General features: G+C 54.6%; 2 protein-coding genes and 2 long non-coding RNA genes across 10 annotated transcripts; 1 reads left to right on the forward strand and 3 right to left on the reverse strand.

The window, feature by feature from the left end:
* Positions 1-2,728: 2,728 nt before the first annotated feature.
* Positions 2,729-11,998, reverse strand: LOC119086342. 2 transcript variants are annotated; one of them, XR_005089601.1, is made up of 4 exons: positions 11,750-11,998; positions 9,461-9,610; positions 7,824-8,009; positions 2,729-4,925 (listed from the first exon to the last, which is right to left on the reverse strand). It is a non-coding gene; the product is annotated as an uncharacterized LOC119086342 (long non-coding RNA). The 2 variants fall into 2 exon arrangements; XR_005089600.1 differs by having other exon boundaries at positions 9,461-11,996.
* Positions 11,999-12,221: 223 nt separating this feature from the next.
* Hdac7 (histone deacetylase 7) lies at positions 12,222-51,192 on the forward strand. Of its 6 annotated transcripts, none has more exons than XM_028891846.2 (25): positions 12,222-12,402; positions 32,019-32,209; positions 32,306-32,396; positions 32,702-32,813; positions 33,320-33,435; positions 34,053-34,178; positions 34,574-34,665; positions 34,861-34,971; positions 35,103-35,283; positions 35,474-35,670; positions 35,911-36,105; positions 37,377-37,578; positions 39,430-39,563; positions 39,692-39,812; positions 40,082-40,131; positions 41,387-41,494; positions 42,257-42,312; positions 42,428-42,515; positions 43,657-43,776; positions 43,956-44,053; positions 45,035-45,153; positions 45,777-45,910; positions 46,152-46,236; positions 48,021-48,156; positions 48,344-51,192. In XM_028891846.2, the coding sequence occupies exons 1-25, from the start codon at positions 12,384-12,386 to the stop codon at positions 48,387-48,389; spliced, it is 2,928 nt and encodes a 975-aa protein (XP_028747679.1). In that variant the 5' UTR covers positions 12,222-12,383; the 3' UTR covers positions 48,390-51,192. The 6 variants fall into 6 exon arrangements, 5 of the variants coding, with proteins under 5 accessions (XP_028747679.1, XP_037053298.1, XP_028747676.1 ...); XM_037197403.1 differs by lacking the exon at positions 12,222-12,402 and adding an exon at positions 17,496-17,992; XM_028891842.2 differs by lacking the exon at positions 12,222-12,402 and adding an exon at positions 17,500-17,992 and having other exon boundaries at positions 35,932-36,105.
* Positions 37,586-39,484, reverse strand: LOC119086343. Its single transcript, XR_005089602.1, has 3 exons — positions 39,400-39,484; positions 39,144-39,262; positions 37,586-37,832 (listed from the first exon to the last, which is right to left on the reverse strand). It is a non-coding gene; the product is annotated as an uncharacterized LOC119086343 (long non-coding RNA).
* On the reverse strand, positions 50,339-59,327 carry Slc48a1 (solute carrier family 48 member 1). The gene is made up of 3 exons (XM_028891847.2): positions 59,063-59,327; positions 52,210-52,377; positions 50,339-51,573 (listed from the first exon to the last, which is right to left on the reverse strand). The coding sequence occupies exons 1-3, from the start codon at positions 59,196-59,198 to the stop codon at positions 51,437-51,439; spliced, it is 441 nt and encodes a 146-aa protein (XP_028747680.1). The 5' UTR covers positions 59,199-59,327; the 3' UTR covers positions 50,339-51,436.
* Positions 59,328-59,810: the final 483 nt, after the last annotated feature.

Consider the following 59,810-nt stretch of genomic DNA (forward strand, 5'->3'; position numbering starts at 1 on the left):
TTCCCTTCACTGTGGGCTTTCTGCCATCGTGAGAGTGAAGTTCAGCCGGGCGGGGGGTGGCACACGCTTTTAATCCCAGCACTCGGGAGGCAGAGGCAGGTGGATCTCTGTGAGTTCGAGGCCAGCCTGGTCTACAGAATGAGTTCCAGGACAGCCAAGGCTATACACAGAGAAACCCTGTCTTGAAAAACTAACCAAACTAACTAACTAAGTAAATAAAATGAAGCTCATGTCCACGGTGCTAGGACATGAGGACTAGGCTGAAGAAATAGGCTTTTTGGATGGATGAATTCATAACCTCTTCTAGCCAAATCCAGGCTTTGGTGAGCCTTCATCCTGCTTCCGCAGCCTCTCAGTGTCAACAGTTATTAACCGATGGGAGAAACATGCACACTGCCCCCACAGCCCCATTAACTAGTGTGCTTGTTTCCCCTTTCGTTGTTTTCTTTTTCTTTTTCAGACAGGGTCTCTCCATGCAGTCAAGGCTGGCCTTGAACTTGTAACTGCTCTGACTCCGCCTCCTGAGTGTGCACCATGTCCCGCTCTGAACGTTTCCTCTCCACGCCTTCCTTCTGCTCCTGTGTTTATACGGTTCCCATCCCAGGGCATGCACGACTCTTGTCTTCTCCCATGATGCTGTATCACAGTCACAAATACCTTTTTAGCAGCTTTATAACTTTCTACTAAGTGGAAATACCATACTCTATTTCATCATTTTCCAATTGTAGGTATTCAAATTATTTCTCATTTTCCGTATTACAAGTAGCTTGATGGTGAACGTCATTGTGCACATATTGTGCCTCCGTGCCTAACCTTTGACGGCAGATATTTGGTCTGGAGAACACTGGGTGGGGTAACTCAGCAACGGGTGAAAACATCTCATAGTTCTCACCATACACTGCCAAGCCGACTTCAAAAGAGGTCTGCCACCGCGAACAGCGCGTGCGTTTCACCGTCCTCACTGGTGTTTGAAATGGCACCTGCCTTCTCTTTGTTCGACTGACATTATTTTGAGCACCTTCAGGCTGAGCACCCCCTTAACATCCTGTGTTTCCTCTTTCCCTGGAGAGTCTTCTTCTGTGCTTTGAACGTTGCGGGTCTACTGATGTGTCTACGGGGCTGCCTATCGATTTGTGTGCTCTCTCTCTGTGGGAGAGGTTCTAAAGGCTGCCAGTTGAATGACTGCAAATCCCTCCTGTGCGTCCTCTACGCTCTCCAGATGCTGACCCGGCACTCTTTGCTTTATTTCAGTTTCTGCCCGCTCCTCTCAGCCTCCCCACCACCACCGCCGCCGCCACCCCCTTCCATTCTTCGGCCCGCCTGCCCCTCACCCCGGGTTTGCAAGCCTCCCCTCCCCTTTTGAGCTCCAGAACAACTGGCCCCTCCATGTCTTCTGGTTGTCTTCCAAGTGCCTCAAACCCGTCCCTAGCTTGAGTCCACATTTCCCTGCAAATCTTCTTTAAAGATTTATTTTTTTTTGTATTAGTTTGCCCTCATATATGTAAGTGCAACACGTGTGTGCCTGGTGCCTGTGGGGTTATGATGAGGATGTTGGGCTGGACAGAGGCAGGGGTGAGTTCAAAGCCAGCCTCCTCTACAGAATGAGATTCAGGACAGCCAAGGCTACATAGAGAAACCCTGTCTTGAGGGAGGAAAAGGAAGAAGATAATGTTGGATCCCCTGGAACTGGAGTTACAGGTGTTTGTTAGCTGTCGTGTGGGTGCTGGGAACCGAACCAGGGTCCTCAGGAAGAGCAAGTGCAACAAGAGCTCTTAACCAATGAGCCCTCTCTCCAGCCCCAGGCTAGTGTTCTTAAAGAGGAAGTAAGATCCTGCCAACCTTCAGACCAGAGGAAGAGGATGAGAGTGCCAGCTGCCATGTGACTCAGTTTCCCGGCTTACATATGTATTAGGACCGATTTCAGGTCTAGAGAGACATGCTTGAAAGCTAGATGAGCAGCCATTCTCCTAAAGTAAATCCACCCATGACACTGACCTTGCTGGCTTCCTTCAGCCATAGTGGCCAGTCAGAAATGAGATATGCTGTAAGTGTAACACACACCTTGGATTTCAAAGACTTGGTATGAAAAAAGAAGACAATAATTTTCATTTTGATTATATATGAAATGATGTTTTCAATATATTGAGTAAATATACTATTTAATCATCTATTCCTGACTTTGGTGGTATGGCAACTAGAGTATGTGGAGCTACACATGCTACCCTTACCCTGTTTCTACTGGATGGTTCTGGTCTAGACTGTCCAAGCAGGGGAAACACAGGTGTACCAGGCTTTTTCTTTTGGGCCACCAAACAGCACCCAAATCATGACACGGAGACTTCTTATTAGTTATGAATGCTTGGCCTAGCTTAGGCTCATAGTTCTGGCTGGCTCTTTTAACTTAAATTAAGTTTATCTACCTTTTCTTTCTGTATGCCCTACTTTTCCTGCTTCGTCCACGTCTGTCTGGCTTGCTGGTCCTGGGCATCTCCCTCTCTGTCTCTCTTCTTCTTCTTCTTCTTCTTCTTCTTCTTCTTCTTCTTCTTCTTCTTCTTCTTCTTCTTCTTCTTCTTCTTCTTCTTCTTCCTCTTCTTCTTCTTCTTCTTCTTCTTCTTCTTCTTCTTCTTCTTCTTCTTCTTCTTCTTCTTTTCCTTCTCCTCCTCCTCCTCCTCCTTCTTCTTCTTTATCTTCTTCTTTTCTCCTATTTATTCTTTCTGCCCGGCAGCCCCGCCTATCCCTCTCCTACCTAGCTATTGGCCATTCAGCTTTTTATTAGACCAATCAGGTGCCTTAGGCAGGCAAGTTGGAACAGCAACACGTTGTTTCATAATTAAATAAATGCACCATAAACAAATGTAACGCATCTCTATGTAGTTAATCGTTAAGTAATATTCCACAACACTCAGGCTATAGGCTGAGGAGTCAGTGATGACCCAGTGGATGTGAGTGTCAAGTTCCCTGGAGATGGGAGCCAGGCAAAGCACCTACTTGATGTCTGTAGCTTCTCCATGGCCAGCCTTCCCAAGGCAAAGCGGAGCAACACATTTGCTGGAAACTTCCTTCAAGTTTGGCTTGCTTCTGAGTTGGAGTTTAGCTTCCAGGAGTCTGTCCTGTGTTCAGGACACAGGACCAGCCCAGCTTTCGATCTCCTCACAGCTCACAGGTCAGTTCTCCGCCATTCATCTTGAACCAGGTCCCGGCCCCCTTCAGCCTCCTCTGCAGAAGGCTGGAGGTGTCTTTCCGACTGCCTGGAGTTCTCTAGTCTCAGCCTACCTGCAGGCTGGTGGAGGATGAGAGACGGAGGTGAGCTCACCTTGACCCTGAGCCTCCAAGTACACTACTTGCATCTTAGGTACATTTTGTGTCCCGCGCCCAACCTTCTCATCCCCTGATGGGGAATAGAAAGGGAGGAGGAGGAGGTGGCAGGCAGGAGCGTGGGCACACCCCATCAGGCTGCCTTTCTCTGTCAGCTCTCCCCTTTCCTGTGCCCAGCTGAGCCACAGGAGGGCAGGGACTAGGCCCATCTGCCTGCCCTGCCTGCCCCTCCCTCCAGCCTAGCGGACTCCACCTTTCCCAGGTCCTGGCTGGGATCCTAAGGCTCCAGGCAAGTGGGGGAAGGGGAGGCCACTCTTACTTTCCCAGCAACTGCCACTGCCTCTTCCTGTTTTGCTAAATCTCTGGCTCTGGACCCAAGGGGGAGGGGGACATTGCCTGTAGCTCCTGCCCCCCAAAGGTCAACCTGGTTCCCTTGGCCCTCTTAGCTGGTTATTTATAGCCCCCCCAGGCCCCACTGAGGAACTGGCTCTCTCCCTCAAATGTCAGCAGCTGTGGCCATTGCCCCAGGGATGCAGCCAGATGCGCAGATCACTCCAGATGTGCAGTGCCACATTTTGGAGAAGAGGCCAGGCCCTTTCTGCAGTTCATATGGTGTCCCCTGAGTCTGGCCCAGTCTCCTCTCAAGGCCAAGAAAAATCCCTGAGTATCTCAGGAGCGTCAGAAGTGTGGTACCATTTTTTTTTTAATTCCCTTTGCCTTCCTTGCTAGGCTTCCCTGTCCCCCAGAAGGGTGTTAGGAGCCCAGACCCTACAGACCCAACTGGATTCACTTGCAAAAATTAGGTCAGGACTCGTCTGAGGCTGAATCTGCAGAGAAACACGGGCTGAGGGAGATGAGGAGACGAGAGACTTTCTGCTCTTCCCAGTGCTGGCATCCCCGCTCCAGCCCCGACAGAGCACAGCCTGCGTCAGGCTCTGTGCTGAGCACTGCATGTCCTGATCTCACAGCCTCCCAGCAGCCCTAATATGGCAGCACCACTGGCCCTGGTCTGCAGAGAGGGAGCTAAGTCTCCTCCAGGTCAAACGATATGCCTTACATACCGGGGAAGAGACCAACTGTAGCCCAGGACTCCAAATCTTTACCCTTAGCCACAGTGCCACACCTCCATGCCTTTTTGTTCCTCTACGACTTCAAACACTCTAGAAAGCTCTAGAGCCCTGACTACAGGGCTCTTGAAGGGAAGAGGAGTTGTCTATACCCAGCCTTCCCAGCCCTCTTACCCTGAACCCCTGGACCCAGCAAGAGAGCTCTGGCAGGGCAGAGACTGCTAGATTCACTGTTAACCCTCCCTCTAATAACCAGGCCTGAGGGGCAGGTGAAAACAGAATCCCCTCCCTGATCCAGCCCACGATGGCCTGATAACCTGGTGGAACCCTTTCCAAAGGGGGACTCTGGGGCCTCTCAAGTCACTGCTCTCTCTACAGCCTATGTTGTCCTTGTTGGGCTGCAGGTTCTCTTCCTAGACAGTACTGTACTCTCTTCAGGTGATGATGGCTTCCTCCATGGTAGATGTAGATGGCAGCTTATCCTGCCTCTGTGTGGAAGAGCCTGCCGTGGTATCCTGGAGAAGTACGCCACGCTGGGTGTTCCTGTGAGCAGATGAAGGGGAGAGTGAGGGAGTGTCTGCTTGGGTGAGGCATCTTAAGAGCTTAGCATGGACGCCCTTATTTTCACCCTAGCTTGGTGGTCATCAACCCCACTTAGCCCTGACTCTAACTTCACGCTGTCCCTGCGGCCTCCTCTCCACGGACGTACACAAACACAACTCAAATTCATTTTAGAAGACACTTCTAGGGGGAAAAGAGAGTGGACACCGGGGCCAAGACCGTCTCTCCTTTCTCCTGACATTCTGGGCCTTGAAATCCATGGCCCCCAAAGAGGAGAACTGTACAGGACGGGCCCCTCCTCCAGCCAATACAGCCACTAGCAGCAGAGGGTCACACTGGGAGATATGACAAGGCCAATGTCAAGCGGGCCAGTGGGTGGACCACAGTGTCCCTGTAGGGGCCACTGGAGCGAGTAATTGCAAACTGCATGCAGAAAGGCATTTTGCAACTCAGATGAATTTCTTCTCATGATTAGAGAACGGCCCAGTGGCTGCCTCGCTGACCTTAATCGCTGCTGGCACTGGTGGCTGGGGCCGGGCTGCTGGCCTGTGGAAGAAGTACTGACCTAGAAGGCAGAGCAGGGAACCTCTGCCTGCCCTATCGCTTGTTAACCATGTCACTGCTGGCAAGCTCTCTCCCCCTGTGCCTCAGTTTCTTCGTCTGCAAGTAATGGCGTGGATTAGATCCGGGAACTCCAAACTAAACACACCTCACAGTGACCTGAGGGTTTCAGAGCATTACAAGGGGGGGCCTAGGAGTATTTCACAACTTTAAGGTCATGTCCAGCCAGGGGACTTGGTAGGTTAGATGACCTTATAAATCTCCTGTTGCTCAAAGAAGCAGATCCTAGTAAACACAATAGTCACACTATGAGGTTTTGCTGCTCTGGGACTGGCTTTATCAGAGGGCGGGTAGGAGATAATTTATTTTGTCATTATTCTTACCCACGATTATTATTTTATTGCTGCATTATTGCCTCGAGGATGGGGTGGGGCCTCATCTGCTCCTTGGTGAAGGAGGCCCTGGCCTCAGGGGTCCTGGCTCACCTCAGGGGTGGGGGTGGGGCTGAGAGAGCAGAGCAGGGAGGGGTGGGAAGGGCCTTCCCTGGTGGGTGGGTCCTCTTGGCAGGGGTGACTGGAGTTTGGCTAGATGCGCTTTGGCACCAATTTCTGGGCTGAGAGAGTCTCTTCCCCCACCCACCTTCCTCCCCCACTTTCCCAGCTTAGCTGCTGAGCCCGGGGACTGCCCCTTCCCGACTTCCTCCCTCCGGCTCTTGCCAACCTCATTCTTGAGCCTTGCTAATCTGTTTGCCACCCCTCAGCCTCCTAGCCTCGCCCTTGCACATGCCATTCTCCCTACCTGGAATGTCACCCCCCCAGCACCCCTCCAACAGCACCCCCCTCTCCCCGCCTGCCTGCTCTCCTGCACTGATTCACACTTCTGGGCTCCATCACAGCCCAGCTCAGCTCAGGACTGGCTTCCTCTCTCCAGGCTGCTTGTAGCTCCGGTCTCCTTGAGCCTCTCCTCTCTGTCACGCAGTCTATTACTCTTGGGATCACAGAATGGGCAACCGGCTTTAGACACGGGGGGGGGGGGGGGGGGAGCGATGATCCGAAGGGACCCACACATGCGATTGAGGGGGAAACTGAGGCCAAAGAGGCTGTGGCTGAGCCAAGAGCATGACGACCAAGAGATTTCAAATAGTTGGGCGTTGTAAGGGGGCTTTTCAAGTATGCTGTGTTTGTTTGGTTTCCTCAACACATTGTGATCTTGACAGGGATGTTTTTGTTTTTATATTTAATGTCCTTTGTCTCCACATTCCAGTGTGTGTGTGTGTGTGTGTGTGTGTGTGTGTGTGTGTGTGTGGTTTATCCAGGAACTACAGTAAACAATTCTAACCACCCATACTCCATGGTGACAAAGACTTATCTAAAGCCTACTGTTCAAGCCACCCAAGGGAGGACACACATTACAAGATGGTGGTGTGAATGTTTGCATATATTATTCATGTGATTTCTGACGCGTTGGGTGAAGTAGGTAGCCAAGATTTTGCTGTTTTACAGAGCGGGGGGGGGGGGAAACGGGGACGGGGGGGACTGAGATGTAGGCAGCACCCAAGTTCATGGCTGAACTCACCCAGAACTTACGTTTCCCTAATCTCAGCCTAAAGCCCTAATTCCACAATGCTTCTCTCCCAGTTCTTGCCTTTTACTCTTTTTTTATTTTTATTTATTTATTTGGTTTTTCAAGACAAGGTTTTACTGTGCAGCTCTGGCTGTCCTGGAACTCGACTTTTAAACCAGACTGGCTTTGAACTCACAGCTGTCCACCTGCCTCTGTCTCCTGAGTGCTGGGAATAAAGGTGTGTGCCACCACCGCCCAGTTCCTTGAGCTCTTTGCTGGGGTCACCAAGGGGTGGCTTCTGCCAATGTTTGCATTCATTTTAATCTTCATGCCGGCTTGAAGAGACTCTGTCCCTGGCTTTCTGGCCCTCCCCAGCCTGTCCCAGTACTTTCTCCCTGTATCCCCCACCACCTTGCCAGCACACAGACACACATGTATGTTCAGAACTGCAGGTGTCTAGGGCAACAGACCACAAGAGAAACCACATCACCTTTGTTGACTCTGAAGGGAGGTGAAGGGGATGAGGGAAGAGACTGGAGTAGTTCTCAGCCTGAACCATTCCCCAGTCATGGGTCCTCCGAGCCTGGGCTATCTGGACTGGTAACCATGGCTGTGGGGCCTTCCTAATCCACCCACTCAACCCCAGCCTAAAAACACATAACACTTCTTGTCTCGGACCTTGAACTCCTAGAGTGGGGTTCGCCTGCCTGCTTGCACCCCAAACCCACACCTGCCAACTTTACCCAGAATACTCACACAGCCTGTTGATCCTGTCTGTGCCACGTAACAGAGAAAGGTGGAGGACAGAGATGAGTCCATATGTCTGGGTTCAGTGAGGCAGGAAACGGGTCATCTGGAGTGATACGCAGAGGTCAACAGAAACCTCAAATAACCAGGCTACACCGCGTGGAAGACCCTGGCACGCTTCTCTCATGTTCGGGCCTGCTGGAGAAATGGCATGGCTCTGAATCAGGCACACTAGGATCGAGCCGTTTGCTGGCTCTGTGACGCCGGGAAAATCATTTCCTCCTTCTGAACTCGGGTCTGCTCACTAAACAATGGTGTACTAGTGAGCCGTGCGTGAAAAGAGTGCAGGAAACACAGAAAGTGCTCAGTGAAGACGAAACTACTTTCCTTCCCCTCCTCTGCTCCTGCCCTTTCTTTCTTCTCTTGGAGATTTCTTTTCATGTATGTGTGTATATGTGTAGAGTTACCCTCAGAGGCCAAAAGAAGGTATCTGAGCCCCTTGACCTGGTAGTTGGGAACCAAAGTCTGTCCTCTGCAAGGACACTAAGCACTTTGAACTAGTGAACTCTCTCCTTATTCCTTTTTCTTTTACTTTGGGTACTTGTGTGTACGTGTGCTTGGTGTTTGGATGTGTGTGGGTGCGTGTGTATACAGGGGCCCGGATACATATACGCAGGAGCATGTGTATACAGGTGCCAGTACACCTATGTGCAAGAAGCATGTGGAGGCCTGAGGTTGGCACAAATGTCTTTCTTAATTGCTCTGCCTGTTCCTTCAATTTCTTATTTTTAGTCCCAGGAAACTCTTTATTTGGAGTTGAGAACTTAACCTCCCCTGTTAATCTGAAAGCCCACAAAGAGCTGGCATTTGATCCTCGGCTCAATCCCAGTTCCACTCAGTGCTGGCCCCTGAGGTCCCCTGGGGGCCCTGGGGAATGAGCCCGCTCTGGTTGGCTGTGTGAGGCATGTGTGAGAGGAAGTGCAGGCTGGGGGAAGACTTGTAGCTGCAGTCAGCACGTGTGGAAGGCTGGGACAGGTGTGGTCCCTAGTGTCCTGACACTTAGACTCTTAGCCTTTCTGCAACCTGGAATCCTGGCCTTGAGTCGGCTCCCAACTGGATTTGTTGAATGAGCAAACGGCCTGTAGCTTGTTGAGCAAATTCTGTCAGGTTTCCTCACATTTATGGGCCATATTTTGTTCATGAGCATAACAAAGATTATTAAGAATAAGGGATCTGGAGGCTGGAGAGGTGGCTCAGTGGTTAAAGGCACTTGCTGTTCTTGCAGAGGACTTGGGTTCAGTTCCCAGCACCCACAGGGCAGCTCACAACCGCTGGTAGATTAACTCCAGTTATCTGAAAAAGCCACCTGGCTCCAGGAGGGCAGGCAACCTCTACTGGTCTCTGTGGACACCCAGGACACATGTAGCATGCGTGCATACATGCAGACCACAAACACTCATATGCGTAAGATAAAATCAACAAATCTTAAAAAAAAATAAACGATCTGATATCTGTCCAGAGGCTAGAATAGGGCTCATATTTGGTAAACACTTGGTAAAAGGTAGCTTACCAAGGCAAGAAGAAAAGGGAAGGGACAAAGAGGAGGACATGTAGGCCCTAAGTCTCGGGCAAACAGAAAGGGGTACCTGAAGGCTTTGTGTTGTCCAGAGAGCGAGGGGAGCTTTGAAGAACCTGAGGTGGATCCTATGGGGCCTGTCTCTTATACCAGGTGTCCAACGGAGCAGGCTGTAAGAAGTCGAGACGCTTCCCAGCACCCACGGCTGTCTCTCCAGCCACTAAAAAAAAAAAAGTCGAGACGCGAATTCTTTAGAAACCTCCCCTGGTAACCACCCACCACAGCAAGAAGGAGGTAGCCGGCCTTTTTCTGTTGTATCTCTAGGGGTTCCTGGAAGCTAACATATGCCACTAGGGAGCATGGGTTAGAAACTGGCTTGGGAATCCACTGTAGCGCGGGAGCTGTTGGGAGTCCTAGGTAAATCTGGCAGCAGCAGGAGAGACCCAGTTCAGCATCCCAGACACTTGTTGTACATGATGTTTTCCTCTCTGCCTACACTTTGAGGGCAGTGAGTCCTGGGGTGTGCCGAAAAAGCCACAGGTTAGGTAGGCACTGTGAACCTAGACAGGCAGCCACCCATCTTGACTCCAAGCACTCAGAAGTCAGTGGTTAGAATAAAAAGAAAAGGCAGATTCACAAATAAATACATGAATGCTGCATTTGCAGAAATCAGCCAACAAGGAGATAAAAAACAAACCAAAGAAGAACCTGAGCACCGTGACAGCCCCAGGAAAGGGAGACAGGTGCGTAGGGACGATGTATGGTTACAGGAGGAGGGAAGTAGAGAGAGAGGATGGCGGTCTGCTCTAACCAGTGGTTTTTCTGAAGGGCTGCAGGCCTCTAAGGGAAGTTTGGAAAGGGGGCTCAGTACAAGGGCAAGCGTGTCTTGCAGAGCCAATATGGCTCAATCACTGGACTGTAAAAGAGATGTCCAGCCGGAAGATGATCCTTGGAGGCCATGAACATCTGTCATCATTCAACCAAGAACGCACCGAGTTTGAATTCTGTGCCAAGCACTGGGAGAAACCGCAGCCACGACTGAGGTAGTACCCTCAAGCTTGGCATCTTTTCTCGAATGCTTGTGGGGAAGGCGACTAGACTAGATGGGTGAAGGTCAGTGTGGAGAGAAAAACCTATAGTGCTGGGGTGGAGTCCTTCAAGGGAAAGGAAAATCCTCCCGGCTATGGGAATCACGGAACATTTCAAAGGAGGTAGTACTGTGAAGTCAAGGGATGTCAATACCACGGGAGAAAGGGGGCCGAGGGCATTTGCCCTGTCGGGAGTGTCTCAGGTCAAGGCTAGGAAGTGGGTAAGTGTGAGGACGGAATGGGGAGCAGCTAGCAGACAGGGATGTGATCATAGTCAATTCGGCCGAGGAACCTAGCAAGAAGCACTGGGCAGGGATGCGTGTGGTACCACACTGCAAGAGGCCATGGATCCTAAAGAGCTGGTGGTACACATGAACGGGTAGAGAGGGGTTAAAGTCAGCTGCTGAACATCAAGAGGTGGACAGGTAGGGAGACCTGCTGACCCGTCACTGAGGCTGTTCAGCAGCATGGCCAAAAGACTCAACTCATCTCTAGCTCTGTCTCCGTTTCCCTTTCTAAAGATGCCCGGAGTTCCTAGGACTCAGTGAGTAGAATGTGATCAGAAAGAAGCTGCTTTTTCAGTGGCTGGGCACCTCAGATGCAGGGGAGCCCAGTGTTCCTGGTGGATGACCTCTCCCCGTCCCAGGCCCCACTTTTCTGACCCAACAGATTGCTGGAGGCAACGAACTGATAAGCCAAGCCAGGCAGCGCAGTGGGAAGGTCCTCAGCCCCTGACCCTTGAATCTGACCTCCGTCGGCTAAGAAGAGATTGGGGGAGAGGCAAGGAGGGCTGTAGTGCAAAGCCAGCCCTCAGCTGAGTTTATTAGCTGAGGGAGGGCTGGAGGCGGCTGCATTCCGACTCACAGACTGGAACATTTCTGTGATCCACTGTAATGCACTGGGGGACACTGGGCACATTGCTGAAGTTTGACTCATAGGGACGGGCGGGGGGGGGGTGCAAAGGGGGGGTCATTGTGGAGGGAGTGGAATGGAAGAGAGGAAGAGGAGAGGATGGAAGGAAATCCCTTGAGAAATGTCTTTGAAAAAAGAAAACTTTCAAATACTGCACCACCCCCACCCCCTTTTTTTCTTTTAATAGGAACAGGCTGGACCCTTCTGCTCCCCTCGGCAGGCATTGGGGGGGGGGTGCCACTGGGGTTGGACTGGGCAGTGATTCAAATCAGATCCTGAAGCTTTCCTGAAGCGAGTCCTGCTTGAGTGTGTGTGTGAGGGGTGGAACGGGGACGGGGGTGTCGTCTGGGATTCCTTACTTGGGACCCTGAGCGTGTCCTGTGCCTCCGTATGGTGTAGTTCTCTTCTCCTAAACTTCCTATGTGTGTAGATGTGTGCACAGGAGTCCTTCCCCGAAGTGTAAACCACCCCGGCCTGTGTAAACATGGATGCACGCTCGTGTACGCTGTGTATGCACGGGTGCGTGCACTCAGGTATCTGGGTTTCCGGGAATTGTGCGCTGGGCGCAGCGCCGCGCGGCGGCTGGGGCTCGGCGGCGGCCGCGCGCGGGTCCGGCAGCGTCCCGCGTTCCGGGTTCGGCGCTGCCTCCCGGGGCGGTGTGCCGCGCCCCACGGCGATCGGTGTCTGCCGCCAGCCTGTGTGCGGCTGAGCAAAGCCTGCCGGGGTGGTGTGTCCCAGGGCCGCGAGCGCCGGCCCCCCTCCCTCCCTCCCCTCCCCCTTGGCCCGCTCTCAGACTCAGATAAAGCATTTCCTTCCATTGTCATCCTACCCGGCCGGCCAGGCTGCCAGGGCCCTCCCCTCCCGGCCCCCTCCCTTCCTCTCGCCGTCTCACAGTCGCTCTGCAGCCTCCGGCGACCGGGGGGATGTGAGGCCGGCGGCGCCCCGGCCCCCCGCCCGCCATGAGCCCCCGGCTCTGAGGGCCCCGGCCCCTGGATGCACAGCCCCGGCGCGGGTGAGTACCGGGCGGCCGCCCCCGCCCCGCCCGCCCCGCCCTGCGCGCGGCACCCTGCGCCCGCCCGCCCCGGCTCCGGCAGCAGCAGCGGCTGCGGCTGGGTCTCCGGCTGGTCCGGCTGGCCGGGTCCTCCGTGCGCGCTCGACCGCGCCCGCTCGGCGGTGCTTTGGCCCGCTCGGGGGCCCGGGGCTGGTTCCGGGGCCAGAGAACTCCGGCCTCCTGCGGGGGTGCCCACATCCGCCTGCTCCGGGGCAGCGACAGGCCCCGGGGAGACTGTGGGAGGCCCCGGGGCCGCCTGTGCATGGGCCGGGCGTCCCTTTACCCTCCTCCTCCCGGGAATCCGGGAGGCACGGACGGCCGCCGAGGCCCGGGGAGGAGGCGGTGCTCCGTGGCGGAAGGCTTGGAAGCGGGAGGGCAAATGGTAGGACCCACTGAACTGCGGCCGGATTTGTGGGGCTGGCCCTCAGCGTCCCCATCTCGCGTAGCTGGGCAAGGGCCCTCCTTAGATCCAGTGGCCCGGGAAAACGACCCCTGGAGGGGTATTAGGCTGGGAGATTTCTCTGAGCATCAACCCTTAGCCTTGATCACCCATCGGAGTGAAGAGACACCTGTGCCCAACTGAGTGAGCTATGAGGGTAGTGCCCTGAAAGGTGTAGGCAAGTGAGGGCTGCAGGCTGTGTACTGAGCGGTAGGGAGGTGGGAAGCTGAATGTGTGGCCCCCGGGTCTGTTAGTGCTGAGAACCGGGGCAAATCTGGCAGCTGAGCTGTCTTTTCACCACTACCACAAGTTCTCGGCCAGTAAGTTGGAAGAAAACCTGGGTTCTACAGGTCACTGCATGTGCCCCACTTCCTTCCCACTGGCTGCCAGTTTGGGGCCCTTAACTGTCTGTCCTTGCTGACTGTCCAGTATTCCCCAAAGCCTCTGCATCTGGCGTTGGCTGGCCTGCTGCTGCTTAACTATCCCTTCCCACATCCCAACTCAGCATCTGCTTGAGGCCCAGCTCTGCCTGCCAATTTTCAGGGTGATAATAGGACATTGGCCCTCGGTGGCCCTGATGGGAGCGCGACATCTGGAATCAGGAGCGAGTGCCCCAGACTTTTACGTAGACTTATGGGACTTTGCTCAAATTCCTTGCCCAACCACTGGAGACCATGACTCTGCTTGGTTTCTCCCCTCTAGCTTGTACTTAGGTGCCCCGTTTCTTCCCAAGAGACTCCAGTAGGCTGCCAGACATGCCTCCCCTTGATGCCAACCCTCTCCCGCCTTCCCAGCCTCTTCTCCAGCCGCTGCTAATCATCCCTTTTCACCTCCTTGCTCCCTCATTTCCTTGGCATCTCCGCTCAAAAAACTAAGTCATTCTCTTCCTTACAGTCACTCCTGAGGGAAACTGAGGCACAGAGCAGTTCCACGGTGTGGTACCCAGATAAGTGAGGTTGGACCAAGTCCTGGACCCGCTGGGAGTGGGGCTGGACCTGGCCCTCTGATGTCCCTCCCAAGCTCGGAGCTGTGCTTTGGAAAGGTTGGGAACTGTGCACCTGAACTCTCTGTCACTCAGTCCGGCCCCTTGGATGGGTATGTCTCTGCGTATCGGGGGCATAAGCTGAGATTTTGAGGCGGAAAAGGTTTTGCACCTAAGCTGGTCACCCCACTTAAGCTCACTCTCCCCACAATTAACATCAAGCTGCGGGGGATCCTAAGTCCCCTTTCCAGAGCTTGGAACCAGAGAGACTAACCCCAAATATGCAGTCAGTGTTCAGCAGGGAGCAGGGAGACATTATGTGGGGAGTATTATGTCCTTGCCTTGGGAATAATGGCTGTCACCTCTAGGGCCTGGTGGCTCCGTTGTGATGGGATGGGGAATGAGGACCCTTTTGTAGCTGTAGGCACACTTCCCAGGACTGGGGAGATGAAAACCTGTGATGCCTGTCATCTCTTCCCTGCTTTCTATCCTCCTGGCCTTCCTTTGGGAGCTGGTAGTTCGAAGCTGGCAGAGGCCTGAGAGAAAGATGAGCTGAAGCAAGCCCCAGGGTCACCCAGCCAGGGTGATGGCACCACCCAGACCTTCTGCCTCTGCCAGGGCCCATTCTTGCCCAAACTCTTCCGTAGTCAGATGTGGTCTGGAGCCCCCAGAGGAGTGTGGGGTATTGCAAGGCTTGAGGGCATGCCCCCCTGGCGGCGCCAGCTCCAGGACTACACATTTGTATATGTTGGATTTGTTCACTAGATGGGGCACTTCCTCTGGGGCAGGAAGCCTTGATTTCCTGTGTTGGGGGGAGTAGAGACTAGGAGTTGGGGGCCCACTGGGCCATCCCTCGTGTTGTTTGGAACCACAGAAGGGCAGAGCTTTTGCTGGAGGCCGTTTCCCTAGTCCAGGGGAGGCAGGAAGGAGAGCCCTGGCTAGGAGGCCCAGGCTAAGGCTGGAGAAGGCTCTGAGTGCCCTGAGATGGGGGTGGGGAACCCAGCAGGAAGCATGGTCAGCAGGTGACCCCGCCACCGGGTATTGTGTCCCTTAGAATATTTTCCCTGTTTCTGTGGTAACGTTCCGTGGGGGCCTTAGGTCTTAGGGCTGCAGGAAGGTGCTCCAGACAGCCCTTTCCTTAGTGGCCCACGTACTGGGAGTCCCAGGGTCTAGCTACTCCCTAATCCTTTTTGGCTCTGTAGGACCAGGGCCTGGAAATCCAGACAAGTGGTCTGACCAAGCACTGACTGGGGGGGGGGGGGGCCTGAGTAGAGGCCCCACAGTATCTCCTGGCAGCCAAGGGAAGAGAAGTAGGCTGGATTTGGGGGAGGGCTCCAAGCAGATTGAAAACACTGACTTCAACTTCTGCCTCCTCTCCTCCGGATCTTTCTCTCCCCGGCCTCCTGCAGTCAGTCATTCAAGGGGTGGTGGACAGAGAGCCAGCCGCCTGGGGCAAGGGGTGGGGGTGGCAGAGGCAGGAGGGATGTTTTCATCCGCAGAGCATAGCTCCTTTGGTTCTGGACTTGTTCCCAGAGGCAAAATAAATTCAGGATAGCATCTGTTTAGTATGAGTCTCCATGTGATATGTGTGTATGCATTGGGTGTGTGGTGGGTGTCTGTGTTTGCCCAGGGCTGGATATGCCTATGTGGTGGTTCTGTGGCAATCTGTGATCCATGTGCTGGCTCTGTTGGGTGTTTGGGGGTGTGCACACATGTGGCACAGATGTGTGTCTTCTGTGTCTTATGCACCTTTATAAGTTATGGCTCTGTGTGGGGTATATAGAGTTTTAGGGGATGTGAACCTATGTAGAAGCTGTTTTTTCACAGGTGTCCAGATGTTAACCTATAAAGCACCGTCCATGGGTTTCTCTTCTCTCTCTATTCTCTCTCTCTCTCACTCTAAGACAGGGTTTCTCTGTGTACCCCTGGGACTCGCTCTGTAGTCCAGGCTGGCCTTGAACTCACAGAGATCCACCTGCCTGTGCCTCCTGAGTGCTGGGATTAAAGGTGTGTGTCACCATGTCCAGCTTCCCCTCCATGCCAGTTACTGGACCAGTTGCTTCAGGGTCATGTGAAGGATGTGTAAAAAAACATCCTCAGGCCCTGTTCCCACCATCTGTCAGAGTCTACAGGAGCGGGATGAGGAACCTGCATTTTAACTTGCTTGGTGGGTGATTCTGGTGCCAAGCCGTGCTGGAAAAGCACAGACCTGGGCCAACCTTTTCATTTATTTTTACGGAGGAGACAGGGTCTGCAGGTGTGTGGTATGTTTGAGGTCACTGGGATATTTAGAGAAAGAACTCAGAAACCACGCAAGCCTCCTAAGGCTGCTCCATCCATGATTGAACGTGGGGACCTGTGTGCACGTTCATGGCCAGCATGGTGAAGGGGGCCAGGTGGTGCCGTCTGGTATTGATGCTGCCTCAGAGTGGCACTGGCTTTTCCTTTGGGCGTCCAGCCTTTCTGGTCTCGTTCTTGTTACCCTGAAGCCCTCGAGAATCACGCTGGCGGCCGGGGAACCTCATTTACCAAGCTGGTCACTCAGCAGTCCATCCGTTTGTTACAGACTTGCAGAGCTCTGTGCCATGCACTGGGCACAGATGTGCAGTGAGCACCAAGGCATGCATCTGTCCTCGGGGTGCTACCACTCTACTGGAGACCGAGAACGCATGGGTGGGAATGAAGAGGTGAATAGTTACACATGGTGATAAGTCCTACGAAGGAAATGAACTGGGTGAAACAAAAAAAAAAAAAAAACACAAGGTGGGACTTCCTTAGACAGGCCATGGGAGGTCTAAGTGGCATCGACACCTTTTCTCCCCAGACTGGAAGTAAGTCTGCAGAACCTGCTAAACCATGCTTGCAGGCTCCCTGAACCCAGCTGAGGGGTCTGGACTGAGCTCTAGCTGAGGGCTGGAACTGGACGGCCAGCCTGGTAGACAGCCGGCTCTCCTTTCCTCATGGAAGCCCCCCACAGGTTGACAGGGGGGCAGGGAAGCAGGAGCAGCCAAACAGGGCTCAGATGAAAGTTAAGAAGATGGCAGACTCTGTCAGGAGCTCCCAGGCACCGCCCATTCCTGACCCTCCTGCCTCCATTCCCTTCCTGCCTTCCCAACCTGGGACCCACTGTGCCTCCAGGTCTCTCCCCTCTGGGTATAGCTGACTGCCTCTGTGGCCACTGGGACTTATTTATCAAGTTCAGGGTCACCAAGGAGAGGGGGGCGGGTCAAGGCTCAGAGCCGATCAGGGTCCAGGGCTATAACAGAACCAGAAATAAAGAGGAGGGGGCACAGGGAGGGGCCAGGAAGGCCTGAGCTTAGGAGACATTCGCTCTTGAGAAAGCTGCCCAGCAGTGCCTGGACCAGAAGAGCGTGTAGGGAAGGCCTGAGCTTAGGAGGATCTTCTATGCCCTCACATCTGCTCCCTGAGCTGGATGACTCTTAGACTAGAGGGGCAGAGGGGTCTGGTTCAAGCCACCTGCTGTACTTCCGCCAGAAGGAAGTACCCCCTTGGGTCCACCTGCAGGCCTGCCCCTACCCCCGTCTCTCAAGAGGTTAACTTTCACATCAGCAATTTTGGGCATAACCTTCCTGCTGTCGGCCAGCAGCCTTCAGACCCTCTTCTCTCTCTCTCCTCAGTAGAGGGTTTTCCCTGGGAGACCCTGAGCTTCCCACTGGCCCAAGAAAGTGCAGCCCCGAGGGATTGGAGGAGCCTAGAAGGGAGGGAAGAGGTCTGGGTCCCTCCCCCTTTGCTTGGTCCTCTCTTCAAACGCCTCAAGTGCCTTCATTCCTTGGCCCCCGCCTCCCAGCCTTGCCCGGCCCCAGCTGCAGGCTCCTATTGGGGGTGGGGGAGTGGAGGAGCCGAACTCAGGGTCCCTACCCTGTCCCCAGGCCACTTTCCTTCTCATATTGCCAGGCAGAGATGGGGAAACTTGAGCGGTGCAAAACCCTTTGGCTTCCACAGCTGGGAAGAACCAGGGAACTCCCGTTCCCCTTGCCTTCCGCTTAGCTCCCTGCGGAGCCGGATCCCAAGGAGCCCACTCATTTTTCCTACTGGAGCCCTCGACCCAGAAGTCCGGTTCCCCTTCTGCAGCCCTCTGGATGGCAGGGAGGAGCAGGGCCGGCTGGGAGGTACAGGTTCGGAAAGAGTCTGGGGTGGGGGAATTCGGAGACGGGGCTGTAACCGACTTGTTTTGCTTGCCCCACAAACCTGCACGTCCGGGGCATCCGCTGCGCCCTCCGGGGCCTTCAGGTTGTCGAAGTGTTCTCAGAATGACAGACTGGTGCCACCGGGTTGGGGCAAGGGGGGTGGGGTAAAGGGGGGGGGAGCCCCAGGCAAGGGGGAGCTGGAGGGTTAAAAATAGCAGCAGTCGGGTTTCGGTTAGCAAATGTGGAGGCGGGGAGCTGGAGGCGCGGCAAACGGGGCTGTGCTTCCCCTGGGTCCGGGAGTGAGTCACCGTGGAGAGCTGGTGAGGCAGCAGACTGAGCACCCTCCTCACCCTGCCGCCGCTCTGCACAGGGTTGCACGCAGGGGAGCCCAGGGCTCAAAGGACATAGAGCTCTGAGCCAGAAGGGCGCCATGTGAAACGGAGAAAACCGAAGCCCAAGATCTAGGGTTGCACGCGACTGGAGTAAGCTGTTGGGGGCTTGTGTGAGGATGCCGAGGCTTCAAAGTCTTGTTTGCTCCTGGCTCCCCCCACCCCACCCCCCAGTCGGGGAGTGTAAACTCTTGGTGGACTGACTCTAAAGCATCCCCCAGATGTCAGTTCGCATCACCCTGCGCCAGTGGCAAAACCCAGCCAGAGGTGCCTCGAGTGGGACAAGAGGAAAGAATGGTTGGTCTGGGCTGAATCCCCCTTTCTCCAGCCACAGACAAAGCTTGGGGCACCTTCTTCTCTGTGACTCGGTTTCTTTATCGCTAATGTGAAAATGATTACGTTCTCAATCTCACAGAGTTTCTGTGGAGATGAAAGGAGATCGTGTACTTGACTTACGCCATGTCTAGTAGGAAACCAGGGCCCGCCGAATACTCATCCTTATTATTGATGTTATTGTTCATATTTTTTAAAGGTCAGAAATAGAGAATGTTGGAGACAGAATGGGGCCCGGCCCCAGTTCACATTGGAAAACCGGGCCAAATTCCCTGCTCTAGATTCCTCCACCCTTGTGGGCCTGGAACAGCAGGAGTCTATCGCCAACAGTCCCAGGGTGGACCCCTGCTTCTCTCTCGTTCACTCCCTTCCCAGAGAAGCAGGGTGAGGGGGGACCCCAGGCTTCATAGCCAGCTGGCTCGTCCAAGGGGCTGCCATGCCATGCTGGGCAGGGAGCCCCATCATGGCCTCCTGTGTGGAGGACCTTACCAACATCTCCTGCTGGTGACCAACCTTTCCTTTAGCTCCTCCCTGGCAGCCCTTAAGAGGAGGGTGAAGCAGAGGAGGGTGGGCAGCCCAGTGACATCAGCAGTATTCCCGGCGCACTGGCCCTGGAAGAGACCTGAGGCATTGCTCTCAGGAAATATCATTATTCAACCGACAGGCATTCATTTAGTAAGGCCTGACGTTGCCTAGCCTGGGCTCGGCCCTCAGCGTGATTCATAAGAGGCAAATGCCCAGAGCGTGTAGATAACACAGATTCCCTGGAGATACGGGGTCCGAGAATATGTGGAATCCTTGACAGCCCTGTAACCCTAGTTGGCTGTAGACCCTTGGTCATGTGTCAACCTTGCTTCCAGGGTGTGCACATGGATGGGTGTGCACAGTGAATCGCTACCACAAGGGTACTTCTGCAGAAACAGACGATACAAGGCAGCAGCTGATGGAAAGTAGCATATACTGCAGAGCTCTACCATGAGGGGGGCCCTGGGCCCTCAGCACATGCCCTCCACTTTCTCATGTGCCCCTTAAAGCTGTCTTTTTTTTTTTTTTTTTTTTTTTTTTTTCTGAAATGAGATCGCATGATGCATGCTGGTTTTTTTTCAGTCAGCAATCTCTACCTTCCTGTGTAGTATCATTCTCACCCAGTCCCTATTTGGCTAGAAATTGTCCTTGAAGTCACTTCGTTCACACCAGTTGAATTCCCTGGTGGCTGTGTAAGCATCCTAGCTGGATTTGTGGTCTGGAAGGATCGTTGGTAAGTGTCAAGGGCAGCCCTGGCCACAGAAGGGAGTGAGATTCGCCCGCAGAATCTGCCTGATAGACGTCTGCCATTTCCCAAAAGTAACAGGCGGAAGGAGGAGGCTACCACGGCATGACTGGGTTTGGGGATGTCTGGGGTATTTGCTGCCATTAATATTAATGTGGCATCTCAGTGAGTGCCAGCATTCATAGCTTGTGGCTATTCCCAGACTCCAGATGCCTCCCATTTTCTTGGTTTGCACTGAGAGCCCACCCCCAGGCCAGTGGGAGGACAGGGGCTGTGGCCAATGTCCTTAACCTTCCCCCCCAACTAGGGTTAATTTGGCTCTTCTGAATGAGGGTGCTCCTCTCTGTACTAGTGGGTGCCCCCACTTCCACCTGCCCAAGGTCTGCCCAGGGGAGAGGCTTGGGAATGAGGGAGAGGCTGCATCCTTCTAAAGGAATCCCTTCTGAGTACCCGTCTTAGGGTGGCTTGGCCTGGTTATGCAACTGGAATTTTCTACAAGGCCTTGACAATTTCCAGAGTGCTCTTACAGTATGGGATGCTCCAAGGCAGCCCTGGGAGGTCCTGCTTGTTTAGTTATCCCCTGCTGGAGGCAGCTTACAGGAAGCCAAAAAAAAAAAAAAAAAAAAAAAAAAAAAAAAAAGGAAAATGCACATTCAAGGAACTGGGGAAATATAAGATGAATAAGGAAGCGAAGAGGAGCCTCCCAGAGACAAAGGTGCGGGAGGGCCGCCGCGGACAGGGGTGGTGTTTGTTACGTGGTGTGTTTTGGATAGAGCCTCTCATGCTTTGTGGAAGCGTGCCAGGGCTGGGGGTTATTCTACGGTCCTGTGTGCCCCTCAGCGGCTTCTTTTCACCACCTATTAGGAGGTGCCCATGCCAGTGTGCTGATCGTGAGCTTAGGTTTTGGAAGCTTAAGCGAGTTTCTTTTCTCCCCTCTCCCCTCCCCTCCCCTCCCCTCCTCTCTTTCCTCCTCTCCCCTCCCTCCCCTCCCCTCCCTTCCCTCCCTTCTCTTCTGCTCTCTCTCCTTTCTCTTCTGTCTTTTGTGGCGCTGGGGATAAGCCCAGGGCCTCTTTCATGTTAGACAAGCTCTCTCTATGGCTAAGCCACACTGCCCTTTGCCTGCTTCTTGACCTCTTTAGCCTCAGTTTCCCTTGTAGTAGCACCAACTTTAAGGGCTGTGGTAGGAATGCGTTGCCAGCGTTTGTATCTGCCTGCTGGTCATTATTAATATTAGTGGTTAAAATGATTAATATTAGTGGTTAGAATAATACACTAAGTAACTTGGACTTCTTCCCTGCCATCTCAGGACTAGACTGGGGGAGACCTTTGGGTGGCTCAGGTGGAGGGTGCGGTGAAAGCGCCTCTCCAGGCACACAAGCAGCAGGGAAAGGAGCACTCAGCAGGGAGCACTCAGGGAGCAAGCAGGAGTGGGGTGCACAGATAGGCCCAGGCCAACGGCAACCCTCAAGGGGGAAAAGACACCGCCCCCAGAGGCAGCTTTGGGGTGGTGACGGCGCTTCCTGTTGGGGCAAGCAGTTGAGAAAGGCTGGCTGGGGCTGGCTGCTGGGTGAAGTGGGCATGGGGTGGGTGGGGATAGGGGGTGGGGAGCTGGAGGGGGTTGCGGGGAGACAAGGCAGAGGCTGACAAGCCCTAAACTTATAGCCCCCACATGACAGATGGGGGTCTCAAATCTTGCCTGCTTAGGATGTTTTCCTTGTGATAGGAAAAAAAAAATAGTGACTAGACTTTATAGTGAACTTCCAGTAAGATTAGAGCTGCTGGACCAAGGGAGCTGTGGGTAGAACTTACGTGTCCGAGGGTTTTCAGTGCCTAGAAATACCAGGGCAATCTGGACTGGGCAGCCTGTCTGCTCAGGAATTCCCTAGGTGGACAGGGCGTTTCAGAGCAGGCCAGGCTGCAAGGCAGGCCCTGGAGGTAGGGAGCAGCGTCCAGCCTGGAGAGCCACCCTGAGGAGGTGTGTGCTTCCGGTCTACAGAGGGAGTTCAGAAAGGCTAAGGAGTCCAAGAGGCCCCGGGTGGTGACAGAGGCCTCAGGGTCTCACTGTCCTTTAGCAGGGAGCAGGAAAGCTCTAAAGGTGCCATTGCTTCATACCAATGACCCGGGACCTCTTCCTCAGGATTCGAGAGAGAGGCCAGCAGAGGTAGGTGACAGAGAGACAGGGGGACACGGCTTGAGCTGCCACTGCCATGGTTACATCGACTTCCTGTTTGATGAATTTCAAACGGGCGGGGTGGGGGTGGGGTGGAGGGGATGGTGGTGGTGGAGGGGGGTGGAAAGGCCAGCTCCTGGCTCAGGCTACCACTATGTGGGGCTGTTTACAACAGCCGCATGTGGGATTCCCAGAAAGAGACTCCAAACCGGACATCCTGTGGCTGCAAAATACCCAGGTGTCAAGAGCTAAAAATAACTGCCCTAGAGTCCCAGCCACCCAGAGGTGGAGGGGAAGGGGCCTGTTCACTGTGGGGGAGGGGGGGGGCCTGAAGTCTGCTCTCCCAGCCCTCTCATCTCTGGATGTCTAGCTGCCATGCCAGTGATCTCCCTCCCCTTGTCGCCTTACAGCTGCCCCCAGACCCCACCCCCCCTGCATAGGCCACCCATCCCAAGCTGCCCACCTGCCAGCTGAGCCTGTGTCTACAAAGGGTCTGTGCAGTTTGCTCTGGGCCTCTTGCAAGAGGCCGTAGGAGAACTTGAAAGCTTCTAGAGCAGTGGTTCTCAACCTGCAGGTCGTGACCCCTGGGTGGGGGGCGGTTGAATGTCCCTTTCACAGGGGGTCACCTATCATCAGAAAACACAAGATATTGACATTACGATTCATAACAGTAGCAAAATTACAGTTGTTAGAAGTAGCAATGAAAATAATTTTATGGTTGGGCGTCACCACAACATGATGAACTATATTAAGGGGTGGCAGCGTTAGGAAGGGTGAGAACCGCTGATCTAGAGAAGAGATGAAGCAGGGTACCACTGAGCAGAAAAAAATGGAGCAGAATCCCCTCTGAGGCCCCAAAGCTGTGGCCAACAGTCCTGTTATTACTTGGCGTCTACCAAAGCCAGTTACTGCTGGTGACTCTTTGGGACTGTCTTCATGGGTACCCACAGGGTGCCCTCTGGCCTGCTCAGGACTGGGTTTGCCTCTGGCACACTCTGGAGGCAAAGAACTTTTTTTTTTTTTTTTTTTGCCTTTGTCTGCCCTGCACTGGCCAGCTAAGAGGCGTGTGTTAGTTGAGAGCAGGATTCTAGAGTCATCATGCTATGTGACCTCAGGTCCTTTGCACATGCAAAATGTGCTTGAGTGTATGTGATGTGCTTGAGTGTATGTGTGTGCACAGGCATGGCATCCCCTGGGACTGGTGTTACAGACAGTGATGAGCTGCCATGTGTGTCCTCTGCAAGAGCAGGCAGTGCCCTTAACCCCTGGGCCATCTATCTCTCCAGCCCCTAACCTCAGGTTATTTAATGCTGCTGGGTCTTAGTGTACTCATCTATATACTAGAGATGAAACCAGTCACCTCGTGGGGCTTGTTACAAGCATCGGGCAAGTTAGCAGATGAAGGGCACTTGGGGCAACTAGGGCCACCTCACGGCAGTTTGTGTGGAAAGGGAAGGGAAGTCCCTGTTGTTGGGGGAGGGGGAGGGGAAAGTGATTGGGGGGGCGGGCACATGCAAGGCACATGCCCGTGGTTGAGGAGGGAGGGGTGTGCAGTGGGACCGGATACTGACTTGTCAGTGCCAGAATGGGGGCTCTTCCAGGTTTGGAGCAGACAGGAATAGTGGGCAGCCGTGACGATGTGTGGCTGACCACAGCTGGCCTCTCTTCAGACTCCAGATGGGGCAGCTGAAGCTCTACCAGATGTCATCACACATCTGGCTCATCCCACTTGGTGTGCTAGCCAAGGTCCTTAATGCTAGGGACCCTCGCTCCCCTCGTAGGCTTCATGTAAGAGCCTACTACTGTCTGTCCCCGAGGCTCTGGATAAATCTGAGCAAGAAGCAGTTCAGAGCCAAGACTGTGAAGTTTTGGAAGAGGGGAAGGTGGATACAGAAATTGTTTAAAAGGTCTGATTCAAATGAAATTATAGGGAGTCTGGGGTGAATGAGAAATTTATATTCTGTCATACATTTTAGGCTGTTTGAGTTTTTTAGTAACTGTAAATAGTATATACATTTTTAAAAAATTCTTTTATTTATTTAGATTATAATATAAAGTAGTAATACATTTTTTAAAAAAATTGTGTGTATGCCAGGCAGTGGTGGCACACTCCTTTAATCCCTGCACTCAGGAGACAGAGGCAGAGGGATCTCTGTGAGTTCAAGGCCAGCCTGGGCTACAGAGTGAGTTCCAGGACACCCAAAGCTATACAGAGAAACCCTGTGTTGAAAAAAAAAAATATGTGCCCATGCAGTTGTGTATGTATACATGTGTGTGTTCACATGAAGGTGTGTATGTACATGTGCAGGTGTGTGAGTGTGTTCATGTGTATGGGGTACACATGTGTGTGGAAGCAAAGGCCAGCTTCGGGTGTCATTTCTCAAAAGACATGTTCTTCTGAGACAGTCTCTTACTAGGACTTGGGGCTGGCCTGTGAGTCACCGGGATCCTCTGGTCGCTGCCTCCCTCGTGCTGAATTGTATATGTATGCCACTACGCCCAGCTGGCATTGCACATGTATGGGTGTTTGGCCTGTGTGTATGTCTGTGTACCATGTGTGTACAGTGCCTCCAGAAGCCAGAAGAAGGAGTCTGATCCCCTGAAACAGTTAACAGACAGTTGTGGGCCACCATGTGGGTGCTGAGAATTGAACCCAGGTCCTCTGAAAGAGCAGCCCACGCTCTTATCCATGGAGCCATCTCTCCAGCCCTTATAACCCAGCTTTTCATGTGGATGCTGGAGAGTCGACGCATGTCCTCATCTTAACACCACCAGGGGTTTACCAACCAAGCTGTTGTCCTGGTTCCCCCCCAAAAAAATATTTTAAAGCCAGGCACATTTCACCCCTAGAAGTATATGTTCTTTTTCTTTTTTCTTAAATCAACTAAAGGAGCTAGGTGTTGATGGCGCACGCCTTTAATCCCAGCACCTGGGAGGCGGAGGCAGGTAGATCCTCTGTGAGTTCCAGGACAGCCAGGGCTACACAGAGACCCTGTCTTGAAAAACAAAACAAACAAAAAATCAGCAAAAGGCTGGTTATGGTAGCCTGCGCCTGTAATCCTGGCACTTGGAGGCAAAGGATTTGAGTTTGAGGCTAGCTAGGGCCACATAGCGAGTTCTAGGCCATCCAGGGTTACATAGTCATTTTCAGGTCAGCTAGGGCTCCGTATTGAAATTGAAAACCTGTCCAAAAATAATAATAACAATAAACTAAACATGAGGTATGTTTCTGTGTTCTACATACGTGTGATCTCATTACTCAGGAAGCTGAGGCAGGAGGGTTGAGAATTGGAGATCAGCCTGAGCTGCATCTTGAGACCCTGCCTCGGTATGTTAAGATTCTGAGCTGTATTTCATGTTTCTTTGCTTGCTTGCTTGCCTGATTTTGAAAGAGAGGGTCTTACTCTGTAGCTCAGTCAAGCCTCGGAGTCTTGATCCCCCTGTCTCAGCCTCAGATTACAGGCGAGGGCTGTTTGAAACTGTTGGGAAGCAGCAAACAGGGCTCGGGTGGCTGTGTCTTCTGGGCCCCCAGCTCAGCCTCCGGAGGGGGCCAGCACCCGTATTTGGAATCACCTCTCCCTCCTGACTTCCTGGGCTGGTGAACTAGCGCCCTCTCACACCCCTCTCTGACACAACAGCATTGGCCTGAGTGATCCTAGGTTCAGTCAGATGCCTGGAAGAAGAGCCATCTTTCCATGGCTCTCTCGGGCCTTTTGGGCCGGACAACCATGGCATGCCTTCTCCTTGGTTATTCTTGGACTCTCCTGGGGCCCTTTTAACTCCTCGGGGTTAACTCCTCGGCCAGTCCCCACAAGGAGTCAGGCTTTGTCCTTCTTGTGTCATGGCTTAGAGACTCTGAGGCTGCAACCTGGGGGTTCGGGGCTCAGCCTGGAACCCAGGACCTTGGCCTGCTGGTTCTATCTGTTTTCCCTTTGCCGCTAAGGCCTGGTCCTTCCTGCAGCTTTCTTTGTAGCAAATAGCCAGGGACCAGGGAACTGGGAGTCACCTGGACTCAGGCTTCCTGTCACCTTGTGGGACAGATGAGGTCAAAACTGGGGCCTGAGGCGGTGATGTAAGATGCAGAAACCCAGCTTGTCCAGGGGGCCGAGGTTGGAGCCCCACGGTGTTCATACCTAGTCTGGAGATTGCTCAGGTTGTGATGTACCCATAAAGGCAGGCTATCTGAGGCGCTTGGTCCTGGGTGAGAGGCAGATGCTCTGGAGCAGGAAGGAAACGAGTTAGTCCAGCTTCTCCACAGTGAGTGAACTGCTAAAGCCTGATTGCAGTTACTTCCCCCCCCCCCAAAAAAAAAGGTGGAAATGGGTGGGGAGCGGGTAGCTAGGCTCCTGAGGAGCCCCCAACCAAGAGCCGTGTGAAGGGTCCAGCCCTGGACAGTGTTCTTGGTCCCCTCAGGTCAATTTTCTCCTTGTTTTTCATGTGGTTTGACCCTCAGTGGATGATAGCCCCCCTCTGAGAAAGGTAGCGAGGTCACTGAGAAGTGGGAGTCCGAAGTGCGGGCCGGAATTAGGGTGCAAGGTATTCCCATTCTCTTTCCGGCTCAGCCCTCATCATGGCACCGTGAGATGCCTTTCCTCTTCGAGCAGTGAGCTATTCCCAGGAATTCTGAACTCTGTGGCTCTGAGCAGACAGCCAGGCAATAGAGAGGTTCTTTCTAGAAAGTGCTTTTGGATTTGGTCTATTTGCTGTCATGAATGCACACACATCCAATGTGGCTCTTCAGAGTAGAGCTTACGTCATAGGTCACCACCACAGACTGTCCCTGCACTCACCGTAACAAACCACAAGGCCCAAAGTTATTAGTTCTTCTCCTTTCCACAGAGTGCATGGTGTCCAAACCTGTGGTTACCAGGGGCGTGAGGCGCCGACGGTCTTAACTGCTCACAAGCCTGTAGGCAAGGGCAGAGGGGGAAGTGCAAGTTAATTCCCAGGATACAGGGGGATCTCTGGGCCCGACAGCCTGTTCAAGTCTGGTTTCTGCTGCTGTAGTAAACACCATGACCAAAAGCAACGTGGAGGAGGCAAGGGTTTATTTGGCTTACTGTTCCGTGCCATGGGGCAGCCCTTATTGAGGGAAGTCACGGAAGGAAGTCAAGCGGGAACCTGGAGGCAGAAACCTCCAGTTTGGAGAAGCGCTGCTTACCAGTGTGTTCTCTCTGCCTCCCTCAGACACATTCCTTGTACAACCCAGGACCACCTGCCTACGAGTGGCATTGCTCTCCTGCATCAGTTAGCACTTTGGGGGAAAAAAAATGCCTCACAGATGTGTCCATAGGCCAGTCTGATGGAGGTAATTCTTCAGTTGAGATGTCCTCTTCCCAGGTGTGTCAGGTTGACAACCAAGATTAACTCTTACACAGGTCATATACTACGAGTCAGTGCAGAATCCTCTCAGGGCCGGGGCCCACAGAAGAAAGGGGATCCCCAAGACACCCAGAATGAAGACTATTCCTAGGAAGAGGAGGCAGCTTCTGGGATAGGTGTCCCTTGGAGATCACAAACCTTGAGAGATATTCATGTCTTAGGCAGGGAGTCGGGAGAGGATCATTGTGTGTGATTCATCAGTACCAAAAGGGCCTCGTGTGCCTTAGGAGATGTTGTTGCAGGTACTGATGGCTGATACACACCACCATCGATACCATGCATAATTAATGCCGTGCTGAGGTGTGGGGACACTGTGGGTGCATGGGAAGTGAGGAGAACAGATGGGATCGGCCCCGTCACGACACCAGCTTGGGCAGACCTCCAAAGGTGACTGAACTAATGGGTGGGGTGGCATGTCTGCACAGAACTGTGTACTGAGGCATGGGTGCTAATGTAGGATGGGCCATGGTTTGAGTGTCTATCTGCCTGGAGCTGCTCATCAGTACAGGTCCAGAAAGCAGCACCAATACTCCCTCCAGGAAGTAGCCTTGCGTGCTAGATCTGGTCTGAGGAACAGAGCCACTCAATGCTGCCTGTAGAAAAGCCCTCCGTTTCCTTGACCCTTCCGGGAGGGCCTTCAGTCCCTCGGGCCCGAGCTGGCATGGCGAAGGGTGTTCACTGTGGACAGGTGGCCTAAGAACTCCCATCTGCTTCCCCCGCCCAGCCTGCCTGGGTCTGTCTGTTGCCAATCAGCCCAAGCTCCTGTTGTAGTTTTGTGGGTTCTGAGTGGGCTTAGGAGCCTGGGAGAGGTGGCCATTTCCGGAGAATAGATTTCTAGCCCTGCTTATCTCAGAGAGGCTTGGTGGGTCTTTCTTCTTGGACAGTCAAGGTGGCCAGACACAGAATGGAGCAGCTGGAGGAGAGGACCCTACACTGGGGGCCTTGGGGGTGTGCATCTCCCCTGCTTTACAGCTCCTACCAGATCTCTCCTGACCTGCGGCCACAGCCCAGTCCTTTCCCACTGTGAAGACGGTTCCTGTTCCTGACAGTTACTCTACGTTTCTCGGGGCCTGCTCTCCAGCTCTCTCCTGCCCTCCCTGGACACATGCTCCCACTTCTGGCCCTGCACACCTCTCAGCCTGCTTTTCCCCCCTCAGGCTGTTGGGAATGTGCTCTGACTGCCCAGAGAAGATGGTATCTGACCACATGAGGGAGGACTGAGGGCATTGTGGGGTGAGCTGGGGCTTCCTTGGGTTCTTGTTGTGTACTGCGTGTCCAAGCTGCTGGGTAGCTGGCTGAGTCATGCAGTAGCCGGCCACAGAAGCTGGAGATCCCACTCAGCCAGCCTGGAGCGGCAGGGAGCTTGCCCCCTCCCCACCCCCGCCCCGCCGTGCCCAGACACACCTTCACCTCTCTTCTTTCTACAGGCGGGGCCCAAGTTAGCCTAGGTACTCGCTGCCCCAGTCCCCCTGGCACAGGTGAAAGTCAGGCCAGAGAGAGAGAGATGAGTTGGTGGGGATGGGGATGAGGGGTGGGAACTGCCTGGGAAAGGTGAGATCTGAGGGTTTGAAGAAGTGGAGATGTGGCTGGGCTAGAGAGTTAGAAGGAGGGGGCAGGGTCCCAGGGAAGGGACAAAGTTGGGTCTCCAGAAGAAAGAGGATAGGAAAGGCATCTTTGGATCTAGGCTAGGAGAGATACATGTTCTTGTTTTCAAGTCATTCGGTTCTCCTAGGGGCCCTTCAGGGAAGAACGCTGTTTCGCACGGGTGAGACGGCTTTCTCTGGGTCGTCCCTGCTGTCACTCACTCATCTGGAAGACTGGTTTGCAGTGGACTTCCTGCTGCTGCCTAGGTCTAGGATGGAAGTCTGACGCTGTCTTTCCTTAACTCCCGGGGTGAGGGTGGGGGTGGGGGGCAGTCACCAGATCTACCAAGTCTGTAGTGATTCCACACAGCAGGGAGACCTGAAAGGCCAGAAGATCTTAGCTGTCCCAAAGCTTGGGAAGACAGGACACACAAAAGGAGGGAGAAAAAATAGTGGTAGCAACGTGTGACCTGTGCTAAATGAGAGAAACGTGGCCCATGAGTTCATCCTGTCACTCGGAATCGTTAATGAACCCCATCCCTGTGAACCACTGTCCTAGGCCACTGAGGAAAAAATACCAAGCTTTCCCCAGGATTCTGGGTCTATTGAGTGTCCACCTTACGCCATGTTACGGTATTCTAAGTCCTAGGATGATGATGAGCAATGGCGAACCAAAGGCCTAGCTTTGGAGCTTAACCCAGGTGTGGTACTGCTCTTGGACAGCTTTCAATGCTGTGAGCATCCAACATGGAGTCCGGGGGGAAGGGCTGCTTCACACCGGCCTAGGTCCAGCTGGACTTTGAGCAGTAGGTGAAGTTTGGGGAAGTAGAACGTAGGGAGGGGTGAGGTCAGCATTGGCGGGAGATGCTGTGAGCCAAAGAGCAGGGGATAAAAGGTTCTGGGTTTATTGGGGGATAAAAGGCACTGCCTGAGTCGTCCGTGGCTTTATTCACACGGAGGAGACCAAGCTGATGTGGGTGTTCATGGGAAAATGCCTGAAGGAGGCTTCCCAGAGAACTTTCCCCACTCTTGTACGGTGTCAGGGGGCTCCCCGACGGAGCCTCCCAAATGCTAAGACACCCAGGCAGGCATTCCCAAAGTTCTGAACAGAGTCCGTCCTCTGTTCCTGGCATCCTTCGGCGCCGGCGGTAGCAATGCTGAGTGAAGGATGGCCGTGGCTCTTCCGTGGCTGCTCCTCGTTTGCGGTGGCTGAAGCCACGGGCCTCAGGTAGAGTGCCCCACCTTGGGCTCTCCCAATCGCTGCACCATCGAGGCAGCGGCCTCAGGAAGCCAGGACACCAGAACTCGGGAAGAACGGGCCTCTCGTGGGCCAGGGATGTGTTGCCAATGGAGGCCCACGCTCAACCAGAATGACCTCTTGGGTAGAATGGGAACAGGAGTGAGGGCACCAAATCCTGGCATTTGTTTACCATGGGTGGCATCTGGATGCACAGTCACCTCTGGAGGGTCACAGCAGGCCCGGCCTGACTCTTCTTCATGTCCATATCACAGTCAGTGTTAGAGTGACACCCCTTCGTGACAACGCCCCATGAGTTCTTCCCTTACCCAGTGGGAGCCCCTTCCTTCCAAAGGAGGTGATTTCCTGAGTGTTGGTGGGGAAATGGAGCATTGGCCTTAACAGGGCTGGACTCCATCCTCTGTCTGCCCCTTGCTGGGTGACTCTAGGCCGTCCTCTTCACATTGGGACCTCACTTAGCTCATCTGGGATAAAGGACGGCCATAACCAGCCTCCAGGGCAGGTGGACTGGGAGCTGAGTGGGTTCTGTTGCATGCACGCACCACAGATGTTAAGGTTACGATTCCTATGGTTGTGTCAGACCACAGGCCACATGTCCTGCCTCTCCCATTGGTCCTTTGCTGGGGATCTTCCCATTCCCAGCCAGTGCCAGACCCCGAGGACAGCTGTGGCTGCTCTGTGAGGGGATGCCTGAAGAAGGCCCCTGGGAGGAGTTTCCCCCTCTCTTGTACACTCATCCTTTCCCTTCCCTAGGACCCTCCCCCCCAGGAACCCCTCTTGCGGCAGCTCTGCCCCCCCCCAACCCGGCATCTCAGCATCCCTGACTGCTTAGCCCAGCCTGGCCAGCTGGCGATGCTGGCCCAGCCCCTGGTCTGCTGGTGAGCTATAAATAGCTCCTGCACCCACGGCCTTGGCAAGGTGCTCCTGGCGTGGGTGCAGAGGACACTGGAGAAGCAGCAGCTGAGCCTGCTGCTCTTGCCAGGCCAGGCCCGCAGCTGGCTCGAATGGGAAGCAGGAGTCTGCACCACAAGCTCACGGGCCTGGTGAGCCGAGGAGCCTGCCCTGAGAACAGGGTTCCATAGGCCCGAGGTGGCCGGCCAGGGCTGCTTGTGGGCTCCAGGCATTGTTTCTGGATCCCCAGGACCTGAGTGGTACAGAGCGTGGGAGTGAGAGAATGGCCCATGAGATTGGGGGCTGAGCCGAGGAGACCCGTTTACCTCTCTGGTCTCGCCCTCCCACCCTGAGCCAGGCTGACCTCATTCCTAGAAGGACAAAGAGTATAGAGCCTAAAACTGCATCGCTCTCAGAAAACCCCATGGGGTGGCCTTAGCTCCAAGCCAATGGAGAAGCATTCTAGGGGGAGACGCCATGCTTACAGACCTATGGCTCACTTCTTGCTATCAGCAATTGGAAGGGAGCTTGTCTGTCGTCTGTAGACCTCCTGTCTCACGGGTCGAACGGAATCCAGGACCCACCTGTAGCTCGCCGCCGACAGGCTCCTGTGCGGAAAAGGTCCCCTGAGGGTGTTTTTGACTGATGTTAAATCAGCCCCGGAGGGTTCGGTCGTCTGTGACGGTGTTCCTGCAGACTGGCCGTCCACCTGACTCTGCTGTGTGTCCCCAGGCTGCCCCGCCCTCCGGCCAGACACGCCAGGCTCTCAGTCCCAGCCCATGGATCTGCGAGTGGGCCAGCGGCCCCCAGTGGAGCCCCCGCCGGAGCCCGCGCTGCTGGCCCTGCAGCATCCCCAGCGCCTGCACCGCCGTCTCTTCCTGGCGGGCCTGCAACAGCCACAGCGCCCGGCGGAGCCCATGAGGGTAAAGACAGAACTCCTTAGAACACATCCCAGCCTCCGCAGACCTTAGTTAGCTCTGCCCTTCACTCCGCCCTCCTCCCTCCGGCTCTGTCCACAGCTCCCAATGGACGCACCCATGCCGGAGCTGCAGGGCGGGCAGCAGGAACAGGAGCTGCGGCAACTTCTCAACAAAGACAAGAGCAAGCGAAGTAAGAGCAGGACTTGGCTCCCCTGTGCACTGCCCGGCGTTCGGGGTCCGCCGCGGGGCTGGGAGGGGTGCGTGGGGGGTCACCATTTGCTGGTGATGCCCTCTGCCCGGCTGCCTGGGAGCAGGAGTCGGGGTGGGAGTGTCCAGAGGCTGGACAGGAGGGGCCGGGCCTCAGCTGTGTAGTGCTCTTGCCTGCCCGAGGAGATGCAGCATACTGAAAATGTGGCCTGGGCAGTGGGCAGAGAATGCACCTAAGAGGCTGCCTCTCTGCCCGTTGCCAGCCTCCTCATGTCGGTGCCCCTGCAGGTGCGGTGGCCAGCAGCGTGGTCAAGCAGAAGCTGGCTGAGGTGATCCTGAAGAAGCAGCAGGCGGCCCTTGAGAGAACAGTCCATCCCAGCAGCCCCAGTATTCCGTACAGGTGGTTCACTGTTCCTCAGGTCCTTTCTGTACCCCTTCTTCTCACCGTGCTCAGCTGTGAGTGTGCTCACTCGTGTGCTTAGGGCCCCTGCCCTCCCCCAACACCTGCCACCTACTTCTTACTGTGCCCCTAAATCCCCTAAGTCCCCCCCCTCCACGAGCACCTGCCTCCTTTTCCTCTTTAGTTTTCTCCCCTGAGGCCTTCTCTGTGTGCACAAGTCCTAGTTCCTAGTAAAGGCCCCTAGCACGGGAGACACCGAGTCTCCAGGGGGCCCTAAGCGCCCAGGCCTGGGTTTTATACCTGGAGCAGAACATCTACATTAGCATGGGTGACTCGCTACTGCCACCTGGAGATGACTCCTGTCGTGCTGGCTCCACCCTGCCCAGCTCCGTTGGTGGCCGATTTCCTGGCAGCCTGGGCTCGGGAGGGCATCTGTGCTGAGTGAGATTTCAGGGCCTTGGGGGCGTCACGGGCTTCTGAGGCAGCCTTGCCGCTCCACCCTGCAGAACTCTTGAGCCCTTGGACACAGAGGGTGCTGCCCGCTCCATGCTTAGCAGCTTCCTGCCTCCAGTGACCAGCCTGCCCGCCGAAGCCCCGGAACACTTTCCCCTGCGTAAAACAGGTGAGCGGGGGCAGACCTTGGCAGGCTTGGAGGAGGCGAAGGGCCTTAGATTTAGGTCAAGAGTATGGGGTTGAGGGAGGGCTGGGACGGTCCTCCCCACACCTCCCCACACCCCCCACACACCCCCACTCCACCCCCGGCTTTGCCTTTTTTCTTTTTAACCCATAGAGGTGGCTGGGAGGGGAATTAAAGGGCACGGAAAAGGCCTGGTGTGGTGGCGCACGCCATTAGTCCCAGCACTCAGTAGGCAGAGGCAGGTGGATCGCTGTGCGTTTAAGGCCAGCCTGGTCTATGTAGTGAGACCCTGTCTCAAATAAATAAATAAATAAATAAATAAATAAATAAATAAATAAATAAATAAATAAATAAATAAATAAATAGAAGGGTAGCTGGTGAGACCCTGTCTCAAATAAATAAATAAATAAATAAATAAATAAATAAATAAATAAATAAATAAATAGAAGGGTAGCTGGTGAGACCCTGTCTCAAATAAATAAATAAATAAATAAATAAATAAATAAATGAATGAATGAATGAATGAATGAATGAATGAATAAATAAATAAACAAAGAGAAGGGTAGCTGGCATAGTGATGGGGGGCACCCCTTCCTCCACAGTGTCTGAGCCCAACCTGAAGCTGCGCTATAAGCCCAAGAAATCCCTGGAGCGGCGCAAGAATCCCCTGCTTAGAAAGGAGAGTGCCCCGCCCAGCCTTCGGCGGCGGCCTGCAGAGACCCTCGGAGGTGAGGGCCAACAGGGCCACCGGGTTGCCCCCCTGACCCCTGCTGGTGCCCCTTGGGACCAGGTCCCACCCAGATGGAAGTCCCCACGTGGAACTGCTAAGTGCTGCACAGCGTGTACCCCACACACCCGCCCGTGAGAGGGCGGGTGGAGGCGAACCCCTAACTAAGCCCGTGGGGTCTGTTCAGTTGACGTTTGCTGGGGCAATGGGAGCTAGCTCCCTAAAAACATCGGCTGAGGGTGTCATGGGCTGGCGGCGGTTTGGCAGCTTTCTGTTCCTCTAGGAAGAAAGCAGAAATACATCCCAGGAGGGGAGGAACTGTGCCCGGGAATCCTGCCCAGGCAGGGCTGACCACTCCCGACCCTGACTACGCCATCCCTTTTCCTCTCCCCTCAGATTCCTCCCCGAGTAGCAGCAGTACACCAGCCTCGGGGTGCAGCTCCCCCAATGACAGCGAGCATGGCCCCAACCCTGCCCTGGGCTCCGAGGTAAGGCCCTTGCTGGGGCTGGGCTTCCCTGGGGCAGTTCTGAGTCCGGGCCTTTCTCTAGCACGTGGGACCTGGCCTGAGGCTTCAGGGTGTGGGCAGCCCCTAGCAAGGCCTGTTGGGTGTTCTGGGGACAGGCATGCCAGGGGTAGGTCGAGTTTCAGGACTGGTGACCCGTCACCCTGCTCCTCATGGCAGGCGCTCTTGGGCCAGCGGCTGCGGCTGCAGGAGACTTCTCTGGCCCCGTTCGCTTTGCCGACCATGTCCTTGCTGCCCGCAATCACACTGGGGCTGCCTGCCCCTGCCAGGGTGAGTGGCTGGGGCGCCCTGCCCCCACTCCGCACTCCTCCAGCCTCTGTCCTGTCTGTGTCCTGTTGCCTGTCCTTATCTTCCTCACCCGGAATCCCCGTCCAGCTCTGACTTTTTAACCTTTCTTTCAGGCTGACGGTGACCGCAGGACCCATTCGACTTTGGGCCCTCGGGGTCCTGTCCTGGGGAACCCCCATGCTCCGCTTTTCCTGCACCATGGTCTGGAGCCAGAGGCTGGGAGCACCTTACCCTCTCGCCTGCAGCCCATTCTGCTGCTGGATCCCTCGGTCTCCCATACCCCGCTGTGGACTGGTGAGTCTTGCTGCTTCTCCCAGAATGGGCAGGATTTGTGCACCCTGCCAAGGGGGCGGGCCCTGGGAAGGACCCGCCTCCTAGTCCCTCATTGTGTGTCTCCCCCTGCAAAGCCCCGCCTCTACTCCACGCCCCGCCTCTCTCCTGGCTCCCAGGACCCCCTTCCTTACATACGTCCCATTCTTTCCAGTGCCTGGGCTTGGGCCCTTGCCCTTCCATTTTGCCCAGCCCTTACTGACCACCGAGCGGCTCTCCGGGTCAGGCCTCCACCGGCCACTTAACCGGACCCGCTCAGAGCCCCTGCCCCCCAGCACCACTGCCTCCCCTCTGCTGGGCCCCCTGCAGCCCCGCCAGGATCGGCTCAAACCTCATGTCCAGCTGATCAAGGTGAGAGGAACTGGGTATGGGTAGGAGAGGTGCCGAGGGCGGGCCCAGCTGAGCCCCTGTGGGTTGGACGAAGGGCGCAGAGCGGGGGGGGGGGGGGGGGGGGGGGGGGGGGGGGGGGGGGGGGGGGGGGGGCGGGGGCTGGAGGACCGGAGAAGTGGTTGCTGGGGACCTAACAAGGTGAATGTGGCCTCACCCAACCCGTGCCCTGCCACCCACCCTCCTCTCTACCCCACTTCTCAGCCAGCCATCTCCCCTCCCCAGAGGCCTGCCAAACCGAGTGAGAAGCCCCGCCTGCGTCAGATACCCTCAGCAGAGGACCTGGAGACAGACGGAGGGGGAGCGGGGTCTGTGGCGAACGATGGCCTGGACCACAGGGAGTCAGGCCACGGGCCTCCCACGGGCAGGTGCCCTGTTTCTCTGCAGCAGCACCAACAGGTACGGCGGCCCCCAAGGGCTCTGCAGAAAGTTCAGTCAGAAGACGTGGGGCTTGGCACAGGATGGAAAGGGAAGGGGATACCATAAGGACCCACACCAAGGTGCAGACGCACAGATGCGTGCGTGCGTGTGTGCGTGCGGGGGGGTGCGCGCGCGTGCACACATACTCTCGCAGTCTGCTTTCTCAAGTAGACCCTGTTCCTATGCCTGCTTCCTGGCTTTTTACAGAGCCACGCATACTCCTTCCTCCCTTCACACTTCTCCCTACAACTGGCTGTCCTTTAATCCTGGCTGTCCTGGAACTCGCTCTGTAGACCAGGCTGGCCTCGAACTCAGAGATCGGCTTGCCTCTGCCTCCCGAGTGCTGGGATTAAAGGCATGTGCCGCCGCCAACCACCGCCTGGTCTGGCTGTCTTTTTTATCCCAAGGTAGCTGGGAGAAAAAGTAGGACATTAGTCCCCTGAGCTGAAGAGTGATAGCATGGAGGTGAAGGCAGGGTTCATTTGCCAGGGCCCCTGCAGCCGGGACTGCACACACAAGTGCCTTGAAAGACACTTACTGGTCACCTTGATGCTTTGAAGGCTGAAAGGGTGAAATCAAGAGGTGTGTGTTGGGTGGGGTGGGGGCGTTATGTGTTCTGAGGGCTAGGAAGGAAGGCGTGTCTGGAGGCCTCTGCTCAAATTCCCTTCTTCTTCTTCTTTTTTTTAAAGATTTATTTATTTATTAACTATACAGAAGAGGGCACCAAATCTCATTACAGATGGTTGTGAGCCACCATGTGGTTGCTGGGGATTGAACTCAGGATCCCTGGAAGAACAGTCAGTGCTCTTAACCTCTGAGCCATCTCTCCAGCCCTCAAATTCCCTTCTTACAAGGACAGCAAACCTGTTCAATGAAGACTTGATTTCCCCCTGCAAAGAACCTGTCTCCAAAGATGGGGGAGTCTTAAGACTTTATGGATTTGGGGAACTGTCACCACCAAGCAGTACTTGGTGGTGACAGTTCACCTGCATGTAGTGTCTCAGGCAGGTCTCCTTGTGGGTAGTAGCACAGTCCTAGGAGAGGTGATCTCCGTCAGCATAGACTCAAGGGCCCAGGGAGTTCTTGCAAAATCAAGGCATCGGTCTGGTGCGGGTCTTCAGGGAGCTCGGAGAGTTGGAAGGCCAGAGCGCACATCTGGAACTTTTCTGGAAAAGGGGGTCTATCTGGAGGGTCCTTAGTCCTTGGGTGGCCAAATCTGAGAAACTGGAGGCTGGTGGTGTTTCTTTCAGGTGCCTCTCTGGGAGCAGCAGCATCTCGCTGTGCGGCTCTCCCAGGGAAGCCCCGGGGACCCTGCGCTGCTACCTCTGGCCCAGGCGGGACACCGGCCCCTGTCCAGAACCCAGTCTTCCCCAGCGGCACCCATCTCCCTGCTGAGCCCAGAGCCCACCTGTCAGACTAAAGTCCTCAACAACTCAGAGACACCCGCCACAGGTAAGACCAAAAAGGGACTCAGGGAGGCAGAAGGAAGTGGCTGGGGCGTGAGTCCGTGACTGTGAGCCGGCTTTCAGACAGTTCCAGGGACCATAGAGCACTACTTGAATCTTGTCTGAGCTCTGTGGTGCCCGTGAAGTAGGTGAGGACATCGAGACTCAGGAAACCTAAGTTGACAGTGACTTACGGTTAAGGGACAGAACCGGCAGTTGGGCCAGGATAGGACTTTGAGTCTCCTTCTACCGTGGCCAGCCCTTTGAAAACAAAAGCAAAACTATTATTAACTGTTGCTGTGCTTGCAAAAGGAACTCAAAAGTATTTCAAACATGTTGAGAAATATCGGGAAATATAAGAATAAAAAGAATCACCAAGTATCTTATTGCCTTGAGCTCTGTGTATTTCATTCGAGGCTTTAGGTGGCCTCCATACCTCTCTAATGTCACAGACATGTGAACTGTACTTTGCACCGTGCTTGACTGAGGCCTTTCTAACTTTGGCTGATGGTGCTAGGAATTCAAGTACTAGGATTACAGGTGTGAACCACCATGCCCAGCTCAGTTTTCATTTTTATCTTTTCTTTTTGTTTGTTTGTTTTGGTTTTGGTTTGGTTTGTGAGACAGGGTTTCTCTGTGTAGCCCTGGCATCCTGGAATTTCCTCTGTAGACCAGGCTGGCCTCAAACTCATAGAGATCTGCCTTGTTCTGCCTCCCGAGTGCTGGGATCAAAGGCACACACTGCCACCACCCGACTTTGGTTTTAATTTGCTTTGTTTGTTAGTTTTTGAGATAGGCTCTCACTATGAAGTCCTGGCTGCCCTGGAACTCACAAGATCCACCTGCCTCTGCCTCCCAAGTGCTGGGGTTAAAGGTGTGTGCCATCACACCTGTCCTTGAATTTTCTTACGTGTCAGTCTTTACTTCTGTCTGGGATTCTCTCTCCAGGGTCACTCTTAAGGAGTAGCATTCCTGGGTCAAATAGTGTGAGCATTTTGAAAGTCTCCGGTGTCCTGAGATGTGTAGACAGTGACCCTCCCACCAGCAGTGTGCATGTGCAGGGCCTGTTTCTAGAGACTTCCCTTGGGGTAGGCTGAAATCCAGTCCCTTTGTCGTCCCTCAGAGAGTTGATCCTAGGACCCCAGCCCACCTGATACACAGATGCTCAAGTCCTTCATGTAAAACGGCATAGTATTTGCATTTAACCTATGCATGTCTTTCCACATATTTAAATCATGTCTGTTTTGCTTTTAATACCTACCTAGTGCAATGCAGATGGCATGTAAATAGTTTTCATGCTGTTTGCATATTGTTTACAAGGTAAACCAGTTTTCTGCCTGTTTTCCATGTGCAGATGGGAGACTGACCACACAGCCAGTAACATCGTGGGTACCCCCTCTCCCAGTCTTGAGGGTTCCCTGGGATTGCTTTTCCTCTCCGCGTCGGGACACAAACCCTCTCTGGGTTTGTGACACCCCGAGTGAGATGTCCTGGGTTAAGTCTCTCTGGGTTTAGGGCATGAACTCTCAAGGGCATAGGAGATGCGTCTGGCCTTATGAGGAGTAGGCGTACCAAGAAGGCAGGGGTCCTGCAGAGCAAATGGGCTTGGCACTGCCCTGGTGTGTCCATCAGGTTGTCTGAGACATCTAGGCATGTGCATAGGGAAACGCGGCCAGCTCTCCACAGAAGGGCTGGGAAGGGAATGCAGACACGTGTGTCAGGAAGGGCTCTGTGGGTGTGGGTTGTTCTCCATCTGAAGATGGAGATCATCTGTGGTGGAGATCCCCCCTGCCCCCACCCACCCTCCACCCTAGCCCCCACCCCTCACCTTCCCAGCCCTGATGGCCGTTTCCTGCAGGGCTGGTCTATGATTCAGTGATGTTGAAACACCAGTGCTCCTGTGGAGATAACAGCAAACACCCCGAGCATGCAGGCCGCATCCAGAGCATCTGGTCCCGGCTGCAGGAGCGGGGTCTCCGCAGCCAGTGTGAGGTGAGGCAGTGGGGGCTGTGCAAGGGAAGGGGTGAGGCCTTGGGGGTCAACAAGGGCTGAGAGAGTGGGTGGTCCGGTGGTGGCGGGAGGGTGAGCAAACCTCAGGAGCTCTGTGCGCCCTTCCTCAGTGTCTCAGAGGCCGGAAGGCCTCCCTAGAGGAGCTGCAATCAGTCCACTCTGAAAGGCACGTGCTCCTCTATGGCACCAACCCCCTCAGCCGCCTCAAACTGGATAACGGGAAGCTGACAGGTAGGGGAGGGAGATGGATGATGACCGGCTGTGAATCGCCCCGGGCTTGCCCATCTCACCCGCTTCTGTGTCCTTGCCTCGGTTGTGCCCGGCTTCCTGGACATCCCTATGCCAGTTTGCTGCCCTGGTGTGGTCCGTGTGTCCCGCCTGCCCCTCCCCACCCTGCTTCCCATCTCCGCATCTTCCCGGATTGCTTCTCCCTCCATACTTAACTCTCCTTAGGGCCTCTGTGTTCTTCACTCAAACGTGGCCTGGGTCTCTCCCCACAGGACTCCTGGCACAGCGGATGTTTGTGATGCTACCCTGTGGCGGGGTTGGGGTAAGTATGCCCAGAGATCTCAAGTGGACATTGCCAAGGGCTTTCGGCCTTCCGTTCGGTTCTCTTGGCCCACTCTGGCCCCTCTGCCACCTATGACTTGTGGTTCTTCCAGCCTGGGTAGGTCAGGGTCTTTCCCATTATGCCCTTCTGCTGGCTGGGAGCTCCTTAGGATAGATGTAGCCCAGTCCCGTGAGCGTCCCGTGAGAGTGGAGCCAGCCCAGTGCCTCACAGTTAGAAGGTATTTGGTGGATATTGAGTGAGGATCAAAGCAGGGAGGGTCACATTAGGGTTTGAGATTGTGTCCCAAGAGTTGGCAGCTCTGCCTGCCCAGGAGTGGGCCTCTCTCGGGCGCTTGAGGTGTGCCCTACTTGACCTCCAGACCTTGGACTGCCCAGTGTGGGCTATGGGGTGCCTCCCATGTTCTTAGAGGGTGAGCCTTCCAGGCCCCCAGCTTTGCTCACCTCTCCCTCACCTGGTAGAGGTCTTTCTGCTACCTCTGGCATGACCCTCCCTGCCTCAAGAGGCCCCTGTCATGGTGCCAGGCAAGGTGTGTGGAGACGAGGTGGAGGCTGAGTACAGGAAGGCAGGGGGAGCCACCAGGGTGGGCTGCTGGGGAGACAGTCAGTGCCCCGCTCACAACGCCCCATTTCTTGCCACTTTCTGGTTTTTCCAACTGTTGTTGCTTCTGTTCCCTCCCCCTCCCTCCTCCCTCTCTGTCCTTCTCTCTCTTTCTCTCTCTCTCCAGCCTCTTGCGACTCTTTCTGCCTTCCTCGCCTCTCTCGGTCCGCCTCGCCCTTCCCATCTCCCCATCATGGCCCCCGGCCCCTCCCTAGCCTTGAGGCCCAGGGACTGGGTTTGGGGGGCCTCCCAGCCTGGGCTAGGGGCCCTGAGTGGAAGACAGTGGTGCAGACGGCCCCTCCAGCTCCGACCGTCCCGCAGGGCCTGAGCAGAATCAGCTGGGGCTTAAAACCCCTCCCGGCCCAAACCCCAATCCCGCCCAGGTAACGCCATGCCCCCTCCCCTGACTGGGGAGGCAGAGTGCTGGCCACACACGAGCTGGTGCTGGGAAGAAATCCTGCTGGGACTGGGGGACACAGGAGGCCTTGCCTTTGGGCGGTGGGGCACTGGGGAGGCAGCTTTGTCTGCCCAGCTCCCTGCCCCTGGGGTCCTGGCCATGGGGTGGGTACTGCCTCACTGGGCCCTGTCTCCTGTGGAAAGCATAGGATGATGTAGTCCCTGACCCTGGCCCCCACAGGTAGACACTGACACCATCTGGAACGAGCTGCATTCCTCCAATGCAGCCCGCTGGGCTGCGGGCAGCGTCACCGACCTTGCCTTCAAAGTAGCTTCCCGAGAGCTAAAGGTAGGAAGTTGAGATTAAAGGCTGGTAAACCACAGAGGAGGTGCCGGGGTGATGGTGTCGGGTCCAGATCCCAAGCCTTAGACCTCTCATTCTTTGTGGATATTGCTACACAGTTTTGAAAGGGAAATCAGGCCCGAAACCAAGCTAAGGCCTGACCCCTAAGTTCATGTCACTTAGGTAAATCAAGCCACTCAGCACTAGGGCCGTGGTGACTTAGACGTCCTGACCATCCGAGATCACTTAAGGCCTGTTTCGTGGCTGTCGGTGAATCATGGCCATTTTTGAGTACCACAGGCCCATTGGCTCCTTTTAGTGATGGGGTCCCTCCATATTAGGTTGGGGTGATGCTCGTTGCTCTAAGATAGGTGCTTTGGGGTGATCGGCCTGAAGCTCACAGCCTCGTTGTCTGAGAGCGCATAGGCCGAGGCAGGCACTGTGCCCTTGGTATTGTAAGGGCTTGGCAGCACTTGGCAATCGCCCCGATTTTAAAATCCCGGCACTACCATTTGCAGCCACGTAACGTGGGTTATTTAATTCCCTGTGGCTTGGGTTCTTATCTATAAACTGGGGATGGTAACATTTATGATCTAGAGATTCTGTGAGAGGCAAATGCGATATATAGGAAGTATGTGGACACTCCGGTGGGATGCTGGCACTCATGCCTTCGACTCCTCAGGGCAAGAGGCTGGGACGAGAGCCAGGTTCAGGCAAATGTGGGTGCAGAGGTGGCTGTTTGAGTGATACATGCCTTTCCCCTTCCAGAACGGCTTTGCTGTGGTGAGGCCCCCAGGACACCACGCAGATCATTCCACAGCCATGTAAGGCGATGGGAAGGCGGGCCTGTGTGGTGTGAGGTGGGGGCAGCCTCTAGAGCCTTCCTGTAGGCAGAAAAGGGTGGGGATGGACTGGCCGGACCCTCTCTCCTCCCTCCAGGGGCTTCTGCTTCTTCAACTCCGTGGCCATCGCATGCCGACAGCTACGAGAGCAGGGCAAGGCCAGCAAGATCCTCATCGTTGACTGGGTAGGTCCTGGTTCCTGGGGTCACCAGACCGAGGCCTGCCGGCAGAACCCGGAGGGAGGCTGGCCTTAGAGATGTGCCTGCAGGTCCGAGTTCGGCATTAGCCTCTACCTCATGAAAGTTTGGGAAAATGCAGCACCCTTATCATAGAACCGTCAGGAGGCCCAGAAAGATGGTTTGTGGGAGGTGCTGGTGTTCGTAGGCTCCTGCAGGGGATGGGGATTCTCATGTGCCACCTTTAACCTCTGTTGGCTTCTTTTTGGCAGAGCGAACCATTTCCTCTCCACACAGTAACCACACCAGCTGAATCTGATAGCATCAGTCTGTCAGTCCTATCTAGACGCTGACAATTTTATATCTGGTCCTGACTGTAGCCCATTTCACAGATGAGGAAAGTACACACAGAGATGACGGTCTTAAGTAGTCACTCACCTCATGAGATGTAAGACCAAGATTGGAGCCCAGGCCAGTTAGCTCTAGAGTGTATGCATCTACGTACCGTGTCTCATCTGCATGGACAAGTGGGAAAGGAGCATTTCCAAGCAGACGCTGAGAACAGTGGGGGGATTTTGCATAGGAACCTGTGTGTGGTCTTGTGAGTCGAAGGCAGAGCCCAGCACTTCTAGAGGACTGAGTCTAGATCCCTTTAAGCTCGATCACTGACCACATGATCTGCCTCATGACTTTGTGCAAGGAAGACTATGTCTACACAGAGATGATTTATACATCTCTCTCTTTCACATACACACACAACTCACACACATACACACACACACACACACACACACACACACACAATATATATATAGAGAGAGTCTTTGCCAGGTATGGTGACAGTAATCCCAGTACTTGAGAAGCAGAGGCAGGTGGGTCTCTGTAAACTCAAGGCCAGCCTGGTCTACATAGTGAGACCCTATCTCAAGACAGGACATCTTTCCATGTGGAGAGGGGGATCCCTGCCAGACAGTAGATTACTTGGGGCAACTCAGTCATGTGATCCTAGAAACTGTGGTTTCCTGACCTACGTCAGCCTAACATCCCAGTACTCGGAATGGTACCGACCTTGAAATCCTTCCAGTGTGTCCTTACCTCCATCTTTCTGCTTCTGGACCTCCCCTAATCAACTGTCTGCTGTGTTGTGCAGGATGTTCACCATGGCAACGGCACACAGCAAACTTTCTACCAGGACCCCAGTGTGCTCTACATTTCCCTGCATCGCCATGATGACGGCAACTTCTTCCCAGGCAGTGGGGCTGTGGATGAGGTAACTGCCTGCTGGGTTGGCCTCTTCCAGCACATTCCTTTTCTTCCTGGATCCTCTCTGCCCCCTGCCTGTGTGGTCCTGAGCAAGTGGCGTACCCTTTCTGGGACTTGGCTCCCGGAAGTGAGGAAGTTGGATGAACTTGGGACTGTCCTCCTCACGTCTTCCATCTCGTGTTCCAGGTGGGGACCGGCAATGGCGAAGGCTTCAATGTCAATGTGGCTTGGGCTGGGGGCTTGGATCCACCCATGGGGGATCCTGAGTACCTGGCTGCCTTCAGGTAAGTACTCTGGGGCCTAGAGGGAGCCAGTCCATCCAGACTGCCTCTCCTCCCTTTCCCACAGCCCTGGATTGGAAGCCGCCAGTTGGCTTGTCAATCTGTTCACGCTTGGTTACTAGACATGGTAAGCCAGCTCCAGTAAGAAAATAGGACACACACAAGAATGAGAACGTCCGAGTCACACCTCCTGGGGACATTTGGGTAGAGCAAATCTGCCCCATTTAGTCAAAGAATGCTGCCTGGAGGTGATGAGTAGAAACTTGGTGTCCTTAAATGCTGTCCACAAGGAGGGATGGGTTTACTTTAGACACCGCTCTGGAAAGGACTTTGGGCCCTTGTAAGGAGTCCTTCACTCCAGTCTGTTTCTAGGGAAAATGGAACCCTACAGTTTGACCCGGAAGTCCTTTTCTGGAGGTTCTCTCCATGAGAATTAATTCTTCAGGCGCCCTGAGTGGGACTTCCTGGTGTCTGTGCCGAGCTTCAAGGCCTAAATTGGGACACGAACATTGGGTTTGGGGCAGGCAGAGGGAAGAAGATGAAGGATGGAACTTGGCAGCTCAGGACCTCAGGTCTCGCCGCCCTGGTTCATTCTCAGGTGGCAAGTTGCCTGGCTCAGCTCTAAACTTAGTGTGTTCAACTTCAGGCAAAGTGCCGAATGTTTCCAGTCCCTGAGGCTTAGTGAGCAGGGCCAGCCTGAGTGCAGCTGGCTGTGAACCACATACCGTGCATGCAAACACGCACGTCTTTCATCCCATTATAGTCGTCTTTGTTCTGCCCCTTGCTGGTGAAATTCTCTGTGTGGCTGGTTTCTGAGGTTGGTGTACCAGAGCCACAGCCAGGGTGATGGAGATCAGGGCATCGGCTCATCCCATTAGGAGACTGTCTTGGTGCCCTCAGCCAAGTGGGCAGGAGGGGCTAGCATGGGCTGCTGTGTGCCATGTGCTGGGCCCAAGAGGGTGACGCCTCTCCTTGCAACTTCAGGATAGTGGTGATGCCCATTGCCCGAGAGTTCGCTCCGGACCTGGTCCTGGTGTCCGCTGGGTTTGATGCTGCCGAGGGTCACCCAGCCCCGCTGGGTGGCTACCATGTTTCTGCCAAATGTAAGGGGGGCCCCTGCTGTGGGGGAGATGTGGGGAATAAGAGCCAGGGTGTGTGGGGACAGGAATGTACTTTCAAAATAAAAGGGGCGGGAGGAAGCGGCGGCCACAGTCTAGGGCCACACATGAGGTCTGGAGTAGGGCTGCAGGCCCTGGAATTCCCTGGGTTCTCCCAGCCTAGCACAGCACAGGACCAGGCCAGACCTCCAAGGGTCAGACCCCTGGAGACTTAGGTCTACCAGATGGAAGTCCAGTTGTAGGAGCCAGGCTTCCAGACTGGGCCGTTCAGCTGCTTCAGAGGAAGTTAGAAGAGCCGCATTCTCAGAACAGTCAGTGTGGTCCGCGCTGCCACAGGGCCTGGGAACAAAGAGGTGGCCCAGTGTGAGAGACTGGAGCTGGAGGGGATGATGCTGGGATTCAAGTCTCAGCTGTGGGACCCTGTATATAAGACCCTTAACTTCTCCGAGCTCGGAATGAAGCCTTATGAGTGGGGTTCGCATGGGGTTCTCATCTCTAAGACACTGTCTACAGAGGAGGTAGCAAGCGGGGGAAATGACGGAGGTCGGGAATGGGTCTGCCTCTCTCCGCTCCAGCCCTCTGCTCTTTCTCCCACCTCACCCGTCTAGGTTTTGGGTACATGACACAGCAGTTAATGGCCTTGGCAGGAGGCGCCGTGGTGTTGGCCTTAGAGGGTGGCCATGACCTCACAGCCATCTGTGATGCCTCTGAGGCCTGTGTGGCTGCTCTTCTGGGCAACAAGGTAAGCTTCCGGAACCCTAGCTATCTATACTTCAAATGAGGCAGGTGAGCCTGACTCTCACAGTTCCGGGACAAAGAGCAGGTAGAGAAGACGAGAAGGGGTGTGGCTGGGACGAGATGGTAAACCTTCCTGGGTCAGGTCCGGGACCAGTGTCTTCCGACCTCAGAGGGCCAGCAGCTCATGTCTGTTTGTGCAGGCTGAGCCTGGGGTCCCTCGGGTCTCTGATGGAGTGTTTCTGCAGGTGGATCCCCTTTCAGAAGAAGGCTGGAAACAGAAACCCAACCCCAATGCCATCCGCTCTCTGGAAGCTGTGATCAGGGTGCACAGTGAGTTTTGACCTGGGATACTTGTTGGGTCCAAACTTGGGAGAGCCTCCAGGGTCCACCATCCCACTGGCAAGTCTCAGAGATCCAGTGCCAGCCAGACCGGAGGCACATTGACAGTCTCAAACAGTATTCCCAGGAGCCACTCCAGGAGTAATGGTGGGCATATCCCCATGAGTGGGTCACCTCTCAGCCCTCCAGTTGAACCCAGCATGGACACAACAGTGGCTTCCTGATGGCCGGGACTGGCCCCTCCCATCTCTGGCTCCCATAATCTTGGGCCAGGGACCACGCTGACACCACCACTCAGGCCTTGCTTGCCAAAAAGGTTTGGTTTAACCTCGTCCGTGCTGGTCACAGTGACTGCAGAGCTGTGGGGAGGGAGGGCCTTCCTGGGTCTCAGAACATAACCCCTTTGAAGAGCCCACATTTGGAAAACATGTTAAAAAGATTCAACTTCAACCAGGCATCTCTCTGTTGAGCACTTCCTGTGAAGGCCCCAAACCTCCACTGGGATACGAAGATGAATAAAGCAGATTCCCCATACCCGGGGCTTGGCTGGGGGGACAGACACATAACCACGGATACAGCTGCCTGTGGAACCTCCCGTGGGCCGGCTCCGCACTGAGCTGGTCCATGTCTATCACTGTCTCAGAACAGCAGGATGATGGGTGTCCCATAGACGGGAAGTGGCTGTGCAGAGCAGCCGGGGAGATGCCTGCCCCTGCTCTGTGCCATGACTGTCTTGCCTCCCATCCACCCCCCACCCCTTTTCAGTACTAGTGATTGAACCCGGGGTCTTGCACAGGCTAGATTTCCACTCTACTGCTGAGCTCCAGCCTCAGCTCTTGGGTTGTTTAGTTTTGGTGGATACAGGGTCTCACTATGTAGCCCAGGCTACCTTCTGGTGTGTGAGCCTCCTACCTCAACCTCTACCTGCTGGAATTACAGGAGTTTACTACCATGCCTGGCCTCCTGGGGGTAGCCTGAGCACTATGGAGGCCACATGAGGGGGACCCTGTGCTATAGGAAACCAAGGCACAGGAACCTATGAGCAAATCTTGACATAAACCTGATGTAGGGACAAGTGGACCCGCCTGGTGCTTTTAGAATCCACCCACCTATGGAATTGGTCTTTTATTATTTATTTTTGATTTTTGAGACAGGGCCTATATAGCCCTGGCTGTCCTGGAACTCATTATATAAACCAGACTGGCCTTGAACTCAGTGAGCCAACTGCCTCACCCTTCTGAGTGCTAGGATTAAGTGTGTCTGGTTTACTTTTTATTTTTTAATTATTTTTTTTATGTGTGGGGGTATTTTGTCTGTGTGCATGGCCATATACCATGTGCATGTGCATGCAATGCCCTTATAGGCCAGAAGAGGGCATCAGAATCTCTAGAACCCAAGTTTCAGAATGTTGTGTGCTATCATGTAGATGCTGAGAATCAAACCCAGGTCCTCTGGAAGAGCAGCCAGTGCTCTTAACTGCTGCTCTAATCTCACCAGCCCTCTAGAGTGGAATTTTAGCCAAGGAGGGTAGGAAAGAGGCTTGGTTATCTGTGAAGATAGCCTCATAGCCTTGTTGAATCTGCTGTTACCCAGGGCTGTAGGGAAGGGATAAGTTGGGAGATGTCTTGCTGAGAGGTGAGGGCAGGAAGGGGAGTTGACCCCAAGCTGATGACGTGGCCACTATTCTTGGGCTCTGGGCCCGTGACCCTAGCCTTGGTATCAGTCTAGGATATAGCTCCAACAGCTTGTCTTTCTGACCCAGCTTCTTGTCCTAGGGAAATACTGGGGCTGCATGCAGCACTTGGCCTCCCGTCCAGATTCTTGGCTGCCCAGAATGCCAGGGGCTGATGCAGAAGTGGAAGCCGTGACCGCACTGGCATCCCTCTCCGTGGGTATCCTGGCTGAAGACAGGTAATGCAGACCCCCCAGCCCTAGGCCCATGGCCTTCTAATGCCTCTGGATCCTCCCAACTTGAAGACCACAGATTCTCACGCAGCTGATAGTCTCAAGCCTTTGAAGTAGGGCTGTGAGGGTAACGCCACTAAGGCCCTGCCCGCAGCTCTCCGGCCTTCCGACATCCTGCCCTTGCCCCACTCAGGCCCTCAGAGCAACTGGTGGAAGAGGAAGAACCTATGAATCTCTAGGACGTCGGGACAGATCACCTGCCCTTCAGACATGGCTTTCCTCACCTCTCTGTCAACCCTGTTCCTGGGTCTGCAGAGACCCTCCGGGCAGGTAGTCAGGTCCAGAGCACAGCCTACCCTGACAGCAGCCCCAGGGAACTTGAGAAGGCCACTGGGTCTGGGATGGGGACCGGGAAGGATCCTGGGAGGAGGCAGGCTGGGCACGAGGGCTCAGCTGGACTCGTCTAGAACAGATCCAGCTCCCTGGTGTCCAGGCCCCCCTAGCTGTGGCCTCCATCCCTCAGGACTGCACAGAGGAGGGCTGCCTCAGGTGGGCCCACCACTACCACTATTCTTAACTTGGAAGACCCCAGATTTTGCACACCGCCCCGGGCTCCATACAGAAATGTGAACTTGGCCTCAGCCAGGGCGGCCCTTCCCAGGTTCTGAAGGGCTAGGGGAGCGGCAGGAGCCTCGGGTCCCCTATTCCTGAGTACAGGAGAGTTCCTCTCACCTCCTCCTCAGTTGTCTTCTGGTAGCACTTCTGGGCTCAGAGAGCCATTCTGAGCTGCGCTCTCCCTGTGAGTAGTCAGTCACCAGCAAGCCTCCCACCTGGTCACTGTCCTGCCAGAGGCCACCCTACGTGGACCATCTCAGTGCCCTGGTGCAGCAGACAGGTGCTCTCCGAGTCCTGGGCTTCCTGACCCAATGGTGCCAAACCTTCATCTCCCCTTAAAAGCACAACACAGTCCCAGGGATGCCTGGCCACTGCTCCCAGTGTGAGCCTGCCTTCTGTTTCTGGGGTTTCCCCCACCTCAGCTCTGACTGCTGCCCCACACAGAACTAGCTTGACGGAGGCAGGATAAGGTAGAGGAGTAGACAGACGTGGAAGCGAGGAGGCCACCCCAGAAGTCTTCAAGGCTTTTGCGGTCTAGGCCCGGGGCCAAGAAAGAGTATTTGTGCGTATGTGTGTGAGCGTGTGCGTGCCAGAATGTGTGCGTGTATGTCTTCCCAAGACCTGCCATACCTTGTGTATGTGTGCATGTTTTTGTAAAAAAGAAAAAAAAAATGGAAAAAAAAAAACCTGAACAATAAATGTTTTATTTGCTTTAAAGGCCTTGTGAGTACGCCTCCTGGATGTTAGTGATACATCATCAGTGGGGTGGGTGCGCACCCGGCACCCTGCAATGGGCTGAAAAAGGGGGCAAGTTGGGGCCGAACTCAGACTCTCTAGTCCCTTACCCTCCCACGGCTACTGCATGCAGGAAGAAGCCACTCCAAATACATGCTTACCACCAACCCAGGTGAAAAAGGAGATGAGCCTGGGCTGAGCCCTACAGACTGGGCCCTGTGGGATAGGGGACAAGTTCTCAGGCTCAGTTTGCCAAGACACCCCAAAAAGGTCATGAAGCACACACCTGGGCTTAAGTCCTGCCGTGTCCGTAGTCACCGTCTCCTGGATCTTTCAGTAAATGGCCCTAGGTGTGGACATGGCTTCTGGTTCCTTACCATGATGTTTTAAGCATATATCGTAAAGTAAAAGGATGGATGAGACAAGAGGCCAGAAAAAAAACGTGCCCAGCATAATGGGGGGGGCAGTTGGGGGGTATTGCCAGCTCCTGTCTTTCTGGTTCTAAGTCTGCCCAGCCTGGTCACCATATACCTTGGAGCCCCAAGCAGTCTGTTTGGAGTAGGAGGGGGAAAAGAAAAAAAGATTCTCTTTCTCTGACCTGGGGGGGGGGGGTATGGAATCTGCAGGGGATGCTGAGACTGTGAGCATCCTAGCCCCATAGGGCAGGGCTGGGGGAGCAAAGGAGGACTGAGTTAGTGGTCTCCTCATGCCAAGAGGGTAGGCTGCCCGCTCGCCCAGAGCTTACCTTAGAGATATAATCAGATAGGTGGAGGCCCCACCTCACCCGCTCATACAGTCCCCTCTCAAGACGGCCCTCCCCCCCCAAAGAAACACCCTGAGGCTGATAAAAATGGCCGCTGTATTTCTGCTAAAGTGACAGTGTAAGGCAGAGAGCGAGGGGGGCGGGACCCTGGTGGAGAAGTGGACGTGCAAAATGGCAACCTAACAAGAAAGGATAAACGTAGCGGCCCCCGTCCCACCTCTCTACTTAGGTGAGGCCTTGGGCCCATGTCCATTCAGGAGAGAGATGAGCGTCAATGTTGGGGTTCGGTGCAGGGAGAGGTCCTCGGGGTCGGGGTGGTCTTGTGCAGTGAGGGTCAGGTGAACGTGCAAGGCTGGAGACCCAGGCGTAGAGGTATAGTGCTCTCTAGCCCCCACCAGCTTGCCCTCTTATCCCAAAGCCCTTCTAGGTAGGTGCATGGGTGTGTTTCCTGTGGTCCTCAGGTCTAGCCTCATCCGAGGAGCCCAGCTCTGGCAATGTGTGGTCATGTGTGCGCATGTGACACACAGGAATGGTTGGCGGGCTCTAGCACCCTCGTGGGAAACAAACTCTGGAGGGAAGGTAGGGGGAGGGACACTGGGTTCTGTTCAGTCTTGCAGCTTGGGGACAGAGCCAACTGTCACTTCCCTAGGGACTGATGAATTCAGCTACCTGTCCCTTGAGAACAACAGGATGGAGGTACTGGGGTGGGATTTGGAGAGCTCTACTGGAGATTCCTTACTTGATCAGACCTTTCCAGATGCCTCCCCCACCCCACCCCCCACACACACGGCTTCAGTGACGTCTAGGACAGCAAGGAAGCCTGTCTCCAACCCTGCCCCTCACCAGACGTTCAGACCTCACGGTCCTACCCCTTGACACCTTGAGTCCATTATTGTGGCCCTACTTACAAAGATTCCTCAGAGTGCTAAGAAAATAGATCCATTTGGAAAGGTCTAAGCTGCCCATTAGCCAGGCTAATGGGCAGATTGGCAGTGCCCCTTCAACAGTTCTGTCTCCCCAAAAAGGGGGACCAGACGGCTTTCTGGGACACCGAACTGGCCCTGCTGGATATGCTCTGCCACGGTTCTGGAGTCCCCCCAGGCTCACTTGATGACTCAGAAGCTGAGTACCGGTCCTGGGGGCCCCCAGGCTGGAGTGACCTCATTCCCTGGGTCAGAAGTCGCTGAGGATGCTGATGTCAGCGAAGTCGGCCCGGTAGCGGTGGGCGTACAGACTGAGGAGGAAGGACCACTTGAAGGAGATGAAGCTCCAGACACAGGAGAGGTAGTAGCTGGTTGGGTCTCTGAGACCTGCAGGGGAGAGGCGCCAGATGGTAACTTGAGAGATCTACCCATACCACACAGTGGCCGCAAGGCCAGGACCCCCCTTCCTTCCCGCTCCACATCCCTAGATCCTCCGGGCCTCTGAACCAATGCAAATGGAAGACTGGTGTTTGGCGCAGTTTTAGGGCACCCCTGCATGTGTAGTCACAAAGCTGGGGCGTGAGAGGAGGTCAGAGTTCGCCTGAAGGTCTGTACCATCCACTCCCCCTTTGAGGCACACACCCAGGCCACTTCCAACCTGCATCAGACAGGGGACGGCCTCTGGCTGCTTCTTGTTAGAGCCACCAGGGGGTGCTGCCCTCCTGGAGCTAGGCAGAGAATAAAGGACCCCAGCAACTCTGGGGTGGGAGGTGTTCATGTGGGCCACGCCTGTCCCTAATACTTCCTACCAGTCTGGAATCCTCCTGTCCCTGAGGAGGTGTGGGCTCCCGTCCTCCCCACTTTAACAGCCAGGAACCCCGGCAGGGGAGGTCAAGTGATGCATTCAGTCCCTAGAATAGCACTCAACAGAAACTGGACAGGAGTCCCAGGGTATAGTCCCCGGTTGCTCCCTACCCCGGAGCGCCCCCCCCCCCCTTCCTCCTTTCCCTGGACGGTCCTTACTCTGGTGCTGGGTGATGGCCAGTGCCAGGAAGGTGCAGAAGGCAGAGACGGAGACGGCTGAGAAGAGAATACCCACGAGGAAGAAGCCCCGCAGGCCTTTGAGCCAGGTCCTCCAGTAGTCCTGCATGTACATCACGTGAGTCACCAGGACCCACAGTGCCAGGACACCTGCCGGGACAGACTCAGTCAGCACGACCCAGGCACCTGCCTGTCAGGTTGTAGCCCCCTCTCGCTCGGCCTGGAGGCCCAGGGACCTCGATACTAGGGCCCTTAAGTCCACTCGGCCAGATCTACTCACACAGTGACACTAAGGTGACTGGCCCTCAGGACAGTGGCGTGATGCCTGTGGGATGCGATGTTCCCACTTGAACATGGAAGCATGGGACTTCAGCTGCCTTCCAGAAAGCCAGGCATTGAAGAGATTTGTGGAGAACAAAACCATGCCATTCTTGGTAATTTTTACTTTCACCAACTTTTTCTTTCTTTCTCCTCCTCCTTCCCCCCTTCTCCTCCTCTTCTACTTCTTTTGAGAGAGACAAGGTCCTATTCTGTCATAGAATAACATTATAAGGGTGTTACTTTTGTTTATACTGCATTTGTCGAACTCGGTGAAGCTGTGTTACTGTGCCTGTGTGAAACACCTGATAGTCTGCTAAGGAACTGAAAGGCCAATGGTGAGGCAGGAGAGGGAAATGGGCAGGGCCGGCAGGCAGAGAGGAGAAATAGAAGTAGAAATCTGGGTAAGAGGGGAGGAACGAGATGGAGGAGTGGAGAGAGAAGAGCCAGAGGAGGAGGAGGACTCCAGGGGCCAGCCACCCAGGTACACAGCCAGCCACAGAGTAAGAAACAAAGAAAGGTAGACAGGAATAGAAATGGAAAAGCCCAGAGGCAAAAGGTAGATGGGATCATTTAAAGTTAAGAAAAGCTGGCAAGAAACTAAGCCAAGCTAAGGCCAGACATTCATAAGTAATAATAAGCCTCCGTGTATGAATTTACTTGGGAGCTAGGTGGCAGGCCCCCCCAAAAGGGTAAAATACCAACAACACTTCTTTTCTTTCTTTCTTTCTTTCTTTCTTTCTTTCTTTCTTTCTTTCTTTCTTTCTTTCTTTCTTTCTTTCTTTTTTCCTTTTTGGTTTTTGGAGATGGGGTTTCCTTTATATAGCCTTGGCTGTCCTGGGACTCACTCTGTAGACCAGGCTGGCCTCAAACTCACAGAGATCCTCCTGCCTCTGTCTCCTGTAGTGCTGGGATTAAAGGTGTGAGCCACCAAAAGGCTGAGACAAAGTCTCATGCTAGCCTTGAATTTGTGATCCTTCTGCCTCAGCCTCCCAAGTGCTAGGATTACAAGCATGTGCCACCACACCCAGCCTGAAAATACTGTGTTAGCTGGGCAGTGGCGCACGCCTTTAATCCCAGCAGTTGGGAGGCAGAGGCAGGCGGATCTCTGAGTTCGAGGTCAGCCTGGTCTACAGAGTGCATTCCAGGACAGCCAGGACTACACAGAGAAACCAAGGCGACACAGAGGTCTTGAAAAATCTAAATAAATAAACAAAAGGTTAAATATGTATAGAAGTAAAATGCTTAAGAGGGTCTCAGTTTTAGTTTCTAATCTGGCACATGGCCACAGATAGCCTCTACCTAAACAGAATTTGTCTGGCATTTCACTCTGAGAACTTTACATATAATGCTCCTGAAATGAGACTTCCTCATGCCTATCCAAAGCCATAGAGGTGGAGGAGCATGCCCCTCCCACGCTCCTCCTCTGCCTGGTCCTCTGGGTCCTGGAGCCTGCAGCTGAATTCTTGGGCAGCAGGGCACTCCTCAATTCTACATTGGTCTTGCTGAAAAACGAAGCCTTGTCATGAGGGCCCCCGAGGCCACCCAGCACCCACGTGGCCTACTTGCTTTGGACTAGGTCTCATGCCATCCCTCCAGTGTGAGGCAAAGGGCAGGCTACCATCCCAGACCCTTCTGGGCCTGCCCTCTTGCGCCTGGTGGGCGCTTCTCCTAGGATGCTCTCAGCCAGTACAATAGAACACAATACAACCCTCAGTGCCAGGCAGTGCCTGCTGGTATGGATCACACAGTGAAACAAACACCAATTCCGTTGGCAGGGACCTAGAGCAAGGGTTGTGAAGGCAGGCCAGCAAAGAATGGGAGAAGAGAGATGGCCAGCTGTAATCTCTCAGTCCAGCCACGGGTTGCAGGCAGGCCCCCCAGGCTGCCAGCACCCAGGAGGTGGGGGCCCTTTCAAATCATCTGTTGCATACAGTACAAAGTGCTGTGACCTCTCAGAAGGACAGACATCCGTCTGGCTGGGAAGGAGGTCTCAGGGACAGGGGGAAGCAAAGGGACCCTCTGACAGCCACCAAACATTTTATTTCTTGGCAGCTGGGGAATGAGCACACGCATTTGTTAAATTGTTCCTCCTCTTGACGTGCCTGAAATGTTTTATACTTTTTAAAGTTACAAGACAGAAGGTTGGGGTGGCAAGCAGAAGAATCTAGTTATCAGGAGGCTATGGTGACCGGCTTAACGATCACACTCAGGGCAAAACCAAAACAGGGATAATACAAACCAGGAAACTGGGAGCCGGGCACCGGTGTGCTGCCGAATGTAAAAATGGTCCAGTCCTGAGGTCCCGCCAGTCTGGATAAGCAGGGAATCCTGGACTCCTCCCTGTGTGGGCAGGAGCCCACCAACCCACCCACTTCACCCAGCTCTCCCCACCTGCCAGTCTGTCACCCCCCTTCCCGACCCCCTTTCTTTCAGTTCAGTCCGAACTGGCCTTCAGTCTTCCTCCTTGGAATGGGTTCCCATTACCCCTGGGCTGTGGGCGGATGAAAACAAACACGTTCCCATCTCTGTCTTGGCAGGAAGCTGCAGCAGGCCAGAGGTAGACAGAATACTAATCTCTGCTTTAGCCTCCATGATCCGGATTTTATCCCAGAAACCTCCTGAAGTTTTCGCCAGCAGGGAGTTGGTTGGATTCTCTTGTTAGGGGCACTGAGAATCAAACCCAGGGTACTGTGCACAGTCTTTGCTTTTCCACAGGGAGCTCCACCCCTAAGACTTGCATGTGGTTTCTTTTCTTTCTTTTTTTCTTTCTTTTTGGTTTTTCAAGACAGGGTTTCTCTGTGTAGCTTTGCGCCTTTCCTGGAACTCACTCTGTAGCCCAGGCTGGCCTCAAACTCACAGAGATTCACCTGCTGGATTAAAGGCGTGTGCCACTGCCACCAGGCTGCATCTGGTTTCTTAAATGGTCCCAAAAGATGAAGCCTTTGTCACTGAGCATTTCAGGGACAGACCAGATCCCTCCAGTGACTTGTCCTCCCTCCTCTTCCCACAAAAGGGGGTGCAATAACCGAGTTCTAAGACCCTTTCCCACTCGAAGACTCTGGAAGCCGGCTGAAAGTGGAAAAAGAAGGTCAGAGCAATTCTTCCGTGACTCAGCAAAGTCTGGGTTAGAAAATGCTGAACTAGGAAGTATAACGATGTCATCGCAGACCACCAGCATGACCCAGGGGTTCCCTCAAACTCTCACCCCCACATGTGCCCAGAAGTGCTGGGAACAAGAAGAGGAGGAGGAGGAGGGTGGCTCGAGGTGCTCCAGGTTGTAGCCAAGCACTCCCCCTGAACCCAGTCCAGTATTCATGCTAGGGAAACACACTCAGGCTGGAGGCCATTTCCCACCCAGGCCCTCCTTGGAGAGATGCTTCCTCCACAAGTGGTCACCGAGGAAGTGCCCCTCCCTGGCCCCTGCCTATACTCAAGGAATGCAACTATACCCTGTCTTGCTCTGTTCCCTTTCCTAGGATACTCAAGGACTCCAGGATGCCTGGTCTATACAATTCAGGGCAATATGGAGGAGTCCCCTGCTCCATCGGGTTACAGGAGCAAGCCCCACCTCATCCTGGCTCCACTCTACCTCTCCAAGGCTAGGCCTGCCTAGCCTCCGGCTTCATAGGCCTGGTTAGGGAAAGCACCTCCAGATAGATGCTGGGCTTGAGAGGAGGCTTGGGGGTCCCCAAGGGAGCCTGTGGAGTAAATACAGACACTTGGTAATGTGGCTCTGAGGACACACTCCAGCCCTGTTGCCCAGCCCAGAGGACACAGAAGACCCAGGGTGCCAGAGTTCCTCTATCAAAGCTCATTTGTGAAGAGTATGGAGCTGTTTGGATGTGGGGTACAGACGCATTACTACCCATGGTTTTCTAAACACGCAGCAGGCATGTTAACGAGGGCTCCCAGTGCAGAGCCAGAGTGGGGTTCCAATGAGGCCTCTCTCTGCTGAACCCACCCTTTTTTTTTTTTTTTAGGTCACTGCCTTTCTGCAAAGTCACTTCCTCCCAGATTCCTGCCAGGATAAGAGGGTGTCCCCACCTCAAACGCCCATACATATACCCTGTTCCAGAAGCCAGCATGCCCAACAGCCACAGCTGACCAACATGTGCAAAAACCGCTGGGACGGACCTCTGTGACTCAGCAATTTCTGAACTACGAAATGCTGAGTCAGTAGTGGGGTGCTGGCAAGTCAGAAGGGCTGCTGACACTTCACCCCAAAAGAGGAAGAAGGGCAGGGCGGCTGGCTGTGGGACCCTTGTTGCAACCCACACTGGATGGGGGAAGAGTGTGGCCCTGGCCTGACAACACTTTGCCCACCAGCCACCACCACCGACCAGTTATGGCTCTTCCATGACCACGGTTGCCAGAGACCAGACTAGCTGGGAGATGAACCCCTGCTCTAGCTAACTGCTGCCAAGTGCCCGTCTCTCAAGGTAGCTCCACCACTAGCCTGCCTCTGGCCAAGCAAGGCCATCAAGGAGAGAAGAGGCAGAGAATGGGTTGGAGGGAGGCCCCGGTGGCGGCCTGGTGGCAGCCTGGCATGGGGGCTGGACCCTTCCCCTGCTCTTTAAGAAGCAGCTAGACACAGAGCCGTGGAGAGTGGACAGTAGCACACAGCCCTGCAGACCTAGAGAAGTGGCATCTCCTCCCACTCCTTCTAGAAGAGGAAGCGGACGCCTAGCAGGCATTGCCATGCCTCGCACAGCTAGGGAGAGATCACCTCTACTCCCACAGGGCGGACCCTTAGCCAGCTGATCCCAGGCAATGCCCGCCCTCCTCCCTGCAGCCAAAGCGCTTATCTCAAGTCTCAGCATCCAGCCTTGGGCCCTGGCAGTGCCTTCCAACCCAGCGGCAACGGGGCCAATAGGAAGTGTGGAGGAGGGCGTCCAGGAGGAAGGCTCTGAGCACACACCAGCCCTCAGTGCCGGCTGTCCCAGCTAGGTCAGGAGTCCACAGGTGGCAGGCCTGAGAACTCCCAGCCAGGGCATCACACTGAACCTTCTTGGTGACCCCAGGACCTGGCCTGGCACGGCTTTGGTTTAGGAGCCATGCATGCCCTCTGATAGGACAGAAATACCTAAGGCTCCTTCTCTACCTCAGGGTGGCACTCAGTGCATTCCGTGGCAATGAGTGGTGTTTTTTTTTTTTGTTTTGTTTTGTTTTTTTTGGTTTGTTTGGTTTGTTTTTTGGTTCTTTGTTTTTTTGTTTTTGTTTTTTTTGTTTTTTTTTTGTTTTTTTTTTTTCCTAGACAGGGTTTCTCTGTGTAGCCCTGGCTGTCCTGGAACTCACTCTGTAGACCAGGCTGGCCTTGAACTCAGAGATCCGCCTGCCTTCTGCCTCCCAGTTGTTGGGATTAAAGGGGAGTACTGCTGTGCCCAGGGTGAATTAGTTATTTTTAGTTACTCCATTTACAGATCTTTTGGTCAAGGATGTTAGTCATGGAATAAGATCATTGTATATTAATTGTTATCCTTACCCATACTTCTCCCCATACATATTGTTTCATGCAGCTATTGTACAACTGGGCTAATGTTCTTAGTAGGAATTTTAATGCCTTTAGTTTGCTAATCTGAATTTTACAACTCTCAAGAACACAACCTCTCCTTCTGAGTTCTAAGGATGGAACTCAGGCCCGCCAGGCTTTCAAGGCTGGGCCATCTTGTGACTGTTGTAACCCTGGATAAATTATTTACCCTAAGCCTCTCTTTTTCTAACCGTGAAATGGGCACAACGATGCCTACTTCAGAGGGCTGATATAAGGATTAGATGAAATAAGGGGAGTAGACTGCTTAGCACAGCATAAAGTATTAAATTATGCTAATTAAGTACAAATAATACATTTGGCCTTCACGCCTCTTCTTTGGCACAGAGATTAAACGGCGTAACCAAAACTGCACATTAAGTACAGAGTACAGTTGAACAGTCGGCCTTCACCGCTGGTGCCTCCTGACCCCTCCTTGGGGGATTAGCAAATTCCCACTGAGGATCCACAGCAGATGGAGGCGGATGCAAAGGAAATGTCCAGTAACACTAGATCCCACAGTACGGTCCTGGTCTCCGCTGAGGGCCTCTGGGGCCGGCTGATGGGCTTCCCCACGAACCCCCACTTATTATAAGAGACGCGGGAATCCCGCAGAAGCGGTTATGTGTGTTCCCGGAGCGAGGGTGGCCAGGGAGTGGGCGCGCAGAGGGCGAGGTAGTGGCCCCTGGGCGGAGGGTAGACCGACAGGGTGCCGGGACGCCGACAACCCCAGCGCGGCAGAGCTGTGCAGACGACGGCGTCCGGCAGTCGGCACCCTAGGTCGCGCCACGTTCAGAAGGCATCAGGTCCCAGAGGCCCTGGCAATGCCCAGGAACCCGGGCCTGCGCTGCCACTGGCCTCTTTGGGGTAAACAACGCTCCCGCCCCGGGGACAGCGCCGCCCCAGCCGCTGCGCGCACTGGGGCGCTGACAGTTCCACCACCCTCCCACCCCCGCCCGTCCCGCGGGCCCCCCCCACCCGAGATACCTGCGAGACCCCCCATAGCCGCAGTCCCCGGCTGTCGGTAGACCACCGTCCAGACGAAGAAGATGGAGAAGCCGGCCACCGAGCTGAAGCCGGAGTAGGCGGCGCGGAGGCCGAGCTGCAGCCGGGACGGGGCCATGGGGCAGCGCGCGCGCGCGGGGCAGCAGCGGAGGAGCAGCGTCGTCGCCGAGTCACAGGTGCAGCAGGGCCCGAGCTGGAGCCCCAGCCCCAGCCCCAGCCCGAGCCCGAGCCTGAGCCGCCGGCGCCCGGCGCTCCGCCCCCAACCCGCCCCCCCCCCCCCCCCCCCGGTGCCGCCGGCACAGCGCCCTCCCCGGCCGGAGGCCGCTCGCGACACAAGCTTGACCCGGCCACCGCGGCTTGGCAAAGGCCGGCGACCCCTGGTGGAAGAGCAGGGTCCTGAGCTCATCCCCAGACCCCAGCTACCTAGCCGGCAGGCCTGGAAATAAGGCTTTATGCCAGCCAGCTGCAATGGTTACTTTTTAAATTTTAAAATAGGTTTTGAAATTTTTTGAGATAGGGTCCCTCTACGTAGCCTTGGCTGTCTTGGAATTCGCTATGTAGACCAGGCTGGCTTGGAACTCACAGAGACCCTCCTGACTCTGCCTCCTGAGTTCTGGGATTAAATTTTGAATGGGAAACTCATCAGCATAAAAGATTTAAGATTAAAATTTCTAGTTACGATTATAGAAACTAGCCAGGTGTAGGGGCACATGCCTTTAAACCGGCAGGA

The sequence above is a fragment of the Peromyscus leucopus genome, chromosome 20 (assembly GCF_004664715.2).
Source record: "Peromyscus leucopus breed LL Stock chromosome 20, UCI_PerLeu_2.1, whole genome shotgun sequence".
NCBI lineage: Eukaryota > Metazoa > Chordata > Mammalia > Rodentia > Cricetidae > Peromyscus > Peromyscus leucopus.

Bases quoted from the DNA above. Each gene is read 5' to 3' on its own strand.
- Hdac7 (XM_028891846.2), top strand. The intron at 39,564-39,691 runs GTGAGGCAGTGG...GCCCTTCCTCAG, and splicing joins GTCTCCGCAGCCAGTGTGAG to TGTCTCAGAGGCCGGAAGGC. The intron at 45,154-45,776 runs GTAAGGGGGGCC...TCACCCGTCTAG, and splicing joins CTACCATGTTTCTGCCAAAT to GTTTTGGGTACATGACACAG.
- Slc48a1 (XM_028891847.2), bottom strand. From the start codon at position 59,198: ATGGCCCCGTCCCGGCTGCAGCTCGGCCTCCGCGCCGCCTACTCCGGC. The intron at 52,378-59,062 runs GTATCTCGGGTG...CTGTCCCGGCAG, and splicing joins GGCTATGGGGGGTCTCGCAG to GTGTCCTGGCACTGTGGGTC. The intron at 51,574-52,209 runs GTAAGGACCGTC...TCTCCCCTGCAG, and splicing joins GGCCATCACCCAGCACCAGA to GTCTCAGAGACCCAACCAGC.